Consider the following 54,473-nt stretch of genomic DNA (forward strand, 5'->3'; position numbering starts at 1 on the left):
CGCCGCAATGAAAATACATAAATTATAAGCAGTATATTGGATGTTATCAAACGTGATCAACAAAACGAGTTCTTGCGCTCTCATATCGTTGGCTAAATACAAGAGAGCCTTGATTTCCTATTAACATCGACGTCTCAGAAATACAACTAGTCAGATATTGCAAACTTGTTCACTCTCTGGAAACACATCAAAAGGGCTTTTGGTGTGAAAATGACACCTTTTGACTTTAAATTACCGTTTAAAGGTAAATAATATAATGGGACGTTTCAGCAAACGTTCATGTTGTGAAAAGACGTTCAGTTTTAAAATTTCTCACTAAATTATACTTTCCCTTTTTATTATATATTACTATATGATAAACATACATGAACGAGAAAGAATATTATCTTTTGCGTTTAACCTACCTATTTGTCAGTCATACAAATGTTATTATCGTTTAATTAACATCCTCTCTTCAAACGTTTATACTTCTCAATGTTTCGAAAAATCATACATAAATTAATAAAACCTACCTTTTTCTTTTTATGTATGTAATTTGTTAGAGTTGATATATCATATAATAAATATGTACAAAGCTAAATGTATATAAGCCAATATTGCAAGTCAAAAGCGAAAGCGCAAATCATTGGGGATTTTTAACTGGTGTACTTACAACGTGGCTTCACTGTCATATGCAAAGATAAACTTGATGCTATCTCAAACATTTTTCAGCCGGACAATACCGACTTGAAATACTGTCTTGTTCCGAAGCTGTGATAACTGCATACATAGTACATAGATATGTACGTAGGAACATCATTACTTAACTGTTTCTTTCATACTTTGTTATGTTTTTCTTTCTTATATTATGACATTTTTTCTTTGTATAATTTGTATATGTTTGTATTATGTGTTCAAAACTATGTTTGAAATTGCCAGATGCATAAGTATGCCGCTTTTGACTTTAAACTTTGAACTAGAAGTTGAAATAACTAGATGTATTACTTTCTGTTGAGGATTCAACATGGACCTTTTTCAGAAATGACCATTGTGTGTACGATCTCTAAAAATAGTTGTACACATTTTAGGATCCAGTGACGTAGTTGAAAATCCATTCTTTATGTTTAATTTGGTTTCAAGTAGACATACAGCTGCTCTTTATTTAAAAAAATGGTTTACTAATAAGCAAATGTCAATGGTTCTATCTACAAAACTCGTAAATTTAGACTACATAATGAAGTAGCTCTACATTTATATCAGGAAAACAAAACCATGGAAACACTTACATTTCTGTATTTATACTTTGTACCTCGCAGTTTCTCTACTAAAGTTAAGTCAAGGCAAAAGAAGCGTCCTCATGTCTTCGCGTCTTCGCCTTTGTCACTTCGCTCTTTCACCTACGTTCTGTCGTACTTTCTTGTCGTCTTCCTCGGCCCGTCGTTTCTTCGCGAGAGCGAATACACGATGACCTTTATGGAACAACCTAGTAGTTATTTGTTAATCACTTTTATATAGTTTATAGATGATTTGCAATGATCGTTTTTAAACAGCAGATATTCTTCAGACAATTCCATCACTACTAATAATATAACTGGCGTTAGAGTTTTTTTATGGATGTGGGTGGACTTTTTTCCACTTACAGCTGCATATTTTCTTTTCTTAATAGGCCATTTGTTTCTATTCAATTTTATTAGCTTTTCTTTGTCTTACACTAAGTCAGTATATCGAAAATGGGTCTACCTACCTCTTAGTACATCGTATAATTATTACGGTTATATATCCCCTTTTCCCTTTCTGAAAATCACGATTGCTTTAATTTTAACTAACTGTTTTAAGACAGATACACTTTTAACATATACAACGTTAATCCGGATACCTTTTACAATACCATAAGGGAAGGGACGTAACTAATGCATGTATTTATTTTTATCTGTATACATGTTCAACAGTGATATAGAATAACATTGTATAAGTCAATGTAACACTAATTACGGAATTTACCCATTAGACAAAGTTAGAGCAGGTTTTGTTCGTTCTCTATTTCACTTGAACTGCCACCTTTTAACTGTCTTAAATAATGGTTTGTTTTTCGTTTTTACATCGTCTTTTGTTGATTTCAAGCTATAAACCCGCCATTTTAGCGTTCTAATCGTACGGAAATGCCGTTAATAACTTTCCATTTTACTTATTTATTCAATGAACCCGGTTCGAACGTTGAAATCACCTTTTAGTTGTCTTATGAGGTGTTCTAAGTTAATTACATGTGATTCACTATGAAAAAACAGTGTATTTGATTCTGCGTATTTCTTTCAAAAGTACATTTTGCTTGCCAGAATATAAGCCGAGTATCATGGATGTAGACGTTTAACATAAAAGTAGGAGCGTGGGGAAAATTCTGTGATACAATTTGTCTTTCAAATGCATTGAATATGAATGATATTCTAAAACAGAACTCCTTAACACTGGAAAAATGTAAAATACAAATATAATTGTACAAAACCTTTGGTTAATACACACGCATGTAGCTAAAATTGATCGTGTTTTTAAAAATCCTATGCACTCGTTTGTCCATTTTAGAGGATTTAGATATCAATAATATATTTCATACTATTGACATTGGCCTACAAAAAAACTTGATAGGCCTTATGTCAAGTTCATCTTATTCCATTATAATCAATCTACGATACATATGCGTATAACGCATTTAACTTAAGGACACACACACGCTAAATAACCAACACCAATATAGGTTATACCTTTGTTTAGATATGATGCTAATTCTACAGCACATTGAACAATTTTACATTTAAAATGCATACCTATTTGGTATAATGCCATACTATTGAATGAAGATTTGATAACTTGAATTTTACATCAAATTCTTGTACTTACACTTTCACGTCACTATATCTGTGTATGTTGGTTGTGAATGGTGATACATTTAAAGCTTAATAAATGTAATGCTGTGCTAGGCTATACTTAATTAATATGGGTTGGCAGGTAGTTAACAAATAAATACCCAGAAAACTGGCATGTTTAAATGAACCGGACGAGTGACACTAATTTACTGTATTAAAGGTGACAACTTGTGGCTTGGTAGCAATACCTTGCGGCTATAAATATTGGACAAAGCTATGGACGAAGCTTGAAATTGAGTCTTGCCGTTTCAATTTTATCAAAACGGGCGGCGGCGGCTCCTATCGTCCATAATTTATTTGGGAGCATTTTATATGCACCAGTACTATGAGGAGGTTTTCCTTTCCGTTTGGATCGGAACGTGTACACTGCCATGGGCCATTGTAGTAAAAGAGTTTACGCATTCCTGGGTATTAGAGTATGTTTTATATATGCAATCCAATGAAGATGCATTATGGGTGATAATTCAGGCACTGTTTAGGTCAAAGGCCGTCTACATAATAGAAGTAGATCAGAAAGTAGGGTGTTTGATAAATGTATATCATTTGCATGCCCACATAATAGGATAGATACATTAACCTATTTCCCTCTTAGCGATTCAGAAAGAGCTAGCCGCAGTAGCTACATTTATGGTTGGCTATGAGTTCCATATCTTTTTTGTTTCTTGTAAAGAGTCTGTAAATAGATAGATCGAAAGATAATAAGGGCAGAGTATTCAGTCCACTCGTGTAAAAGTATCACGTTGACATCAATACATATACATGTATGCATGTAGACACCGCATCCAAAAATGAATTAAAGAAAACCAAAGCTATCTGGTCGATATCATTTCAGCAAAACAAGGACATGCGTTACAGACACGCATGTACTTCATCTGGAGCGTAACTTTCTTAGAATGGACATTGCTCAGTGCGCATTTTTTAAAAAACGACGTTCCATTTGTAAATACATGGACTATCTACTTGAACGGAAACCGGTGTAGCTATATAACTTTATTGCACTATACAAAGTCACAAATTCACAAAACCGAACGGTATGGTAATGCATTCTGCATACTCGCGAGGATTTATCAATTAACTCATTAATGAAAAAGAAATATCAACAGATACATTCTACAAAGACTTGCAATGCGTTATAGAATGGCCGAATCAAAACAAAATGTATTTCAGTCTAAATCAAAGTCTTCCTCTTTGGCATGGTCATGTGATAGTAACTTGTCTCCAAACTTGCTGAGAAAGCTCTTAATGACACTGGGGACGTCTGTTGATTGTGCACTTTCAGAAACATTCAGGACGTTCTCCGTAACGATTTCGATAAATGCGCTTGCACCATGAAGAACTGTAGAGCTAGATGAAGGCTTTGCTTTTAAGCGTTCATCAATAGTAGATGTGAGAGCAGAAAGCACGCCTCCAAACGCTTTCTGGTGATCAACAGACTTTTCTTCACAAAAAGCAGTTGCTGACTCAGTAAGAGCGTGAATGGCTTCTCGATTGATATGTGCATACTTGCTAGTTTCACCAGTTATTGAAGATAAAATATTTCCTGCTGTTTCTACAACCGTTTTGGTAATACTGTCCTCATCGTCTGCACTTTTATCTTCCTCAGAATGCAGTTTACTCACTACTTTGTTAAGCAGCGTGTCTACATTTCCAATAAATTCGCAGAATTTGTTTGATGTAACAGTTTCTTCCATATCATATTTCATAAGTTGCCAAAACTCGAGCATTTTGCATGGCAATCTAGAGTAGAAATCTTCGTCAGTTGCTAATTTAGGAAAATCTCGCACTGAATCTACCATCGTATCTAAGACATATTCTACTTTAGAGTTTTTATTTTTTAACGCCGTTTTAAGTGCCGTGTTACTAACTCGATACGGAAGAGACTGAGGAGGACTTTCAATAAATAACTGCAGATATCCAATGGGGTTCTTTCTTATTGAAATGACTCTTGCCAACGCCTTATCTATCACCTCATGTTTGCACCCAGCGATCAAGTTTTCATTTCTCACGAAATAAACTGGAATAAATCTTTCCTGGAGACATCTTATCATAAAATCTAAAGCCTTGCAAACACCAAAGAGAACGTTGTCTTCCGTCCAAAATGAAGGGTCTGTCTCTTCGCTGACCCAAAACACGACATTTTTCCAATGATACGAGGCGAGTACTTTCGGTTCTGTGCCAAGAAACGCTTTCTGGTAGGCTTTCAGTATCCTCCAGCAACATTTCTGTGTCTCTGTCAAACTTTTTGCAAGAATGAGTTCACATTGGGAGAAGGAAAGTCTAAAAAATGTGTTTGTTTTGTCGGACTCTGGTGAGTTGTCTTCATTTGTTGGATCACCGTTGAGTTCAAGGAAGAGTGGTCGTTTTGATACAATGTGACAACCACATTCTACAACTTTTTGAACTATTTCCTCCGACGGCCACTCTCTTTTCCTTGTCATCCATTCTGCTGCTGGTCTTGGCCAGTCATCAAACTTAAAGGCTGGAACAAGATCTGCCGATGATACTTTTGGCAAAAATACTTTTTTATCATCCGAGTCTTCGTCATCATAGTTTGATTCAATCGCTACTGGCATGCTCGCTGAGATGTCATCGCTATCTTCGTCGCTCTCATCAGATTCGTCTATATCTAAATTATTGATATACCTTATAGTTACATCTCCGTTTTCAGGATCGATTTCAGTTTCTTCGAAATAATCGTTTTTTGAATAACAACTGTTGGGTGAGTCAGCATCAGATTGCTCTTCTTTATACTTACCAGTAAAAACATCCACTGCTTTCATTGCTGCTGACAGAATTATATTTGTCGATGTGCACTCTTTTTTAACTTTTTTGCCTTTTCTTCTTGTCATGGGTTTTTCTTTGCCTTTATTTAAACCAAAGTCTATGAAAACGTCCAATGATGAATCAATTAATTTTCCCAAAATTCTTAACTTGTCGACACCCTTCCATTGCTGACCTACAAAACCGTTCAAATCAAAATTATTAACGTCAAGTTTGGCGAATTCCAAGCCTACACCGGATCTTTTCACTGTATTAAAAGTACCACCATTACCAGGTGTTCCGCCTGACGTTGTGCCATGAACAAAATACGTAACAAGACGAAAGAAGTGCTTCTGTATTTGTTTGAGAACCATCACTGGAACATGGCAGTCATCAACTAACTTCACATTTTTGAAGATATTTGCGTGATCACTATCTCCTCTTACATGGAGAAATGCTGGGTAATTGGGATCATAGTCAAATAACTGTTCGTTCAAAACATATTTCTTTGGTACAAGTAAAATATCAACATCTCCATAATCTGTTGGGGTGTTGACCTTCGATCCATCCATGCAACTACCTACAGGTATTAACTCTTCCATATCCATTACAGCGAACATTCCATTCATAAGTTTGACCTCTTTCAGTTGAACTTGTAAATTTGGGTGCAAAGAAGAGTCTATTTTTATGGCGAGGTCCAGGAATACCATGTTTGAGTTTGTTAAGTCACATTGTCTCGAGGGGTAGGATGTCATAATTGTCAACGTCGTTGCATGGTCAAGGACACCGATGATATATCTGTCACTGAAATAAGAAGTAGTAATGTCATTTTTATTCAATTATGTGATAAGTATGTCTAAAACATTCCGAACGAATGATCCTTTGGCGGTATAACTTACACCTTAAAATTTAATAATGATTGCAGCGTATCTCAACTTATCTATACCTTAAATTCGTATCTAAACTAATTCTCCTAATTTATCTTATGATGGCTGATTATTTTAATGTTTACACTTTACTTTTCGTTTTCATATATTTTCCACTTATTCCTGCGTTCGCTGTCAGTGTTTTAGAAATATTGTATTTTTCGCAAGGAAAATACAAATATATTTGGGAGTATATTGGATGTTATCAAACGTGATCAATAAAACGCGTTCTTGCGCTCTTATTGTTGGCTAAATGAATAACGGAACACTTTTGTGTGAGAACCTATATTTCCAGCTAACACCGACGTCTAAAATTACAACTAGTCAGATATTGCAAACTTGTTAACTCTTTGAATAACCATCCGTTTAAAAGTAAATTATATAAAGAAACGTTTCAGAAAACGTTCATGTTTTAAAAGGACGTTCAGTTTTACCAAAAAAAAATATACTCAATTAAACTTTCCCTTTTTATTATATATCGATATATGCTATACATATATGCATGAGAAAGAACATTTCGCTTTTGGTAAAACAATTGTACTTATTTGATGAATCATATAAAAATAGCGCTTAATTCACGACCTCTCTCAAAACGTTTGTACTTCTCAATTTCCCGAAAAATCATACATAAATTAATAATACGTACCTTTTTCTTGTGCCTGAATACGATATGTTAGATTTGATCGAACAAATAATAAATATGTACAAATATAAATGTGTATAAACCACTGTTTCGTGTCCCAAGTCAAAACCGAAAGCGCAAAACATCGGATAATTATCAACAGGTGTACTTACCACGTGACTTACTGTAATATGTAAAGATAAAATGCTATCGCAAATATTGTATACCGATTTGCAATACTGTATTGTCCCGAAGATGTGAAATGCGATTAAATGGTAATGCAAGATGCATGTATATAGGTGTGCGTAGTAACATACTTACCCTTTTCTTTAATATTTATTATATTTAATTTATTCTCTCTAATATAATGGTACTTTTCTCTTTGTATAATAGTATATGTTTGTATTATCTATGTCTACAAAACTATGTTTGAAATGGCCATAGGCATGACTATGCCGCTGTTGACTATAAACTTTGAACTTAAACTTGAAATAAAAACCGATCCAGAATCTAAATGTGTGACCATCATGTTACCTATTACTTGCTCTTCTTTCTCTCGAGATATACCGAATTGCTCTTAGCTTGGTTTTGAAAAATATGTTATTTGTGTAAATGTAAAGTAAAAAAACACGTCCTAAACTATGATATACGGAAACAGGAATTAATTTTATGAATCAAGCATTCAACTGTATGAATTTCAATTTAATTTCGATACTATTGTACCGCCTTTTTAAAAACTAATTTATAAAGTAATGAACCGTCTAAGATTAACATTTGACAATTTTGTTGTACTGATATACTTTTGTCTGTGTTTGATAATTTGATAAAGCAATTTAAAGCAATTTGAACAAGCATTTAGTTATTGGCCATTCATTTATCCTTAATACAGGCTGTTAAACAATCGTTTTAAGAAACCGACTCACAAATAAGCTTTCAAGTTCTCCGAAAGCTTCATCAACCATATTATTTCTTACATGTTAAATTTCAATTCCTCGTAACACCTTGTAATTTTGTAAGGTATTTGCTTGTGGATTATTAATATGAGTATTAAACAACCCAAACCCAAAATACTAAATAGTTTTAAATTACAAGTTTTATTATATGCCTATCTAATTCCTTTTCCATATCCAACAGTGAAAATACAGCATGCCGTATTGAAAAATCCGCATCATGATACTGTCGTTTTCTGATTCCGTATCATTCGAGTACCGTGTGTAATCTCGGATTTACTTTTGCGTTGCTAAAAATAGCGTAACCAAAAAACTGGGAAAACCTGTCAACTTTTAAATACATTAAATTATCTAATTTTACTCACGCTCCAAAATCATGTAAATATTCAGGAACATGGTTCTCATGTTCTTTAAAGAACCATGAGGATAAGCATGAAGCAGAGTCTATTTCCAATCTATCTAGACAGCTTCTTCAGTGCGCTAGTTGTTTGCCATTTCGAAGTTCATAAACTGGAAATTCATTCAAATGATACATGATACATATGCTCACCTGGATCCCGTTTCAGTTTAGGTTTTTAATTGTAACTTCACTAATCTTACATCTGTATAAACGACACAAATGTCAACGCATTGGGGTTTTTTTATTCCTCAACTTTGTTTTCATTTTCAATACAGGCTAAAGTTCAACTCCCTAAAATATGTAGCACAATACTGAAACACCTAGATAGTTCCAATTAACGACTTCAATCGACTACGATCGTCTTTGAAACGCAACCAGGAATACAAAAGTCACATATTTGTTCGTACAAAAGGTATGTATTTGTTGGTGGATATATGTTGTCACCCGGAGAACATGTATAAACTTAAGATACAGATATATCACTTTCTGTTGAGGATTCAACATTAACCTTTTTCAAAAATAACCATTGTGTGTACGACCTCTCAAAATGATATAAAGCACATTGTAGAATTCAGTGGCGTATATGAAAATCCATCCTTTCTGTTTTCTTTTTTAAGATTTACAGTTGCTCTTTAGTTATAAAATGATATGGTTTATAAACAAGCACCTGTATATTGTTTTCTTCCTGCAAAATTCAAAAATATAGGCCACAGAATGAATGACTGTTTCGTTAGTAACTCTTAATGTATTACCTGGAAAATATAAACATTAAAATACTTATCTTATGTGCTCTATATTACTTCTATTACCTCACAGTGTCTCTACTAAAGATTCCGAAGTAAAGGCAAAATAAACCTGGTAATACATGATACCTTTAAACGTTAGAATGTGGCTGTTTATCTCTTGATATGTCTTTGCAAAACAATGGAAACTGCAGGAACAACCCCATGTTGACATTTGAAAAACGCGTACGTTTATTATTTATTATAGTAAAAGAACAGATTAAACGATTATATAGATACCTACTTTCCGTAACATTCCAACATTACCAAGTTTATAGACGCCCATATCTCTTTCTGAAAATCCCGAATGCTATAATATTAACCTACCTGTTTAAAGACAGATATACATTTTCATTAGTGTTCTTTTTTCTGTACGCATAGAAAGGCTCATACCCTTACATATACAACGTTAATCTTATACCATTAACAATACCACACTTGAAGGCACGTAACTGTTGTATGCATTTATTTTGATATGTATACATGTTCAACAGTTGTATTGAAAAAATAAAATAAAATAAATTAATATTTGATGACGGAAAATACACTTTATTAAGGATAATTGTTTCAGTTTAAGATTGCAATATACTTTAACGGGTGAGAACCAAAATTTATATTTCACGAGTAGCATAACAATGAGTGAACTATTTACTTTTAATGTTCACAAGGCGATATATCGTGTATTTCAGTCTAAATCAAAGTATTCCTCTTGCGATTGGTTATGTGGTGATAACCTTTCTCCAATTTTGCTGAGAAAGCTTCTTATGCCACTGGGGACGTCTGGACGTGGTTCGTTTTCAGAAATCTTGATGACATTTTCATTTACGGTTTCGAAAAATGCACTTGCACCATGTAGAAATGTAGCTCCCGATGAAGGTTTTGCTTTTATGTGGTCATCTATGGTAGACGTTATATCTGATAGCAAGTTTCCAAATATTTTGTTGCGATCAACAGACATGTCCGTACAAAAAGCTGTTGCTGTCTCAGTAAGAGTTTGAATATGTGCAGACTGGCTAGTTTCACCAGTCGTTGTAGATAATAAACTTCCTGCTGTTTCTACAACAGTTTTGATAATACTATCACCGTCATCAGTATCAGTTTTATCCACAATTGAATCGTCCTCAAAATCGATCTGACTCAATACTTTCTTTACCAGCTTTTCAACATTTCCAATCAATTTTAATGAATATTTTGACGATTTATTACGTTCTATTCCTTTTTTCACTAGATTCAATAATTCAAGCCATTTGCATAGCATTCTTGAAAAAACGTCTTTGTCCATTGCTAATTCAGGAATATCTCGCACTGAATTTACCATAGTATCTAAGACAAATTCAATATTAGATTGTTTATTGTCTAACGACGTTTTCAGTTCCGTTCTACTTGCTCGATATGGAAGGGACTGAGGAGGACTTTCAATAAATAACTGCAGATATTCAATAGGATTCTTTCTTATTAAAATTACTGTTGCCAGCGCTTCTTCTATCGCTTCATGTTTGCACCCAGCGATCAAGTTTTCATATCTCACGAAATAAACTGGAATAAATCTTTCCCGGAGACATTTTATCATAAAGTCTAAAGCCTTGCAAACGCCAAATAGAACGTTGTCTTCCGTCCAGAATGAAGGGTCTGTCTCTTCACTAACCCAAAACACGACATTTTTCCAATGATACGAGGCGAGCACTTTTGGTTCAGTGCAAAGATACTTTTTCTGGTAGGCTTTTAATACTCTCCAACAATACTTTTGACTCTCTGTCAAACTTTTTGCAAGGAGGAGTTCGCATCTTGAGAATGAAAGTCTAAAGAATGTGTTTGTTTTGTCTGACTCTGGTGAGTTGTCTTCATTTGCTGGATCACCGTTGAGGTCAGAGAAGAGTGGTCGTTTTGATACAATGTGACAACCACATTCTAAAACTTTTTGAACTATTTCCTCCGACGGCCACTGTCTATTCCTTGTCTTCCATTCTGCCGCTGGTCTTGGCCAGTCACCAAACTTAAAGGCTGGAACAAGATCTGCCGATGATACTTTTGGCAAAAAAACCTTTTGATCCTCAGAGTCGTCGTCATCATAGTTTGATTCAGTCGTTACCGGCATGTTCGCTGAGGTGTCATCGTTATCTTCGTCGCTCACATTAGCTTCGTCTATATCTAAATTATTGTTATACTTAATAGTAACGTCTCCGTCTTCAGGGTCGATTTCTATTTCTTCGATAGAATCCTGATTTAAACTACAACTATTGGGCGAGGTCCTTTCTGACTGTTCTTCTTTATACTTTCCAGTAAAAATGTCCACTGCTTTAATAGCAGCTGATATCATCATATTTGTCGATGAACACTCCTTCTGAACTTGCTTGCGTTTTCTTCTTAGCATGGGCTTATCTCTGTCTTGATTCGAACTCAAATCTATGAAAGCGTCCAACGACGAATCAATAAATTTCCCGATCATCCTTAACTTGTCGACGCCCTTCCTTTGATGTCCTACAAAACCGTTCAAATCAAAATTATCAACGTCAAGTTTGGCAAGTTCGAAACCTACACCAGATCTTTTCATTGTATTAAAGGTCCCACCCTTTTTGGGTACCACGCCTGACGTTTTGCCATATACAAACAACGTAACAAGATTAAAGAAGTCCTTGTGTATTTGTTTCAGAACCATTACTGGAACATGGCAGCCATCAACTAACTTCACATTTTTGAAGATTTTTGCGTGATCACTATCTCCTCTTACATGTAGAAATGCTGGGTAATCATGATCATAGTCAAATAATTGTTCGTTCAAAACATATTTCGTTGGTACAAGTAAAATGTCAACATCTCCATAATCTGTTGGGGTGTTGACCTTTGATCCATCCAAGCAACTACCGACTGGAGCTAACTCTTCCAAACCCAACACAGCGAACAATCCATTCATTAATTCAACCTCCTTCAGTTGACCTTTTATGTTTGGGTGCAGAGAAGAGTCTAATTTCATTGCAAGGTTCAGGAACACCATGTTGTTTGACTTGGTTAAGTCACATTGTCTCGAAGGGTAGGAGGCCATAATTGTCAGCGTCTCTGCGTAGACGAGGACACTTTTGATACCGTTGTCACTGAAAAATTGTTATAAACGTGTGTGATTTTTTAACTAAATCATGTAAAAAGTATGTCTTAAACATTCAGAACTGTGGTATAATTAGCACCTAAATATAAAGATAGCAGCTTATCGAAACTTATCTGAACACTTTTACTCGCATTTATCTATATTATTTGTCCTGATTTATAGTACATGTATTGCTGATTACATTCAATTGATTTTTTCACATATTATGTATTTGATAAGTTTCATATTTTCCATGTATTCTTGCTGTAAATGTTTAAAAAAAACTTGCAATTTTTCACTATGAAAATACAATGAACACTTAGCAATATATTAGATATTTTCAACGTAATCAATGAAAGTCATGCTTTTGCTTAAATTAATAACTCCACATTATTTAAGAGAGTTTTGGTTTCCAGTCTAAAACGACCTCCTTCAAATACAACTAATCAGATATTGCAAATCTAAAAAAGGATTGTTTACATTTACAAATGTTATATTTCAACTTATTCTTAGAAAATTAGATTATCAACTAGCTTTATACAATTTGAAACGTATTAGCAAACTTTAATTTGTAAAAGGACGTTCAGCCTTACAATTTCATTCTAATTGAAACGTTCACATTTTATTATATATAAACATATGCTATATATACATGAAAGAAAAAGAATATCTACTTTCTCTTTTAATAAACATACTTACCTAATTTGCAAATCATATAAAGGATTATCGCTTAATTCACGGCCTCAATAGAATGTTCATTCTTTTTAATTTCCCAAAAATTCCACATAAACTTAAAAAACGTACCCTTTCCTTGTGTCTAAATAACTTAAGAACGTGAACAAAGATCTATTTGTAAAAGCCACTAGGCGTACGTGGTTAAACCGTCATAAACTTGCTAAATTTGGCACAATTATCACTCCATTCAGTTGTACACTTGTGCAATGCAGAAAATGGAAATTCCCAGATGAGTGCATAAATACAGATGTGCGTAGGAACATCATTACAAAACAAAACTGTATAAATTATATGTCAAGTGCATATTCTACTATAATAACCAACACATATCCGTATAAAGTATTTAGCTCAAGGACACGAACTTTACCATATATAGCACGCTGAACAATATAACATTTGAACTACATACCTATTTGTTATAATGCCATACTATTTGAATGAAGTTGTGTAAATCTTAATTGCATGAACTTAACATTACATGCTTTATATTTCACTTTCACGCCACTATCCATGTTCTTGTTGGTTGTAAATGTTGTTACATTAACATTTATATAAATGATATGTAAGGCTACGTTAAACTAATATCGTTCGGCAAAAGTTAACGAATAACCGAAAACTGTCATGTTCATGGACACCGGACGTGTTGCCCTATTTAATTTTATTAAAATTGATAATCGTGTGGCTTTTATTGGACAAAGCTATGGACAAAGCATGAAATTGAGTCTTGCCGTATTTATTTATTTTTTTGAAATACTGAGGTGGGCGGCGGCGGTCCCTATCGTTCAATGACTATTGTGGAGCATTTTATATGCACCAGTATTAGTTTTTTTTTCGTTCAGCTGGAATAGAGGTGTGTACTTGGCCATGGGACATTGTAGGAAAACAGTTGACGCATTCATTGGTACTAGAGGACGTTGTATCTATACAGTCCGGTATTTGATACATGAACATGATGTACATGCTCACATAATAGAACATACATACAAATATTTTTCTCCAGTGGATTCATGTAACACTTATTTAAATAGGATTTTAAAGAGCTAGCCTGGGTCACTATATCTATGATTGGTTATGAGTCCCATATCGTTTTTGTTCTTGTAAAGAGGCTGTAATTGGATATATATATATATATATATATATATATATCAGTAGACAATAAGAAAGGAGTCTTCAGTCAACCCCGCATCCAAAAATGAATTAAAGAAAACCCAAGCTATATCGTGGATAGTTTTGTTTGCAAACCATGGACAGTAATACGGACACACACGTCTAACATTTGGAGCGTAAACTTACTTAGAATGGACATTGTTCCATATTTTCTAAAAATACGTTCCATTTGTAAATACACGAAGTATCTACTTGAGCGGAAACATGTGTAGCTACTTAACCTTACTGCACAAATTTACAAAACCAAATAGTATGGAAAATGTATTAAGCATAGGCACATTTAACTCATTAATAAAAAACAACAACATCAACACAACGCATTCTTCAAACAATTTCAAACAATTTCAATGGATTTCAGTCTAAATCAAAGTCTTCCTCTTTGGCATGGCTATGTGGACGTAACTTTTCTCCAAATTTGCTGAGAAAGCTCCTTATGCCACTAGGGACGTCAGTAGATGGTTCACTTTCAGAAGCATTCAGGACGATTTCGGTTACGGTTTCGAGAAATGCGCTTGCACCATGAAGAAATGTAGAGCTAGATGAAGGTTTTGCCTTTAAACATTCATCAATGGTAGACGTAAAAGCAGATATTACGCCTCCAATCACTTTCTTGTGTTCCACAGGCTTGTCCTCACTAAAAGAAGTTGCCTCTGTAAAAGCTTGAACGGATTCTCTCTTGATTTGTGCAGACTTGCTAGTTTCACCAATTACTGTAGATAAAAAACTTCCTGCTGTTTCTACAGCCGTTTCGGTGATACTATCATGATCCTCGTCACTTATATCTTCCTCAAAATCATTTTTTTTCACTGCTTTTTTAAAAAGCTTGTCCATATTTCCAATAAACTTGGCGGATTTGTTTGTGGTTTCTGTTTCTTCTATTCTATCTTTCATAGCTTGCCACAACCCGAGCATTTTGCATGGCATTCTTGAGTAAAAATCTTCGTCCGTTGCCAATTTAGGAAAGTCTCGCACTGTATCTACCATCGTATCTAAGACATATTCAGTTTTAGAGTTTTGATTTTCTAACGACGTTTTCAGTGCCTTTCTACTTACTTTATATGGAAGGGACTGGGGAGGACTTTCAATAAATAACTGCAGATATCCAATAGGGTTCTTCCTTATTGAAATGACTCTTGCCAACGCTTCTTCTATGACTTCATGTTTACACCCAGCGATCAAGTTTTCATTTCTCACGAAATAAACTGGAATAAATCTTTCCCGGAGACATTTTATCATAAAGTCTAAAGCCTTGCAAACACCACAGAGAACGTTGTCTTCCGTCCAGAACGAAGGGTCTGTCTCTTCGCTGACCCAAAACACGACATTTTTCCAATGATACGAGGCGAGTACTTTAGGTTCTGTGCCAAGAAACGCTTTCTGGTAGGCTTTCAGTATTCTCCAACAACATTTCTGTGTCTCTGTCAAACTTTTCGCAAGAAGGAGTTCGCATCTTGAGAAGGAAAGTCTGAAAAATGTGTTTGTTTTGTCGGACTCTGGTGAGTTGTCTTCATTTGTTGGATCGCCGTTGAGGTTAAGGAAGAGTGGTCGTTTTGATACAATGTGACAACCACATTCTACAACTTTTTGAACTGTTTCCTCCGACGGCCACTGTCTTTTCCTCGTCTTCCATTCTACCGCTGGTCTTGGCCAGTCACCTAACTGAAAGGCTGGGACTAGATCTGCCGATGATATTTTTGGCAGATAAACTTCTTGATCAACAGAGTCATCATCATCATTGTTTGATTCAATCGCTACTGGCATGCTCGCTGAGGTGTCATCTTCGTCGCTCTGTTTACAGCTGTCTATATCTAAATTATTGTCATGCTTCATAGTTACATCTCCGTCTTCAGGATCGATTTCTTTTTGTTCGATATAATCGTTTTCTGAGGTACTATTCGATTGTTCCTCTTTATACTTTCCACTAAAAACGTCCACTGCTTTGATAGCAGCTGATATCATCATACTTGTCGATGAACACTCTTTCTGAATTTTCTTGCGTTTTCTTCTTTGCATGGGCTTATCTCCGTCTCCATTTAAATCAAAATCTATGAAAGCGTCCAACGACGAATCAAGGAATTTACCGAAAATCCTTAACTTGTCGACGCCTTTACTTTGCTGTCCTATAAGACCGTTCAAATCAAAATTATGAACGTCAAGTTTGGCGAACTCCAAACCGACACCGGATCTTTTCACTGAATTGAAAGCATCACCCTTTACTGGTATACCTCCTGACGTTGTGCCATGAACAAAAAATGGAACAAGATGAAAGAAGTTTCTCTGTATTTGTTTGAGAACAATTACTGGAACGTAGCAGCCATCAACTAACTTCACATTTTCGAAGATATTTGAGTGATCACTATCTCCTCTTACATGAAGAAATGCTGGATAATTGGGATCATAGTCAAATAACAGTTCGTTCAAAACATATTTCTTTGGTACAAGTAAAATGTCAACATCTCCATAATCTGTTGGGGTGTTGACCTTTGATCCATCCATGCAACTACCGACTGGAACTAGTTCTTCCAAATCCATTACAGCAAAAAAACCATTGATAAGTTCGACCTCCCTAAGTTGAACTTGTAAGTTTGGGTGTAGAGAAGAGTCTATCTTCATGGCAAGGCTCAGGAACACCGTGTTTGAGTTTGTTAAGTCACATTGCCTCGAGGTGTCGGATGCCATACTTGTCAACGTCTCTGCATAGACGTGGACACCGTTGATATATATGTCACTGAAAAATGTTTATAACGGTTGTTTGTTTTATTAATTCAATCATATACTAGTTAGTTCTAAAACATTGAAAATGGCGGTATAATCAATATACATCGACCTAGATATAGAGATAGCAACGTATCGAAGCTTATTTATAACATTTACGCGTATGTATCGAAACTATTTGTCCTGAATAATCTTACATGTATTGCTGACAACATAAATGTTTAAAAAAATATTCGAAAGGTTTTATATATTCCATGTATTCTTGCAGTCAATGTCTTAGAAATACTGCAAGTTTTCACTATGAAAATACAATGAATACTCGCAGTGTATAATCAACGTTATCAAAGAAACTTATTCTTGCCCTATTATTGTTGCCTATAAATTAATAACTCCACATTATTTTTAAAGAGCTTTGGTTACTAGTTAACAACGACGTCTAATAAATACAATTAGATATTGCAAACTTCCATACTCCCAAGAAAGCACATCAAAAGGATTGTTTGTAAAAATGTTAGATATAAACCTATCGTCTTAAAGGAAATTATATAATCAACTAGCTTTATACAATTTTAAACGTATAAACAAACGTCATTGTAAAAGGACGTTTAGTTTTACTATTTCACACTAAATAGAACTTTCCCGTTTTTTATTATGTAACAACATGTGCTATACATACATAAAAGACAAAGAATACTTACTTTCGCTTTTAATAAAACATTCCTACTTATTTTGCAAATCATAAAAAGGTTAATATCACTTAAGTCACAAACCAAAATGTTCACCTTCCTAATTTCGCAAAAGATCCAGCATAAACTTAAAGCACGAACCTTTTTCTTGTTTCTGCATATGGTACGTTTAGATGTTAATATAACAACTCAAGAATGTGTTCAACGATAAATGTATATAAGCCGCTGTGGCGTATCCCATGAGTCACGAACGAAAGCGCTTAACATTGGAGAATTTTAAACGCTGTATATACTACGTGGTTAAGCTGTCATATGTAAAGATAAACTTCATGCTATATTGAATGGCACAATTTTCTCTCCCATCTGTATAAAAATAGATGTGAATAATAACGATCGTACTTGACTTTTGCTTTAATACTTATATTGATATGTTTTTCTCTCTTATTATGTAACGGTTTTCTCTTTGTGGGATATGTATATGATTATATAATGTACGTCTCAATGACAATGTCTATATGGTCATGCGCATTAGTATGCACTATAGAACTCATTTCACTATAAGATTTGAAACTTTATGTGTAACAATTGTGTTACCTTAATGTACAGATTAGTTCTCAAGGGGATTTTGCGTCCACAAAACCGACCCTTATGTTGTCATTGGTTATGTTCTGTGTCATTCTTAACAGATAGATCATCAATGGTCAATAGATTGAGTTGAAATTAATCAAATGTTAGATAATCCAGAACTTCACTTTATCAACTACAAAAATAACATTTTTACCAAATGAGAAATATGCCTCGCATTCATATTGCCGATTCTGACAGGGATTTTGGCATTACTACCCTGCTGAGGTACAGACGGAACCTGGCAACGAACAAGGTAAGACGCATTTTTTCCGATTTCTTAGTAACCACCTTCTTAACATTTTTACCATGACCTCTTGCAATACCACAAAGCTATCGTTTCATATGGGGCAACAGGGCGACAATCAAGATAGTTAAAAGAAAGTAGCCAAATAAAAACAAAATTTGCGGAGGAGGCCGCGACCGACTTTCAATACTTAATGTTGTTTGTTCCAGAAAGCACGAGACCTTATTGTGGTTTTTTTTCAGCGTATCAGGTTCAACAACAACAACAACAACAGGTACTCGTAATACAGTGCTAATTGTACACTGTAACAGAAACTTCAAATTAACCACATATGTCAAGTGAATGACCGTTGGCAAAGAAAACATTCAAATCAACACCAAAGTTTTTCAGATTAGGTAATGTAGGCTTACAAGGTAAAGACTGGTAAAAGGAATTTGAAACTGTTGAAACTTGTGATACAGTATCAAAAATCCAGTTGTAGAGACCTTATAAAAATACAGAGCAAGTAATTAAATCACTAACAATACGAACTTTCAAAGAACTTGGCTTTTTCAGTTTGACTATAATCATTAAAAGACAAAATATCAAAATCGCCATTATTGAATATCACTTTTAGTAGAACAGAATAAGAAACGGAAGACTGTTTGTGTGACCGATTAGCTGGTCTTGGAACTGCTGCATATGACCATTGTTAGTTCATCTACTTTGCGTTTGTTGCACTGAACCGGCTGGTTTTGCGACTTTTGGTAGGGCTGATATGGTAGGGTTTGAAATCAGGTTGGCGACTTATTGAATTGAGTTATCGGTTAATTGACATCTGGTTGACAAAAAAACGACGAGACGGTCAACCGCTGTAAAGTTATTTTAATTTATTTTCGACACTAGATTGACTGTTACTTATGTAGTAATTAACCCGCAGTTCTAAATCGATTAGCTGCTTTTGAAAGTTTGGAGTAGATAATTGAACATGTGAATTGGGCTTGATGTAGAAAGTATGCACCAGTTAATTGTAACCACACCACCCATCAGGTCCGAAGACTACCGGGGACATTGACTTTCAGTCCAGCCACTCCCAGGTAAATTACCCACCATGCAAAAAGCCCCCGCACCACGGGGACATCCTGTTATTGGAAACTTACTTCTTTCAAATTGGGAGAGAAACAGGATGACCTTCTTTTTTTAATATCTTGTTAAACTCCGGTAAAAGCTTGTTCAGAACGTGAACAATCCCGTTAAAAGAAAAGATATTTCCCGGCACAAAGCCACGACCCATTCCCCGCTATTTTCGGCGCGATAACAAAACCCCGCATTCACTCGGCCCATTTTTCCCTCTGTCCCCGGTATACACCCGGACAGGGGGGTTGGGGGCGTGGTTACAATAAACGGTGTATTATGATTTCTCTCCTTCTACGAGTCCCTCAATCTTTGGGACAGGATCAAGGATTTAGCACGAAAGGGATCTTAGGTGGTCCGAAACATCATTAGGAGTATGGGATAAAATCAAATTAGAGGGGCCAGAAGCACTAGCAGTATTTTGAAAGAAAGGTATTTATCGCATAGCAGATATGTATATTGTTTCGACAAACACTCAAACACGAATTGTTGCGATATCTGTGGAGGATCCTCGTCAGCAGTAGCCTGAATATCTACATTTGCCTTTGTATTGATTACGCTAATGTGTGTGAAATAAAACACATTAACTCTAGCAATGTGTAAATGTGTATTTATTTGAAAGCCAAACTGTAGTGTTAGTGTATATAAGTTTTATTAAATTAAACTTTAACCAAACTAAACGAAAATGACAAAAATACTTTAAATCCAATTATATTGGAAATATATCAAAACGTACAAGTTTTATTCAAATTAATAAGAAACTCCAATTACATTTAAACTAAGTTACAAGTGTCTAAACCAATATAGCATTGACAAGTGAATTTTAATCACATGCATCAAAGAAACACATTGTTGCGCTTTTATTAATTGCTAAATAATAAACTCCACACTATTTTAAGAGAGCTTCGGTGTCCAGTTAACAACGACCTTTCACGAATACAATTAATCAGATTTTGCAAACTATCAAACTCTCTAAAATAACATCAAAGGATTATTTGTAAAAATGTTACATTTAAACTAACCGTCTAAAAGGAAATTATATAATCAACTAGCTTTATACAATTTTAAACGTATTAACAACGTTCATTGTAAAGAGTCGTTAAACCATACATTTTCACACTTAATGAAAGTTTTACATTTGTGTTCTATATTAACATATGCTGTACATACATGAAATACAAAAAATATTTACTTTCGCTTTTGATCAAACATTCCTACTTACTTGCCAGTTTATATAAAGGCAATAAACGCCCATTTCCGGCCTCAGTTAAAACGTTCATTATTCGTAATTTCTCGAAAATCAACTAATAAAACGTACCTTTTTCTTGTGTCTGCATACAATATTTTTAGATGCTTATATAAAAACTAAAGAACGTGTACAAAGATATATTTGAATAAGCCTCCGGGCGTGTCTTAAGTCAAAAACGAAAGCGATAAATATTGGAAAATGTTAGACGCTGTACATACGACGTGGTTAAGCCGTCATATGTAAAAATAAACTGCATGCTATATCGATTGGCACAATTTCCTCTCCCCGCAGTTGTGAAATGCAGTGAAAGAAAATTGCCAGATGAGTGCATCAATATAGAACATCTGAACAGAACTTTTCCTTTCGTTAAATACTAACTATATATTTTCCTTTTTAATATTATGTAATTTTTGTCTGTGTGTAATATATGTGCAACGTATGTGTCCATGATTATGACATGTGTAATTTATATGCATTTTATGTCGCTATTGCCTTCAAGCTTTGAACTTGAACATGAACTAAAAACTATGCATGCATATGTGACAATTAGGTTACCTAATTAAGTTAATGTACAAAATAGTTCTTCATCGGCCTATTTAATAAAAATGATTATGAATACTAGTGTTTGCTTTTAAAAATTTATTTTTCCCAAGTTGAACAATAACATTTTCCTGTATTATTAAAAAAAATCAAATGGCATTCCATCTTTCACTTTACCCTTTATCAGACTGTTAAAATTAATTTTAGGATTTCAAGTTTAGACAAAAAAATGAACAAAACCACTGAGTCACTTTTTTCCACTTTCAGCTGCGTGTTTTACTTTCCCTTTTGTTTCTTTTTAATTTTCTTAGCTTTTCTTTGTCTTACATATAATTAGTATATCGCACATTTTTTACCCAACTCTTTTATAACCTTGCACCATTTTTACGTTTATATATCCATGTTTCTATTTCTGAAAATCCCGATTGTAAACATATCAACTTATCTGTCTAAAGACAGATATACATTTTCATTAGTGTTTCAAACAAACGTATATAAAGGTCAATCCTTTATTAGTACAACGTTTATCAATAAGGGAAGGGACGTTACTAATGCATGTTTTAATTTGATCTGTATGCATGTTCAACAGTTGTCTGGAAAAAATATGATACACTTTACACAAAGTTTTTGCAGGGTTTGATTGTTCCTATCTACCCTGAAAGCAGATCTTCAAATGTCAGAAAAGCTTGTTTGTATTATTTGTATCGGTATTAATTTTACGTATTTTTCATCTACATATCAAACCGTTTAAAATGATTCCCAAACTATTATTGGGTTACTAAGCATCCATATTTATATCAGAAATCTGCGTTGTTCTTCATCGAATAAGTCACATTGCGAAATGTAGGGAAAGTTGGAAAAAAATAATTAAAAACAATGTCTGTGTAAATTAAAGATGAAAGAAAGTTTAAATTTTACAGACAACAATTCAAATAGCCGCCTTTCAACTGTGATAACTTATAAATTATTTTTGTCGATTTATTGGCCTTTGTTGACTTCAAGCTAGAAACCCGTCATTCTAGCGTCCTTATCGTACGAAAATGCTGCTAATGCTTAGAAGCCGAATACCACTTTGTTCTGGAATGAGGCCTATACCCTGATATAAGACGTAAATATATACCATTATTTTATAGACGTCGACCAAATTTTTATCCAATTAATTACATCTGATAAAGAAGACATATTAAGAAAACTTAGTATGTATGTTTACAATGGATTTTTAGTTAGATCAGTTGACATAAATGCGTCCTAATTATTGCATCTGTATTGTGATTTATCCGTGTATCGTGTAACGTTTTGTATTGTGTGGTTAGTTATGAATATAATCTCGTTAAACAAACATGTATGAGATACTTTTACATAACATCACTGTTACATTAATGAGTGTTTAGCTTTATTATTTAGTAAAACAAATACGAAAGTGATGGTTTCATAAATGATGTATGCAAATACGTTTGGTGAAGTCGACAAAAGTCATCTTATGAACAGTATTTAAAATTGTTTTTACCTATTTCGGCTCAGGATTTTAAATTGTTTGCTAATATCTTTTTACAATTTTAGTAATGTGTTTTAAATCCTAGCTGCAAACAGGAGTGTCACTAAATCAAGATTTGACTGTGATATACATTTTTATGACTCAATAGTACTTTTAAACATGATTATATTTAGGTCCGCCTCTCTATGTCATGCCGCCAATACAAACGACCACAATGGAAATAAGGGCTTGCCCTTTTTTGTGTTATCCTTGGTGTTGGTGTGTATGTCATAGTTTTCTCGTATGTGATATAGTATTTAATAATGCTCATTATTTTATCCTATGTTGTGAACTATGTATATGCTTCCTTTGCCGAAATAAATCTATCTATCTAAATCTACCTGATACAAAATAAGTACGCTTTTAAAAGTACACATGCTTGCTTAAATCTATAAGTATTTATTAAATATGTCTTTTCACTTCGACACATACTTTGTGTCTTTATGGTTACTAGACTGAATATTAACACAAAGTTTTCATGTAAAATGATTCTCTGAAGTGTGTTACCTTCACAGTTTTAAACTAATCTTACCTGATTCAGATAAGACTATTATAATAGTGAAATTTAAAGTGTTAGTCATTTCCCTTAAGCTCCCTATAGTTTTGTTTTGCATAGGTTGTCCGATATAGGGAGTTACAGATATTTGCAAACATAACTCTCATCATAGCACAGCTATTGTATGTATGTATTTGTATACCCTTTATCTCCACTTATCTGTGATTAAACATATAACGTTATTGACATGTTAATTTGATTAAAAGATTGCATTATAAAATATTTTGATTTACTGAACTTATGAAGTTCATGTTTTTGCGTATTTGATATTTATTTTATTTTTGGTTGTTTAGTTTTGTAATTTGTATACATGAACTCACCTGAAAACACTATATTGTATATTCATTTGTCCACATGGGCTTCTGGATATTCTGTAAATAAATCTTGAATCTTGAATCTTGAATCTTGTTGATAACTCATACTTTTACTTATGTATTTATTGAACCAGGTTTTTTTTCGAAATCACCGTTAAGTTGACTTTGATGCCATTTACGGTAATTAAACGTACTTGCGGGGACGGAGGGGGGGTTTCTTAAATTACATAGTTTTGTTTGCCAGATTGTTTGTTAAGTACCATTGTTATAGACGATTAAAATATAACAAAAAAGTACAAGCACGACCATCGAAAACATAAAGCATAAACCTATGCGTGTGAAAATCTGTGATACAATTTGTCTTCCAAATGCATTAAGTATGAATGATTTTCTAAAACAAATCTCCATAACACTCAAAACGTGTAGAAAATATGTATAGCTGTACAATTTACAAAGGTTCCCTTTAGGCAGACGTATTTGCATCTAGAGCGAAATCTAATCATGTTTTTGCAAATCCTAAGCATTCGTTTGTCTATTTTTGTGAACTTAGATAACACTATGTCATTCTATATTATTGATATTGGCTTACAAAAAAAACCTTTATAAATCTTATGTCTAGTGTATCTTCTATAACTAATACATATCCGTATAACGTATTAAGCTCAAGGACACGTCCTTTACCATATATAGCACACTGAACAATACTACATTTTAACTGCATACCTATTTGTTATAATTCCAAACTATTTAATGAAGATGTGAACACCTTTATTGCATTAATTTAAAATCATATGCTTAATATTACACTTTCACGCCACTATCTATGTATTTTTTGGTTGTAATTGTTGTTACATTAAAATCTTTATAAATGCTATGATATGTAAGGCTATGTTAAACTAATATGGATTGACAAGTAGTTAACGGATAACCGAATACTGTCATGTTTATGGATACCGGACGTGTTGCAATATTCTATTGTATTCAAGGTTGCAATTGTGTGGCTTTTATTGGACAAAGCATGACATTGAGTCTTGCCGTATTCAATTTTTAATCGAAACTAAGGTGGACGGCGAAGGCCCCTATCGTTCAACATTTATTTGGGAGCATTTTAGATGCAACAGTATCATGAGTTTTTCTCACGCTGGGATCGGAGCGTATACACGGCCATGGGACATAGGAAAAGAGTTGACGCATTCCTTGATACTTGAGTACGTTGTATCTATCAAATTCAAAGTAAATGTATAATAAGTGTCGATTCAGGCACTGTTTATGCCAAAGGCCGGACTGTCTGGTACACATCCTAGTGGTAGATCTAAAAGTAGGGTTTTTGATTTGATACATGAACATCATTTGCATGCCTTAAAGATAGGACATACATAAAGCTATCTACTAGGGATTTATGTAACCCTTCTATCAATATGATTTACAAAAGCGAGCTTCAGTCACTATATCTATGGTTGGTTATAAGTTCCAGATCGTTTTTGTTTCTTGTATGGAGGCTGTAAATGAATAGAGCGTTAGAAATTAATATCGCTTATACAGGAAGGAGTCTTCAGGCAACTCGTGTAAAAATATCACGTTATCATCAATACATTAACATGTATACATGTATCCCCGCATCCAAAAATGAATTAAAGAAAACCAAAGCTATCTAGTCAAGTCAAGTCATTATTTGTTTATTGTCGGATATCATGCAACATTTAAAAACATAACCTATGTTTAGCTTTTTACAGACATAGCGTTGTTTGCAAACCATGAACATCAGTTACAGACACGTATGTACAACATCTGGAGCGTTAACTTACTAAGAATGGACTTTGCTCAGTGCGCATTTGCGATTTTTTTTTTTAAATCTTCCATTAGTAAATACAAGAATTATCTAATTAAACGGAAACACCTTACTGCATTAACAGTCACACATTGTTCAAAACCGAATGGTATGTAAAATATATTCAGCATACGCACGTGCATTTATTGATTAACTCAATTATCAGAAATAAAAATCAGCAGAAAACATTTTGCAATCAATTTCAATACGTTATAGAACCTTCTGAACAAAACAAATTGTATTTCAGTCTAAATCAAAGTCCTCCTCTTTGGCTTGGCTATGTGGATGTAACTTTTCTCCAAACTTGCTGAGAAAGCTCTTAATGCCACTAGGAACGTCAGTAGATGGTTCACCTTCAGAAACATTCATGACGTTTTCCGTGAGGGCTTCGATAAATGCGCTTGCACCATGAAGAAATGTAGAGCTAGATGAAGGTTCTGCTTTTAAGCGTTCTTCAATGGTAGACGTGAAAGCAGAAAGCACGCCTCCAAACGCTTTCTTGTGATCCACAGGCTTGTCCTCACTTAAAGAAGTAAATGCCTCAATAAAAGCTTGAACGACTTCTCTTTTGGTATTTGCAGACTTGCTACTTTCACCAGTAATTGTAGATAATAAACTTTCTGCTGTTTCTACAACCGTTTTGGTTATACTGTCACCATCCTCGTCACTTTTATCTCCCTCAAAATCCACTAACACTTTGTTGAACAGCTTGTCCATATTTTCAATAATTTCGGTGGATTTGTTTGAGGTTTGAGTTTCTTCTATTGTATTTTTCATAAGTTGCCAACACTCGAGCATTTTGCATGGCATTCTTGAGTAAAAATCTTCGTCCGTTGCTAATTTAGGAAAATCTCGCACCGAATCTACCATAGTATCTAGGACATATTCAGTTTTAGAGTTTTTATTGTCTAACGACGTTTTCAGTGCCTTTCTACTTACTCGATATGGAAGGGACTGAGGAGGACTTTCAATAAATAACTGCAGATATCCAATGGGGTTCTTCCTTATTGAAATGACTCTTGCCAACGCTTCTTCTATGACTTCATGTTGGCACCCAGCGATCAAGTTTTCATTTTTCACGAAATAAACTGGAATAAATCTTTCCCGGAGACATTGTATCATAAAGTCTAAAGCCTTGCAAACACCACAGAGAACGTTGTCTTCCGTCCAGAACGAAGGGTCTGTCTCTTCGCTGACCCAAAACACGACATTTTTCCAATGATACGAGGCAAGTACTTTAGGTTCTGTGCCAAGAAAAGCCTTCTGATAGGCTTTCAGTATTCTCCAGCAACATTTCTGTGTCTCTGTCAAACATTTTGCAAGAAGGAGTTCGCATTGGGAGAAGGAAAGTCTGAAAAATGTGTTTGTTTTGTCGGACTCTGGTGAGTTGTCTTCCTTTGTTGGATCGCCGTTGAGTTCAGGGAAGAGTGGTCGTTTTGATACAATGTGACAACCACATTCTACAACGTTTTGAACTGTATCCTTCGACGGCCACTTCCTTTTCCTCGTCTTCCATTCTGCCGCTGGTCTTGGCCAGTCACCAAATTTAAAGGCTGGAACAAGATCTGCCGATGAGATTTTTGGCAAATAAACTTTTTTATCATTTGAGTCGTCGTGATCAAAGTCTGGTTCAATCGCTACTGGCATGCTCACTGAGATGTCATCGGTATTTTCATCGGATTCCCCATTAGACTCGTCTATATCCAGATTATTAATATACCTCATAGTTACATCTCCGTCTTCATGATCGATTTCTATTTCTTCGATAGAATCGTGATTTGGATTACAACTGTTGGATGAGGTGCAATCCGACTGATCTTCTTTATACTTTCCACTAAAAACATCCACTGCTTTTATTAAAGCTGATATCATCATATTTGTCGATGAACACTCTTTATGATTTTTCTTGCGTTTTCTTCTTTGCATGGCCTTATCTCCGGCTTCATTCAAGTCAAAATCTATGAACATGTCCATTGATAAATCAATGAACTTCCCGAAGATCCTTAATTTGTCGACGCCCTTGTATTGCTGTCCTACAAAACCGTTCAAATCAAAATTATCAACGTCAAGTTTGGCAAATTCCAAACCTACACCGGATTTTTTCACTGTATTAAATGTACCACCATTACCAGGTGTTCCGCCTGACGTTGTGCCATGAACAAAAAACGGAATAAGATGAAAAAAATGCTTTTGTATTTGTTTGAGAACCATCACTGGAACATGGCAGCCTTCAACTAACTTCACATTTTTAAAGATTTTTACATGGTCACTATCTCCTCTTACATGGAGAAATGCTGGGTAATTAGGATCATAGTCAAATAACTGTTCGTTCAAAACATATTTCTTTGGTACAAGTAAAATATCAACATCTCCATAATCTGTTGGGGTGTTGACCTTTGACCCGTCCATGCAACTACCGACTGGTATTAATTCTTCCATTCCCATTATAGCGAAAAATCTATTGATAAATTCGACCTCCCTCAGTTGAACTTGTAGGTTTGGGTGCAGAGCAGAGTCTAGTTTCATGACAAGGCTCAGGAATACCATGTTTGACTTGGTTAAGTCACGTTGTCCCGGAGAGTAGGATGCCATAATTGTCAATGTCTCTGTATGGACGAGAACGCCTTTGATATATGTTACGCTGAAAAAGTATGTTTATTACTAATATTTGAATCGATTTGATTGTAAATCTTATACATTCAGAACGTCGGAATGATAAGTATACACCTACCTAAATAGATATCAGCGTATCGAAACTAATCTATACCTGTTTCTCGTATGTATCAAAACTATTTGTTCTGATTTATCTTTCAAGTATTGCTGATAACATTAATGTTTACAATTTTGTTTTCGATAGGTTTTATATTTTCCATGTAATCTTGCAGTCAATGTTTTACAAATTTTCAATATGAAATTACAATGAATATTTCGCAATATATAAGATGTTATCAAAGTTATCAAAAGAACTCATACTTTTGCTTTAATTATTGGCTAAATAATAAACTCCACAACATTTTAAGAGAGCTTAGGTTCCAGTTAACAACGACCTTTCACGAATACAATTAATCAGATGTTGCAAACTTTTAAACTCTCTGAAATCACATCAAAGGAATGTTTGTAAAAAAAATACTTTTAAACTAACCGTGTAAAAGGAAATTATATAACCAGCTAGCTTTACACAATTTTGAACGCATTAACAAACGTTCATTGTAAAGAGACGTTGAACCTTACAATTTCACACTAAATGGAGGTTTCACGTTTGTTTTATCTATAAACATATGATATACATACATGTAATACGAAATATACTTACTTTCGCTTTTGATCGAACATTCCTACTTATATAAAGGAAACTATCGCTTATTTTCCGGCCTCAATTAAAACGTTCATTCTTCAAAATTTATCGAAAACACAAATATAAACCTGTAAAACGTACCTTTTTCTTGTGTCTGCATACAAAATGTTTAGATGTTGATATAGCAACTAAGGAATGTGCTCAAAGACAAATGTGTATGAGCCACTGTGGCGTATCCCAAGTCAATAACGAAAGCGCAAAGCATTGGAGAATTTAACCGCTTTACTTACTACGTGGTTTTATCAAAGCTATTCTCACGGCTGCCGTCATAAGTAAAAATAAACTTCATGCGATATCGATTGCCACAATTGTGCAATGCAGTAAAATGAATTTGCAAGTTGACTGTACAAAAATACACTTAACTGTTTGTTCAATACTTACTATTTTTATGTTCGTCTCTCTTTTTATTTAACGCTTTTCACTTTGTGTGATTTGTATATGCTTATATAGTGTATGTCTCAATGATAATATTTCACATACATTATAGGATTTTTTTTTACTGTAAGCTTTGAAACTTAATGTGTGACAGTCAGGTTACCTTAATGTGCAGGTTAGTGCCTGTGTCCTTTTTAAAAAAAAATGTCGAAAACTGACATAAACTTGGTATCGATTTGTACAATGCATTGAAACTAACTAACTGTACCACTTAGTTTACAAATAATTTATTTTTCGCTTTTTTCCGTATTTTTCCATTATTATTTTTTTTTACTAAGTAGGTATACCTAGTAGAATTTATTCTTATGCGTGATTGGCTGTTCGATGTTATCAAGTGATATCACCAAGTTAGGTATATAGCTTAAATATTCCATATGGTTAGAGTAAACCTTCGTAGCACAGTGGATGCAAAACTGGTTTGCAAATTTGGCGACACCGACTGGAACCCGGTCTCCGACTCGGTTTTTCTTTACATTGTGGTATTTTTTTTACAATTATGATATCAAGGAGTAAAACATTTCATTAAATAATTGTCCTGAGAAGAGACTTTTTTGGTGCCAATCTGGTGTATAGTCCCTTTAACACAAAGATCATCAACGAATTGGTCGTTAGAAGGAGTTGAAAAACATAAAGCAGATGTTAGATTATCCAGACCTTTAGTTTATCGACTATACAAATATTTTTTTGCCGAATGAGAAAAAGGCCTCACATTCATTTTGCAGATTCTGACTGGGTTTTTGGTATAACTGCCCTGCTGAGGTTAAGACGGAACCTCGGGGCGAACAAGATAAGATGTACAGGTTTCAGATTTCTAAAAGTAACAAGTAACGACTTTCTGAGATGTTTATAAAGGTCACTTGCAATACCAGTAGCCTTGTTTTATTTGGAGCAACAGGTTGAAAAAAAAAAGTGAAAAGCAAATTGCAAAAAGCACTGAATTTTCAGAGGACGCCGCAACCGACTTTTAACGCCGAATGATGTTTTTTTTCTAAAATCACGCGACATTGGTTTTCAGCGTATCAGGAATACCAGCAACAGGTACTCGTATCTCAATGGTGAATTCTTGAACTGCAACAGAAACCACGTATGCAAAGTGAATGACCGATGGCGACAGAAACATTCAAATCAACTTTAATGTATTTCAGATTAAGCAATGTAGGCTTACCAGGTGACGACTGGTTAAAAGAAGTTGAAACTGTTGAAACCATATATACAGTTTCAAGTAATCCAGTTGTTGATAGCTTGTGGAAAACCTTAGCAAGTATTTTAATCTCCAACAATACGACCTTTTAAACAATGCGTTTCTTTTAACAGACGGTGTAAAAAGACAAAATATTAAATAAGCCATTATTGAATACCAGTTCTAGTAGACCAGTATTAGAAACGGAAGCTAATTTAATTAAAATGTGATGGGAATTGCTGCATATAATCATTGTTATTTCTTCTTCTTTACGCTTGTTGCCACAAATCGGCTGGTTTTGCGACTTTCGGTAAGGCTGAAATGGCAGTGCTTGAAATTAGGTTTGAGGTTTATCAAATTGAGTTATTGGGTATTTGACATATTGATAACAATACACGGCGAAACTGTCAATCGGTTAAAAGTTATATTAATTTATTTTTGACACTAGATTGAAGGTTATTAATGTTGTAGTTAAACCGCTGTTCTAAGTTGATCAGCTGCTGTTGAAAGTTTTGAGTAGATAATTGAACATGTGAATTGGGCTTTGCTGTAGAAATTATGATTTCCCTCTCCCTACGGGTCTCGTAATCTTTGGGACAGGACCAGCACCAGGGACGAAAGAGATCTTGAGTGGCCCGAAACACCATTAGGAGTATGGGAAAAAAATGAAATGAGAGGGGCCAAAGGCACTAGCAGTATTTTAAAAATTAAGGTATGCATGGTATTGCACATTTGTATATTGTTTTAACAAACACGACTTGTTTCGATATCTGTGAAGGATCCTCATCACCAGTAGCCTGAAATTATACATACTTATACGTATGTATTGATGGTGAGTGTGAATGGAAACACATTAATTATAGTAATGTGTATATGTGTATGTGTTTTTATTTAAAAGTCCAATTTAAGTGTAAATATGTATGGGTTTTAGTAAATTAAACCTTAACCAAACTAAACAAAAAAAGACCAGGATTATTTAAATTCAATTATATTTAAAACATATCTAAACGTAAAAGTTTCATTTAATAAGATGAATCCAATTACATTTAAACTTAGTTAAAAATGTCACAATATATCAAGTGTAATTTAATGACATGCATGTCTTATTTTGTGAATTGGATTTGAATTCAAATCGTGGTATTTATTTGCTGATTTGAGTCTATACATTCACCTATCAAAGAGGGAGTGAAAACTTTGTGAATACACAATACACAAACGGCTGAGTTATGCCAAAGACAGACTCAGTCATTGTTCCATTATATCGGTGATTCGAGTATTTAATAATTATAAAGATTAGTGTATCGTGATGAAAACAAATTTGAGGGGCTCTCGATCTCCAGTTGAAGAACTGAATAAACTTGTAAAATAACTTATACTTTTTTGTTTGCCAGATCATTTATATAGCATCAATTTTGTTCGACGAAAATGTTACAAACAAGTAAAAGAACAGCGAAAACATAAATGGAATAGGCGCCAGTAACAATCCATGAAAATATTCGTCTTTCATGTCCATACAGTATGAATTGTTGTTTTTTAAACAAAACTAAATAACCCAGGAAAAGCATAGAATAATTATATGATTATGTCAGCTAAGATGATTTAGAACAGATATTGGTTATGACTTCAAAGCATTTAAGTAGTTGTTAAAGAATGCACTTGGGGCATATTGCAATTAAAGAATTTCCTGAAAATGGTGGGGATGTGGTATTCCGAAAAAGCCTATGGAGACACGTTGTGTTTCAGGTCATGGAAATATAGTGATTATTCAATTAAACAAAGCGTTATGTATAAAGTTCACTTTTATCTATTCAGCAGTTAAGCAAATTAAAACACCGCTACTCAGTGACTTTTAAACATGTCTGTGACTTCATCCATTGTTTTTTGTACTCTTTATGGGTTATTGGACTGCGTTCTGTACTATATTTTTACTAACTGTCCAATATTTTATTAATGAACAGTCATTGTTCAATTAATGAACAGTCATTGTTCAATTAATGGACAGTCATTGTTTTAATAATGGCCAAACAGTAGAAATAGTAGTATCGTAGAATGAAGACATGTGTTGACAAGTATTTTTTTCTTGTATTGTGTAAAACTATGAAAAATAACTCTAAACCTCCTTTTTTATTTAGGTTAAATAAATAATAATAAATTGTTATTTTTTATGCAAAAATTATTATGTAATATTTCGATTTTTAGGTTGTAACAACTCAATGCCCAATGAAGATATGACTGAGGTTTGACCGCAGCCATTAGGGAAAAGGAACAAGTTTATTTGATGTATGTCCCTTAAAGAGTAGAAAATAAATAATCTTTAATTTAGAAGTTCCCGTATTAAGTCAATAATGCACAATGAAAAAACATTTTGGACCTGTTACGTATCCGTAGAAGATGAATTTTAAAAAAAAGATTATTTTATATAGTAGCCAAAATATTTATTTTTAATTTATATGCACATGTATATAAGTGCAAAAAAAATATTTTGATTGGCCTAAATGATTCACATGATTAGTATCTTTTTAAATGATCTGACTGTGTCAAAAAGGTTGACAATAGCGCCATGAAATTCATTATTTTGACCTCGTTGTTTACATGTTTTAAATACTAGTAGGTGGAACGCCACAAACTGTCCATTATGTCAGCGAAAAAAACCAGCCCCGGAACCGCGTGCCTCGGGCTATTCTTTCTTTGACATAATGGACAACCTTCACCCTTACATACAAATGTATCAGACAGTCACCAACCTTCACAGAAATGCTTATCAGCATGTATCATCAAACGTTTAATTTCTGTATCTGACTAGTATCAGCAGAATTTTTGTTATTGACTTGGCAAACAAAATATAATATGTTCTACTTGTGGCACACGTTACCCTTAAAGAGTTTAACTTATTGTATCAACTAAGATGTGGAATTAATTGTATAGTTAACTTGCATGTGACTATTTTAACGTTAAAAACTGACCACACTATTATACTTGAACAGGATTTTTGATGCTGATCTTAACTTGACCTAAGATCGATTCATTTAATCCGATATATAATGAATGAAGCCAATAAGGAAATATCATTTGATTGACAAGTTTGATATTGAATAACACCATAATAAGTTTTCAACGAGCGTCATTTTTCATGCGCGGTATGGTTATTTATTAATGGTCGGGGTTAAATTTCAATGTTAATCATTTAACAGGCATCCGATGAATAATGCGCCAAGGGGTTTATTTTGAACGGGATCATAATTGATATCACACCGCCCGTCCCGACAGGATTCTTAGTATTTTCTTATTTTGGGAGAGGTTGGCAATCAACATGAACCAGTATTTTTAGGAAAAGTGTAGACGTCTGCCTGGGTACCGTACCTGTCAAAAGCCGGAATGTCGGGACACCTATAGGTTTCAGATCTCTAGAAGATGTAAACATGGGACCTCATCCGTTCTTTAATCGTACTAGGAGCTTATGAATCGGAACCTCAGCAACTAGATCTGTTATTCGTAATCATTATCATGGTCAAAGACTTAAAATATATTAGTTTTACCTGCGACAAAAGCATTTAACACAACTTATAAATACCAAAAACAATTTGGATATTTTAAACCGAAAGACTCGTTTAAATTGTTTGACGCAATGGTGACGCCTATTTTGCACTATTTGTCAGAGAATGGGAGAATGAATATTGAGAAACATCACATTACATTTTGTAAAATAGCGTCATCTACTATCAGTCACCTACATGTCAAGCTGTATCAAATACTGGATTAAACTGACGCAGATATCACGTGAACGGAACACTTGACAGTGCTTTGAAATGTTATGGCGCCTAGACGAGAGCAGACGTACCACGTGGGTGATGCGCGTCAAGCGTCCCCTGCTCCAGCATGGCTACGGATATATTTGCATAACTCAAAATTTCGGTCAATTATATGTGATTATGAAACTGTTTATCGATACGTTAAATGACAATAACATACAAAAGCCAATGTCGAATATTAATACACGCCGAGTAATCATTGGAGCCATAACATTTTGTTATGTGTTGAAAATGCTCCAACGCGTCTTCCGTTATAGTGCCAATGAGTGGAATATAGATGTAAACAGCGAGTATGTTTTTTTTTTTTTCATTTTTAGAGGTTTATTCGAGTAAATTTAAAAAATTGGAGAATGTAGTTCCACATAGGAATGGCCATGAGTTGTTCTAAATGTAAAAGTTCTGAATACAATTTAATATCTGATCATCTAGAACTTAATTTGTTAGATGTTAGTGTTGACAACGTAAAAATCTGGATTTTCGTGAGCATTGTTCTCGTACCTTAGGTTTAAGCATTTTCTTCACATGTGTGGGGCTTTTTTATTGACAAAAGGATGCCGCGTTACAAATTTAAGAACTTTATTTGTTATACTTGCTTCACTATGCTCGATTTTCTGAACGTTGGGGTGCCAATGAATAGGTTGTGGTGCTCATGAATAGTAATTTAGTAGGAAACGAATTGTGAAAAAACTGTAGCAATTTCATATCATAAAAATTAACAATTAACTGAATTAATATCATTTTCGATCTTTTTGATTAATGATTACCCGCCGTGTAATAACTCATCAAAATCCCTGTGTTATAAAAATGTTTACTTACTTTTCTACTTATATACTGGTTGGAGAGCAGTAGCCGGCAGTTTTTGCATGTTTTTGAAGATTTTCTCGGTAGATCGAAATGTAACGGAAATAATTCTTACATTTTATTAAACTAGGGGTCAATGTCTTCTAACTTTATAATGTTAAAATTTGTCTAGTCACGAAGCGCGTGCCAATTGGGGCCACAAAAGGGGTAATCAATTAGTGCCAATTTATGGATATTGAGAAGCAGTATCCGGCAGTTTTATTTCAATACCGCTCCTTGACTATAAAACCGATATTTTTTTCTGACTCACATAAAAATACAACCTGTCACAAATAATAGGTTAGAAATTTAGTTCATATTTACTAAATGGTAAATTTCACAGTCAATGTATAGAGGGAAATATAGGTAGGCAGGCAGGCAGGCAGGCAGGCAGGCAGGCAGGCAGGTAGGTAAATAAATAAATAAATAAATAGGATGGGATGGGATGGGATGGGATGGGATGGGATGGGATAGGATAGGATAGGATAGGATTGGATGGGATGGGATGGGATGGGATGGGATGGGATGAAAATATAATAAATAAATAAGTACATAACTAAATAAATAAATGGTTTCACAGTTTTACAAATAAAAGCAAGTACATGAATAAGATTGTATTATAAAAGTATAAATAAAACAACACAACAGTTATAACTGTACCAGGCGCATGATTAATATAATCAGTCTATTCTTCTAAGCCCAAGCAAAACACACAAAACCATTCTGCCCCTGCTTCAAGACTCGCCCTTAGATCATACTGTTCAGCCGGACACATACACTCAAAATGATACCATCCTCTCGATGCACATTCGTTCCGTCTGTCACACCCATACCACTCAACACCCTCTTTATCATCATTCACTCTAACACGGATACCACCCACTCCACACGTATACTTCCTCTCAGCCAAACGCCCAAATCGCTCCTACTCCGCACGCTCTCTCTTCTTCTGCTCCTCTTTCTGTATCATTTCCTCATCCCTTTTTCTTCTCTTTACAAGCCTCTCTTCCTCCTCCTCAAGCCTTCTCTTTCGCTTTTCTTCCCGCTGTTTTGCACGTTCCTCAATTGCAACCTGCTTCCGTTCCTCTTCGGCCGCTTTGTCCTGATCAAAGTAAGAGTTTTGGTTAACATTTTACTGACTGACATGTGATACTGAGGTAACACTACTTCAAGGTAATCTTTATCGTAGACATTGATTCATCGCGTCTATATCGTCATGTGAAGATCAAGATCATAGTGCCTTATTTGAAAATTGGCTAATTAAACTTTAAATCAATATCTGTAAATTACTCCAAAGTGAATGGTAATGCAGCATACATATACCTGCAACGCACGAAGCATTTCATCACCGGATATTACTCTACCGGCAGTCACTGACCGGCTTGATATCCTCTGCGGTTTGGGCAGAACAGGCGGGGGGACCAGGATTTCAGCCAGATGAGCTGGGATGTGGATTTGTACCTAGGAAGTGGCCACAGGTTCCGCAGGTGCGCGGCGGCTCATTTTCATCCGGAGTCTGGACCTGAAACGAGGATGGCACGAGGTCTTCCTCGGGAATTGCCTGTCGGTTAGGTGGATAGAGGCCGGAACGCCGGAATGCCTCCTTGATCGAGGAGGGCGTCACCTGATCGAGGGCATAAGCGAGAACAACTTGCAACTTTGCATTGGACACATTCACCCCACAACGATAAAGGCCCAGATTTCTGCATACTGTTTTCACCTGAAAGTAATTTTAACTAATACTATTATTTTTGCGATATTCTCACGTTTATTTCATATGATATGATAGGTTTTAAATACTTGTTATGAGTTCACTGAAAATTGCCAAAAAAAAATAAATATGATGTGCAAATATTTTACCTTTTCCTTCAATGGCCCATTTATGTGCACATCTAACGGCTGGAGTAGGTGTGGCTGGGCAGTCCTAGTAAAACCACCAACCACCTGATTGGCCCTTGCGGACTCAATCAGGGGCAAGCTCACGTGGCTGTTATGGTTGTCCATAACCAGCACCACTGGCCGCGCTCTTCCGCAGTTCGGCAAAAAGCAGCGCTCAAACCATTGACAGAATATGTCAGTGTTCATATAGCCGATGATGCTTGTCGCAAAGAGCCATATCCCTGAAAAGGTACAACACATTGCATTACGTTTGTTACGAATAAACGACTAAACAGTAAATTGTATACAGTTTATGTGGGATTGCAATATAGTAAATCAAATGCTAAAACACGAACCTGGAACTCCGTCCTTATATGTACGATGTGGAAAGCTGTCCTTGAATATAATACATGGCGGTAGAACTTTCCCGTCGGCGGATATGCACAGATGGGCGGTGACGTGGTCGGCGGTCAATACGCGTTGCCGCTTTACGTTCCCCTTGCGAGGTGCGATGACTTTCACTCGGTCTTATTCCTTACCGCACCATCCCATTTCATCGCAGTTATATATTTAGCAAAAAATATGTGCATACATAAATTTAAAATAAATACCACAATATACATACTGGTAAATGCCAGTGCTATAATTAGATATGCAAATTTATTCAATTGCGCATGCGCAGTAACATTCACGTGAGCATCCCCCACGAGAAAGTTGGCGGACTTTTTGACATTTCCAATACTTTTTGTGAATACAATGTTAAAACTTACGCTTTGTGTTGGATTCGATGCAAATGGTGTTGCTTGGATACGGTTCTTTTCGACCATTCTTACCTTCTTCAAGAAGATTTTAAAAAAAACGAATAAAAAGCGATTGCTGGCTACTGCTTTCCGCCGGCTACTGCTCTCCAACCAGTACCGTTCCAATACATATAATAGAATCAAATTTGAAATGTTCAAGTCACGCAATAAATTTTGCAAAAGGGCGTCATTTGAATTTTGAACGAAACTTCCGATTGAGTACGTTTTGCCTTAAGAGAAACGTATATGTTGTTGAAAATGAGATTCATTTTCTTATAAATCACCCATTTTACGAGAAATAAAGTACTAGGTATATGACATGAACTAATATCTTTATGATTAAGAATGTGCGGAGTGAGCGTAGCAAACGAGCCATTTTTAACAATTAAAATATTCCTTCATGTCATATAACTGGCTTGGAATACAACCTCATTGGCTGGAACATTGTAAACGCAAAATCTAACGCAGGGAGTGTGTATCGGATGAGTGACAAAAGGGAAACCTTAAAACACCCTCGAAAGTTTCTTCCTGCAGGCAGGCAGGCAGGCAGGCAGGCAGGCAGGCAGGCAGGCAGGCAGGCAGGCAGGCAGGCAGGCAGGCAGGCAGGCAGGCAGGCAGGCAGGCAGGCAGGCAGGCAGGCAGGTAGGTAAATAAATAGGATGGGATGGGATGGGATGGGATGGGATGGGATGGGATGGGATGGGATAGGATAGGATAGGATTGGATGGGATGGGATGGGATGGGATGGGATGGGATGGGATGAAAATATAATAAATAAATAAGTACATAACTAAATAAATAAATGGTTTCACAGTTTTACAAATAAAAGCAAGTACATGAATAAGATTGTATTATAAAAGTATAAATAAAACAACACAACAGTTATAACTGTACCAGGCGCATGATTAATATAATCAGTCTATTCTTCTAAGCCCAAGCAAAACACACAAAACCATTCTGCCCCTGCTTCAAGACTCGCCCTTAGATCATACTGTTCAGCCGGACACATACACTCAAAATGATACCATCCTCTCGATGCACATTCGTTCCGTCTGTCACACCCATACCACTCAACACCCTCTTTATCATCATTCACTCTAACACGGATACCACCCACTCCACACGTATACTTCCTCTCAGCCAAACGCCCAAATCGCTCCTACTCCGCACGCTCTCTCTTCTTCTGCTCCTCTTTCTGTATCATTTCCTCATCCCTCTTTCTTCTCTTTACAAGCCTCTCTTCCTCCTCCTCAAGCCTTCTCTTTCGCTTTTCTTCCCGCTGTTTTGCACGTTCCTCAATTGCAACCTGCTTCCGTTCCTCTTCGGCCGCTTTGTCCTGATCAAAGTAAGAGTTTTGGTTAACATTTTACTGACTGACATGTGATACTGAGGTAACACTACTTCAAGGTAATCTTTATCGTAGACATTGATTCATCGCGTCTATATCGTCATGTGAAGATCAAGATCATAGTGCCTAATTTGAAAATTGGCTAATTAAACTTTAAATCAATATCTGTAAATTACTCCAAAGTGAATGGTAATGCAGCATACATATACCTGCAACGCACGAAGCATTTCATCACCGGATATTACTCTACCGGCAGTCACTGACCGGCTTGATATCCTCTGCGGTTTGGGCAGAACAGGCGGGGGGACCAGGATTTCAGCCAGATGAGCTGGGATGTGGATTTGTACCTAGGAAGTGGCCACAGGTTCCGCAGGTGCGCGGCGGCTCATTTTCATCCGGAGTCTGGACCTGAAACGAGGATGGCACGAGGTCTTCCTCGGGAATTGCCTGCCGGTTAGGTGGATAGAGGCCGGAACGCCGGAATGCCTCCTTGATCGAGGAGGGCGTCACCTGATCGAGGGCATAAGCGAGAACAACTTGCAACTTTGCATTGGACACATTCACCCCACAACGATAAAGGCCCAGATTTCTGCATACTGTTTTCACCTGAAAGTAATTTTAACTAATACTATTATTTTTGCGATATTCTCACGTTTATTTCATATGATATGATAGGTTTTAAATACTTGTTATGAGTTCACTGAAAATTGCCAAAAAAAAATAAATATGATGTGCAAATATTTTACCTTTTCCTTCAATGGCCCATTTATGTGCACATCTAACGGCTGGAGTAGGTGTGGCTGGGCAGTCCTAGTAAAACCACCAACCACCTGATTGGCCCTTGCGGACTCAATCAGGGGCAAGCTCACGTGGCTGTTATGGTTGTCCATAACCAGCACCACTGGCCGCGCTCTTCCGCAGTTCGGCAAAAAGCAGCGCTCAAACCATTGACAGAATATGTCAGTGTTCATATAGCCGATGATGCTTGTCGCAAAGAGCCATATCCCTGAAAAGGTACAACACATTGCATTACGTTTGTTACGAATAAACGACTAAACAGTAAATTGTATACAGTTTATGTGGGATTGCAATATAGTAAATCAAATGCTAAAACACGAACCTGGAACTCCGTCCTTATATGTACGATGTGGAAAGCTGTCCTTGAATATAATACATGGCGGTAGAACTTTCCCGTCGGCGGATATGCACAGATGGGCGGTGACGTGGTCGGCGGTCAATACGCGTTGCCGCTTTACGTTCCCCTTGCGAGGTGCGATGACTTTCACTCGGTCTTATTCCTTACCGCACCATCCCATTTCATCGCAGTTATATATTTAGCAAAAAATATGTGCATACATAAATTTAAAATAAATACCACAATATACATACTGGTAAATGCCAGTGCTATAATTAGATATGCAAATTTATTCAATTGCGCATGCGCAGTAACATTCACGTGAGCATCCCCCACGAGAAAGTTGGCGGACTTTTTGACATTTCCAATACTTTTTGTGAATACAATGTTAAAACTTACGCTTTGTGTTGGATTCGATGCAAATGGTGTTGCTTGGATACGGTTCTTTTCGACCATTCTTACCTTCTTCAAGAAGATTTAAAAAAAAACGAATAAAAAGCGATTGCTGGCTACTGCTTTCCGCCGGCTACTGCTCTCCAACCAGTACCGTTCCAATACATATAATAGAATCAAATTTGAAATGTTCAAGTCACGCAATAAATTTTGCAAAAGGGCGTCATTTGAATTTTGAACGAAACTTCCGATTGAGTACGTTTTGCCTTAAGAGAAACGTATATGTTGTTGAAAATGAGATTCATTTTCTTATAAATCACCCATTTTACGAGAAATAAAGTACTAGGTATATGACATGAACTAATATCTTTATGATTAAGAATGTGCGGAGTGAGCGTAGCAAACGAGCCATTTTTAACAATTAAAATATTCCTTCATGTCATATAACTGGCTTGGAATACAACCTCATTGGCTGGAACATTGTAAACGCAAAATCTAACGCAGGGAGTGTGTATCGGATGAGTGACAAAAGGGAAACCTTAAAACACCCTCGAAAGTTGAAATTCTTCATGAATACCTCTCTGCAATCCATTGGCTGAGAATGTGGGTTGTAATCTAAGGGATATTTATTTTCTTAACATGGACAGTATTGTAAACAATGGACCATTTTTACAGTTGTTGATAAATGAACAATTCATTGTATATTTACATTGTAGAAGTGATTTAAATTGTCAATTGGATTTTGGGCCTTTCACAGTGCATGTTTCAAAAGTTATTCTTTACTTAGTTTGAAGAATATCTTTTTGGCAGTAAAACATACATCCTGTGCAACATAATTTTTGTGGTAATTTTTGATTTTTGAGTTGACCAAATTTTACGACAGATATTTTTGTACATTTGATCAGATTTCGGACTAAAAAAATGCATTTTTCGGAAACCTCTGTCAACAAATTAAAACAATTGTGTGGGGTATTTTTGGCTGGTTGCTCTATGTTATACAAATAAATCACTATTCTGTTAATTCTTAAAGGTCAGCCTTCACATCGCATGAGAAGCATCTCTTCGACTTAAACAGGTGTCGTCTGCAAGGAGACGGATGTTTGATTGGATTTCATCCACAATATAAATATAAAATACAAAGAGAACTTATAAATAATCAGATAGTCAGTTATGAAGCAACCATAGTTACCCTTATGCGATAGTTGGTACAGAAGAAAAAATAGCTGTACTCTATAAAAATGCTTTTGTTATATCACAAAACAGAGCAATAATTTCTTTCTTCATCCATAGCTTGACAGAAAGTATGATATGTGTTAGAAAGCCGATTCACAGTTGAATCATTCATAACACTACCAGATTGTAATGAAGCTTTACCATTGCTGGCAAAAGAAAAAGAACAAATGATTCTGGCTTACTTCTTAAAGTACCTTACTGATGCAATTTAATAACAATTAAGTCGACATTTATGAACTCACTGTGGGTCGTTCTTAAACAACACATGTGTCAATTTCAACTTCTAAGGTCCTCTCCTTGTTCGAAGCGCGTAATTAAAAGGGAGTACAGAAGATTTGCAAGTTTACATGCCAACTCTAACAAGAAATGATTGTTCTTTTTTATCCAGACAAGGAGCAAAACTAAAGGTTTCTTGATGACAAGTTGTCAGTTCGAATTTTCTCTGTCAATTTCTCCTCAGGTCAGAATTGGATTTTTTTATTAGCGAAATGTTTGCATATCGTAAAGGTACGTAGTTTGCCCTGTCTTGCTGGAGATTAAAACACTTTACTTTGTTGTAGGCTCTTTTCCTCCTGCGCGTATAAAGTCTGATAGATGTGTGCATTTATTTCGTTACATGGTGCTTACAAGCTCGTTGTTAATAGTCAACATACGAATCAATACAATTATCAAAGCAAGAGTCCCTGTTAAACTTAAAAGCACTGCGTCTTAATATAAAAAAGTTGCCCTTATCATACTGCCATATCTTCCCTTTAAAGGTCGTATTGCATGTTTTGATAATTTAAAACAACAAAAGAAACCACAGTGATAGCGCATATTTTGATCTAAGAACGGTTGTCAGGCACCAGAAAAAGTAGTTAGTGTCAGATTTGAAACGAGAAAGTTGTGTCACTTGTGACAAACCGTATATTTCTACAATGTTATCACTCTTTGACCTAGAAGAATATTTCGTCATAATACGGTTGAAATCTCCGGCGATAGTGACATAGTGTATATTGAGATTGAAAACAAGATCGATCGAGTTTTCAATGTATAAATATAAAATGTATTCAGCTTGCGCACTAGCATATTAACATATTACTCAACATGAAATATCAACACAAACTTTCTCCAATCTCTTTCAACAAAATGCGCAGGTAACCTAAGTGCTCAAAAGCAGCTCCTTATACCGTTGGTATGCTTGTAGATGGTTATTTTTTAGAAACATTCAGGAGAATGTCTTGAACGGTTTCGTTAATTGAACTTGCAGCACGGGAAAAGGTTGATTCAGGGTTTGCTTTTAAGTGGTCATCAATAGTAGATGTGAAAGCTGACAGCAGGCCTCCAATTACTTTGACGCGATCAACAGACGTGTCCTCACAAATAGCTGTTGCTGCCTCCATAGCAGCTTGGATAGCACCTCGTTTGATATGTGCATTCTTGCTTGTTTTATTGGCTAGTATAGGTAAAATACTTGCTGCTGTTTCTACAACCCTTTTTGTCATACTGTCACCAACCACTACACTGTTATTCTCTAAAACAAATGTATTAACTATTTGTTTTAACAGCCTGTCAACATTTCCAAAAAATACGGACGATTTGTTTGATGTTTCATTTTCTTCTAATCTAGTTTTAATCAGTTGCCATAACTCAACCACTTTGTATTGTATTCTTGAGTCGAACTCTTCTACCGTTGCTAATTCAGGAATTTCTCGCACTAAATCTGCAATCGTATCTAAAAGATATTCAGTTTTAGAGGTTTTATTTTCGATTGACATTGCTAGTGTCGTTCTACTAACTCGATATGGAGGGGATAGGGGAGGGCTTTCAATAAATAACTGCAGATATCCAATGGGGTTCTTTCTTATTGAAATGACTCTTGCCAGCGCTTCTTCTATCACTTCATGTTTGCACCCAGCGATCAGATTTTCATTTCTTACGAAATAAACTGGAATAAATCTTTCCCGGAGACATCTAATCATAAAGTCTAAAGCTTTGCAAACACCAAAGAGAACGTTGTCCTCCGTCCAGAACGAAGGATCTGTCTCTTCGATGACCCAAAACATGACATTTTTCCAATGATACGAGGCAAGCACTTTCGGTTCAGTGCGAAGATACTTTTTCTGGTAGGCTTTTAATACTCTCCAACAATATATTTGTGTCTCAATCAAACTATTTGCAAGACGGAGTTCGCATTTGGAGAAGGAAAGTCTAAAGGATATGTTTGTTTTATCTGATTCCGGTGAGTTGTCTTCATTTGCTGGATAACCGTTGAGGTCAGGTGAGAGTGGCCGTTTTGCTACAATATGACAACCACTTTCCACAACTTGTTGAACTATTTCTTTCGATGGCCACTGTCTTTTCCTCTTTAACCATTCTGCTGCTGAACTGGGCCAGTCATCAAATTTAAAGGCTGGAACAAGATCTGCCGATAATAATTTTGGCAAGGACATTGTTTGGTCATCAGAGTCGCCTTCATCAAAGTTAGGTTCAATTGCTATTGGCATACTAGCTGTGCTGTTATCGTTATCTCCATAGCTCTCATCAGATCCGTCTATATCTAAATTATTGTTATACCTAATTGTTTCAACTCCGTCTTCAGGATCGATTTCTGCATATTCGATAGAATGGATTTTGGAATTACTACAGCTTGGTGAGGTGCCGTCCGATTGTTCTTTTTCGTACTCTCCTGTAATGAAGTCCACTGCTTTGATAGCAGATGAGATCAGATGTGTCGATGAACACTCTTTTTGAAATTTCTTGCGTTTTATTCTTTGCATTGGCGTATCTGTGTCTTTATTCACCCAAATATCTAACAAAACGTCAAGTGTTGAATCAATAAATTTCCCGAAAATCCTTAACTTATCGACACCCTTCCCTTGCTGTCCTATAAAACCGTTCAAATCAAAACTATCAAAGTCAAGTTTGGCGAATTCCAAGCCTACACCGGATCTTTTCACAGCATTAAAAGTATGACGTTTTGAATGTACATCGCTTGACGTTGTTGCATGAATAAATAACGGAACAAGATGAAAGAAGTTCCTCTGTATTTTTTTGAGATCCATAACTGGAACATGACAGTCATCAATTAACTTCACCTTTTTGAATATTTTTGCATGATTCCTCTCCCCTCTTACATGGAGAAATGCTGGGTAATAAGGATCATAGTCAAATAACTTTTCGTCCAAAACAAATTTCTTTGGAACAAGTAAAATGTCAACATCCCCGAAATCCGTCGGGGTGTTGACTTTTGATCCGTCCATGCAACTACCCACCGGTATTAATTCTTCCCTACCAGTCAAATCGAAAACACCATTTATTAATTCGACGTTCTTAAGTTGTTGTTGTATGTTTGGGTGCAGAGAAGAGTCTATTTTCATGGCAAGGTTCAGAAATACCATATTTGAGTTGGTTAAATCACATTGTGTCGATAGGTTGTATGCCATTGCAACGTCTTTACCGGGACGAGGACAACGTTGATAGTATATGAGTCACTGAAAAAAATGTTGTTGTTTTCAGTTAATTATTAATCATGTAATAGGTAGATCTAAAACATTCAGAATGAACTGTTCTTCGGGTGCATAACATACATCTAAATTTAAAAATAGCAGCTTATCTGTACCTTCGACTCATTTCCACCATATTTAATTCTAATTTATCTTACATGTATTGCTGACTGTACTGATGTGAACACTTTTCTATTTTTGATTTTCCATGTTTTCTAGCTGTCCGTGTTTTAGAAATATAATATTCGCTATTCATTACTAATCATTTTACAGAGGTACATATTTCAGTTACCAACGACCTCTATCATTATATCGGATACTGGTCACTTGCAAACACTCTAAAATCACATCACATGTATTGATTGTAAAAATGTTACATTTTAACCTTCCGTGTAAACAAACTTTCATGTAGTGAAAGTACGTTCACGATTACAATTTGCCATGAAATAATAGTTTTACATATACCATATACAAACATATACTAAACATTCATGGAAGATATTCGCTTAAAATTCTTAAAACATACTAACTGCTTTGGCAAATTGCCTTACTTAGAACGTTAACACGCAATTTTCCGAAAACTCATATAAAAAATCAATAGACGTACCTTTTTGTGTCTTTATACGATATGTTTAAACGCTAATAAAATGTGTAGGTAAAACAATTAAATGTATGTAAGCTCCTATGGTGCATCCCAAGTCAAGAACAAAAGCGCAAAACATTGGGGAATTTAAAACCGATGTAAATTCCACATTGTTGAACTGTCATATCTCAAGATAAGCTTATCAGACAATATCGATTCATAAAACTTCGCCTCCCCAAAATTGTACAAAGAGCTTAAAGGTTATTGCCAGATGGCTATCATAATAATAATAATAATAATAATAATAATAATAATAATAATAATAATAATAATAATAATATAATAATAATAATAATAATAATAATAATAATAATAATAATAATAATAAAAGAAACGCCGAAAACGCTGAAATGTTGAAGGCCCAACACGCGTTTAAGCCAATGTATGCCGACAGAATAAAAGTGAATTGCTCTCCATCTAGTTCTCCTCCATCTCTTATTGTCATAACCCTGATGAAGGTCAAGTTAGGACAACGTCTTTGAAGCAACTCACACAGTAGGTCAAGAATGTTGTCAAACGTAGAAAGCTTTATGCGTCTTTACTGGTACGGGCATTCAGCATAGGAAATCTATGACAATCTATCGCAATCTAACATTTCTTTGAGGAGCTGTCTGGCTTTCTCATACCGGGAGGGATCTTCCGGTATAGTTGCTAAAATGGTGTGTCGTCTGTGTTCTTCCAATTCTAAGAAGCTGGCGAATGCGGAGAACCTTATTAGAAGACCAAGCTTCCGTGTCAATCTCAACACAAAGATCATCAACAAATTTGCGACTGCGCGTAGAGCTACACGGGCGGTGCTTGAAATGAAGATGGAGACTAATTAAATTGAGTTGTTTGGTATGTAACCTCTGGATTACATGACACGGCGACAAGCCACTATAAAATCATTTCATTTGTGTCGACTCTAGATTAAATTGTGTAGTTCGAAGTCGACTAGCTGCTGTTAAAGGTCTGAGTATATATTTGGACATGTGCATGGCGAATGGTAACATAGTTACACATGTAGATACGTGCATTAAAGTAAAGGGGTAATGTTTAATGAACATATCTTAAGTGTGTAAAACATATCTGAAAAAGAATAAAAACGACTAACGATGACGCTAAAGTACGACGTTAACTTCGCTCCTTCGCCTTCGTCCCTTCACTCCTTCGCTTGCGTATTTTCGCGTCTTCTCTTTCTTGTCATCCCATAATCCTGAGTGTTTCTATCAGAATTAGTCTTACCGGCTACTACAAATATTATAGACGTCCTGTATCATTTGTAATCCACCACTGTCTGTTTTAGGATCCCTTTTACTTGATTGAATACAAAACTGTAGCTTATTCACCTCATTTCACAAATCATAATTTTACAATTTGAAATTTGTGATGGCATGCTTGATGTTGGTAGATGTTTTATCACTGCTACAAGTATTATGTTTACATTTCATACGAAATCAAATAAAACTCTATTTACCCTATAAAACGTCAACGAATCCCTTTAAGACTTTTTATCGTTATGTGTGTCATTGGATCTTAAATCGATCTTCGCTTAGACCAAAAACTCAACCAAAGTTAAACTATATAAGAACGTCCATTATTTAATAAATAAAAATCAAGGTTTTCAGAAGTTATATAACGATGATATGGAAGATTCAATCACAAAGAGCTCTATTAAAATTGTAAACGTAATGAATGAAAAAAAATGAAAAAATCTACACAAAATAACATTTTGGGATCGGAATAGCATAACTGAACGCGCACACGTACACTTGAAACACAACACATGAAATTGTGCCCAACCATTTTTCGATATATCAATAGTTAGATTCGCTTTTTTATCTGTGACAACTTTGACATCCAATCTAATGTTTTGATATCTTAAGATATAACGCAGTATTAGAAACACACTCAAAACGACTCTACATGTACATGATGTACATATCCAGTCTATCTTTATCCGTTGTTTGAACAATCGTAATCTCTTGTGGATTTATGTATATGAGTGTGTTTTTTTTTGGATAAAGAATATTCGAATAACATTCTTTGTGGCCTTTTTTCTAAACGATGAAGTGACAATCTGATTTTGGTCGTTAAGTTAAATGATATAGTAAAAAGTTAAATGTGTTTTGCATAAACATGATCTATACGAAGTTATCAGTGTAGTAAATTATAGCAGCTATATACTAGTCCGTGTATTTAAATATAAACTTAAGTTTTTGTACGTTTTGGGCAAATAATACGTTTATTGCGCGCATTATCAAGAAAATAAAAAGTAGATTTTAGACGAATTTTCTGACGAAAAAGAAAAGTGTGAATAAGGTTGATTGAAAAATGTGGACGATTAAATATAGTAGGATGTCTAATGACACAAGTTTATATCGTGATAGTATTATTATTGGTTTATTCAAGGTACATGTGCATGAATGATCAGTTTCGTGGTGGTCAGCTGAGTCGTGTGAAAACTTAAACCTTTTGCCCAAAATTTTCTCTGGTCTTGTCAAATGTATTTTTAGATATATTGAAGCGTAACCATGGTACTATTGATAATGTGTTTGTGCATGTGTAGCAAACCCATAACGAACTGTTAGCCGTAGAAGCAGATTTTATTTATAAATGGATAGCTGACCAGTGAAGTCAGCTATTCACATCTTCACATCAAACTATGTATGTTTAAATGTTAATAAACCCATAAAGTTATCAAGTAAATAGCTCATGGGCAAAGGAAGGTTTCAAAAAAACTAGTCTAATAATTTGGCTTGTGAACACCAAATAAAACACATTCTATATAGAGGAGTTTCTTTATTTGTTAGTCAAGTTTCTCTGTTTCAAAGCATATTACGAAATTCTGAGAATTTCTTGTTTACATTTACAGACAGTGGTTATGTACTGAGTACAGATATCTTAACGCAGATACTGTACATAGTATAGCCTTTTTATGTACTGGGGATAGTTGTGGCGTTGACAAGCGCTATATGAATATTCTAATCACAATATGATATTAAGCATTATCAATCAAAGATTATAAGAAACAGAAAGCATATGTACCATATTTTGTGATTTTACTCTTTTTTTCTGTCTAATTAACAGTGCTTAGTGACAACCTTGTACCGTAATAAAGTGATTAGCAGAAAAAAGTTGTGATACAATCATCGCTCTCACGATGTGGAATTGATAGTCTTGCATATGCTTTACTTTATTTCATCTAGTATTGAGTAAAACAGACTTCACTTTCCAGGCCTTATCCACACGACAATGGAAGTTTTCGCCATCATTTAACTTGATTGGATGATACATGATGAATATAATGGATTTTAAACTATGTCGAATAAGAATAATTTCCCCATTAACAAGGTATGAATTATAGGTTCCAAGTACAGTCTATACAATATAATATATTTGTAAATATCGATGTAACCATTTAATCTGTTTCACAATTAAAAATACATTCCAATACCGGAATTAATGATTGTTATAAACAGAAAGTGCATTTAGTGAGTGTATTGAAATGCTTATGATCGAACATTGCAAAAAGGACAGAAGCAAAATATACATGGATACATTATACCATTTTTGAAACGTGAATTTGTGCAAAGAACAGGATGGGCATATAGATGTATTTTAACAATGCGATACGCTAATTTGAACTTTTACACAGTTTTTATGTTAAAAATAAAGGTTGTCTGAAACCGGAAACTTGAAACAAAAAAACACCACAGTTTAGTATTGTGGGATTCGGAAAAACCTTAGTATGACATTTAACAGGTATGTTCTAAGGTCGTAGGACAGATGAACCCCAAATATTACTGCTCATTCTAAATAAGTTTAAATCCCTAACTTGTTTTGCTTCTTCAAAACTTCACAAACGTTTCAAATGTGTATGCTTACTTCATATGGTTTGCATCTACATGTATTGCTGCTCTTTCTCGACCTTTTGTTTCTGGCTTTACTTTCTTACATTTGCATATAATGTCAGAACTGATTATTTGTATTGACTTGGCAATGCTGCGTGTCTTTAAACCCATAAAATGTCGTTTATTTTTATTTATAATTTTCTTGAAACGGCACACCTTAGATACATAGGTATAGTGTTGGATTTAGTTGGAAAATCCTGTATATAGTTAAAATAACAGTGTTTTCCATATTACTATGTTTTAGTGGCACTATACATTGTACATTTTGTTAAACCATGAAACTTTTCTACTACCTTATGAGACGATAGTTGATCACTGATAATATTTTATGACCCATCAGTCATTTAACATTTGCGCGTTTTCAGCTATTAGATAACCGGTACAATCTTGTTATCAGAAATTAATATTTTCAATAAATGCACCATTTATTAAGAAGTTAAAAGTTTATGCCTCAAAAGTCATGTTTCTTATACATGTGTATGTATTGATTGTAAATACGAGTATCATTTGAACCATTTTAAAAAGGAATGCATTAAATATTCAGTTTGAATGGTATTCGTATAGGGTATATTACCAATCAATCCAGCTATATCAATAAACTAAGGGCTCATTAGCATATTTAATCTATGCATTCACGTTATATATTTTCAGTATAGTCGATCATGTCAAAGCTCAGTCGTGCAAGCACACGCATAATTTCAATGCCATCATTCAATTCACGTTTTAAAACCACTTAAAAAAATATTATGATAATTCCGCAGCAATATTTTGTGCGCATAACGCTTTGTATCATTTTACAAACCAATATCAAGTGATTGCTTGATACAAAACTGCTTTACATAGTTTATATATGAAATCAAAACTCATTCCTTGTCAGTTTGTCACTTTAAAGCATTGATGTATGCAAATACCAGCTATGAATGGACATAACCTTCATATAAAAGGATTCACCATGCATGTATGCGCGCTTCGATTTTGGTTATTACATTAGTTGGAACGCTTGACACGAGTTTTGACGAAACTTCAAATATGAAAAAAGTTCAATTTTATTGGAAAATTGTAGTATGCATCTCTGTTGTTATTATGTTTGTGAATATTATTCCCTGGATGATCAAATGTAAGCAAATTATTTTATTTTATTTTTGTTTTCATTTTTTATGACATTGTACGAATTGGTGACTTAATAGTGATTTGGTGATTTCAAAGTCCCATTTGAACTGTTTAGTAAAGTTTAAATCGCGTTTGTTTCAGCTGATGAAAAAATGGAATTTCTTTATTTTGAGGCCGAAATACATGATGACTTTCCAACTGTTGAAAATGCTTCACCAAAGATTCCACATATTCTACACCAAACCTACAAATCTGAAATAATTCCGGAAGCTTATGTCCCACAGATCAATTCTTTCCTTAAATACCATCCAAACTGGACGTATTACTTTTGGTCAGAAAGTTCAGCTAGAAAGCTAATTGCGCACAAATTTCCGTATTTTCTCAATGTTTGGGATGGATACAAACATCCCATAAATCGAGCAGATGCTCTGAGATACTTTGTGCTTTATGAATATGGCGGGGTGTATGCGGACTGTGATATGAGATTTCTACGTTCATTGGACAATGCTACTAAGGCGTTCGCTGCTATTATTCCACCAGAACCGTTTGAGCACAGCGTGTTTCGATTGAAAATGCCGCTCCTCACAAATAACGCTATAATGTTAAGCCGACCTAAACACCCATTCTTCAAATTGCTAATTGACAGGCTTGAAGCTACTAAAGATGAACCCGGATTGCTGGAGGTGGCTGGACCTGTATTTCTTCAAGAAGGCTTTTTAGTGTACAACAACATACGAAAAAAAAATCTTTATACATTACAAAATCATTCGTACTTAAATGGACTTGTGCCATATAATTTGCAAGGCAAGTTTAAATATCCTTTACATCATCAAGACAATGTGCTTGTGCCAAATACCCATTTTTTCATGAATACGCTTGCTTGGAAGTTTAAAACCAACGAAGTGCTAAATTTATGTAAAGATATATATGAAAACAAACTTTTTAGCTTTTTCTCGTCTTCTAAGTGCGTACGAAGTGACGTCGCGACGCTTTGTTCATCTGAATACTTTCAATCGCGTGACATGTGGAAAAGAGGGTGTAATGAAATTGTTAGAAGAGAAGGGCGTTCAAAGAAGGACCATTCAAGATTCACATTCACCGAACATTTGTGGCACACATCGTATGAGAAGGTGAAACGAACTGCCTTTGATAATTGGGTAGACATTAAAACTGTTGTCCCTAAGGCTGTGATTTACAATTAAAAACAATACTGTATTCATTAGACAATGAGTTTTCATACAGAATTTGATTTGTTGTCATGACTATCATTTAACTTCACCAACCTCTCAATGTGTGAACAAATAAATAAGTTTTGATATCTAGCCCAAAATGTTATGGTATTATTTTAAAATATGGGTTGCAAATACAAACGACATCGTCTAATTAATATACAACATCCTAACAAATTGTTTTCTACATAAAATTATGAGTGTAAACATGCTGTCGAAAACTGTACCCAGTGTTCCTTAAGAAACACTAGATAACCGTTGCATTATATCAAAACATTTTCATTATAAAATCATAACTAATCGTATTAAAAACCAACAAAACCATTGAATTTGGTCGCCTTTCGAATCGCTGTCGAGCATAGAACTGACCAGCAACATTTTCCCGGTTAAAACCACCGACCAAAAGCCATTGGTCGCCTGACTTATACATTTGATTTAACCGCGCACCAATATTTGTGCTCCAAAATGTTAAAACATAAGTGCTGTGCTATACTCCGTAACACAGAACTAGTAAGTGTATGGAGTTATCAGGCATGAATGTTAAACGTGAAGGTTAAAGGAGTTTATTAAGTGGTCGGATTCCTCAAGTACACTGTACATTGTGCGTCACAGCACTTAGTTCTTAACGTTTGGTGCATAACATACACACATGTTTGGGAACTATGGTTTACTTAATGATGCTGTTGGAAAATATACATTGCATGTTTTGATATTTGCAAGGATTTCAACTTCGAGCTTTATCTTTATATCATAATATATTTTCTTATTTCAAACTAGAAATTCATGAAACGCATTCATCATGTCTATATTTGATCTAGTGGTGTGTTTTTAATTAACTAGCTTTGTGTCCCTCACTGAATCACTTATTTCATTACACCTACATGTACGGGCTAAGTGGTTAAAGTTTATTTGATATGCTAATTTAAATATGAGTTATGAATGCTTTTCCTCAATTCAATTAAAAGAATGGATCAAATTAAATTTTGTACCTTTCACACATTTTGAATGTGAGTAAGTTTTTTCGCACTGAACAAATTGCCTTTAGCTGTCTTGGCTTATTGTGTAAATAAATTACATATATTTCTAAATGTCTTGTTTGTTTGGGATTAATCATATTTTGACGATGGGAATGAATTTACATCAAATATGACTTTGGGCGAATTGCCTTTTTACAATCTTTTTTTTTTCTTTTGTTAATTGCATTTATGTATGTATGTCTTGTTTGTTTGGTAATTAAGTGCGTCAAAGCAAGTTTATAATGTTTGCGGCATTACATACAAATATATTCTGAAACTATTGTAACAAACTTTTAAATAATGTATATTGCATATTTCATATATTTTGTTGCATTTCAACTACAAGCTTTAATTTTTGCATATATTTCGTTATTTCAAACCATTACGTACTAGTAATTTATGAAACTATTCCACGGCCTCTAAACGTCAGCTCCACAGTTCGCACAATATTGAAACGAAATGGTAGCCAGCCTGAAGTTCTTACACGGTACCACATTCTCCTATTTTCGAAATATGTCCGTTAAATAAAATTATCAAATAAAATGTAAGCCATCTTTATGACTGTGTGTTCATGTAAATATATAGAACAGCCCCACCACGGAAGTGTCGACAGCTCGTTTTCTTTGCACCACCTTTGAGTGGTGGAGCTGGTGTTTAGAGGTCGTGTATTTGTCAAGACCTATCTTGTTATAGTGTTTGTTTTTTTACAATTTACTAGCTTGTGTGGTAAAGTTGAATTCAGTCATTGAATCATTTCACTTGCATGCACGTGCTTGCTGCTTGAAGTATCATGTTAAGTGAGTTTTGAATGTTTTTCCTTAGTTCGATCAATAGAATGGATCGAATTATCATTTGTATCTTTCACAATTTCACCGTTTGAGTTTTGTTTTTGTTTGCTTGTGATGAACCAATTGCGTTATACAGTCGTGGCTTGTTTCGTATATTTATTTAATGTATTTGTGTATGT

At 35.0% G+C, this 54,473-nt stretch overlaps 4 protein-coding genes across 15 annotated transcripts in view; 1 reads left to right on the forward strand and 3 right to left on the reverse strand.

The window, feature by feature from the left end:
• Positions 1-4,060: 4,060 nt before the first annotated feature.
• Positions 4,061-7,329, reverse strand: LOC128230789 (uncharacterized). The gene is made up of 2 exons (XM_052943228.1): positions 7,230-7,329; positions 4,061-6,461 (listed from the first exon to the last, which is right to left on the reverse strand). Exon 2 carries the CDS (start codon positions 6,365-6,367, stop codon positions 4,061-4,063), a length of 2,307 nt encoding a protein of 768 aa, XP_052799188.1. The 5' UTR covers positions 6,368-6,461; positions 7,230-7,329.
• Positions 7,330-9,797: 2,468 nt separating this feature from the next.
• Positions 9,798-29,327, reverse strand: LOC128231527 (uncharacterized). Of its 11 annotated transcripts, XM_052944493.1 has the most exons (3): positions 29,214-29,327; positions 29,161-29,183; positions 25,552-28,365 (listed from the first exon to the last, which is right to left on the reverse strand). In XM_052944493.1, exon 3 carries the CDS (start codon positions 28,314-28,316, stop codon positions 25,968-25,970), a length of 2,349 nt encoding a protein of 782 aa, XP_052800453.1. In that variant the 5' UTR covers positions 28,317-28,365; positions 29,161-29,183; positions 29,214-29,327; the 3' UTR covers positions 25,552-25,967. The 11 variants fall into 11 exon arrangements, with proteins under 11 accessions (XP_052800452.1, XP_052800449.1, XP_052800451.1 ...); XM_052944492.1 differs by lacking the exon at positions 25,552-28,365 and adding an exon at positions 9,798-12,426 and having other exon boundaries at positions 29,161-29,291; XM_052944489.1 differs by lacking the exons at positions 25,552-28,365; positions 29,161-29,183; positions 29,214-29,327 and adding exons at positions 9,798-12,426; positions 21,022-21,328.
• Positions 29,328-43,236: 13,909 nt separating this feature from the next.
• On the reverse strand, positions 43,237-45,569 carry LOC128232717 (uncharacterized). The gene has a single exon (XM_052946427.1). It carries the CDS (start codon positions 45,553-45,555, stop codon positions 43,321-43,323), a length of 2,235 nt encoding a protein of 744 aa, XP_052802387.1. The 5' UTR covers positions 45,556-45,569; the 3' UTR covers positions 43,237-43,320.
• Positions 45,570-50,975: 5,406 nt separating this feature from the next.
• LOC128232120 (uncharacterized) overlaps positions 50,976-54,473 on the forward strand; it is a 3,563-nt gene continuing 65 nt past the window's right edge. Inside the window, exons 1-2 of one of the 2 annotated variants that reach the window (XM_052945492.1) lie at positions 50,976-51,268; positions 51,403-54,473. The exon at positions 51,403-54,473 is cut by the window's right edge and continues 65 nt beyond it. In XM_052945492.1, the coding sequence (XP_052801452.1) occupies positions 51,112-51,268; positions 51,403-52,463 (1,218 nt within the window). In that variant the 5' untranslated portion in view covers positions 50,976-51,111 and the 3' untranslated portion in view covers positions 52,464-54,473. The remainder of the gene's footprint in view (positions 51,269-51,402) is intronic. The other variant, XM_052945493.1, reaches the window with a different exon arrangement.

This window comes from Mya arenaria, chromosome 4 (genome assembly GCF_026914265.1).
Source record: "Mya arenaria isolate MELC-2E11 chromosome 4, ASM2691426v1".
In the NCBI taxonomy this organism is placed as follows: domain Eukaryota; kingdom Metazoa; phylum Mollusca; class Bivalvia; order Myida; family Myidae; genus Mya; species Mya arenaria.

Excerpts from the sequence above, each read along its gene's own strand:
- LOC128230789 (XM_052943228.1), bottom strand. The coding sequence starts at position 6,367 with ATGGTATTCCTGGACCTCGCCATAAAAATAGACTCTTCTTTGCACCCA.
- LOC128231527 (XM_052944492.1), bottom strand. The coding sequence starts at position 12,377 with ATGGCCTCCTACCCTTCGAGACAATGTGACTTAACCAAGTCAAACAAC.
- LOC128232717 (XM_052946427.1), bottom strand. The coding sequence starts at position 45,555 with ATGGCATACAACCTATCGACACAATGTGATTTAACCAACTCAAATATG.